At 35.2% G+C, this 72089-nt stretch overlaps 1 protein-coding gene and 1 long non-coding RNA gene across 2 annotated transcripts; both read left to right on the forward strand.

Annotated features, from left to right (window-relative positions):
- Window positions 1–16874: 16874 nt before the first annotated feature.
- On the forward strand, window positions 16875–19236 carry LOC115450256. Its single transcript, XR_003939268.2, has 2 exons — window positions 16875–16920; window positions 18782–19236. It is a non-coding gene; the product is annotated as an uncharacterized LOC115450256 (long non-coding RNA).
- Window positions 19237–37958: 18722 nt separating this feature from the next.
- On the forward strand, window positions 37959–48155 carry LOC115450253 (repetitive proline-rich cell wall protein). Its single transcript, XM_030178254.1, has 2 exons — window positions 37959–38054; window positions 46689–48155. Exons 1-2 carry the CDS (start codon window positions 38043–38045, stop codon window positions 47862–47864), a joined length of 1188 nt encoding a protein of 395 aa, XP_030034114.1. The 5' UTR covers window positions 37959–38042; the 3' UTR covers window positions 47865–48155.
- Window positions 48156–72089: the final 23934 nt, after the last annotated feature.

Consider the following 72089-nt stretch of genomic DNA (forward strand, 5'->3'; position numbering starts at 1 on the left):
TTTCAAACAAGCATTTACCGAAATGCCTCTAAAACAGGCATTTCTAATCAACTTTAGAAAGGAAGATTCCGTTTTGGACTGCTAATCATGAATATCTGTCATTGAAGTAATTTACATACTTAGACAATAGGTACACCTTTTCTAGATAATGCATTTTTTTTATCATATACATTTCACATGAAAACTGTTAGTAATTATCACAATAGTAATATTATATGTTACTATTGTGATAAAAACTATTAATAATATATCTCACACGCATTTGTCTTAGATCATGTAAGAAGAATCTAAGAAGTAGATAGGTACATATTATACAAAGCGATTCGTCGCGTCGGTAAAGGTGTTACCGACATAATTAAAATAAATTATAATTTACGTACGTTTAAAACAATAAAGCGAATTATCGATGTGTGAAACGAATACGCTGAATAATATCCGAATGAATGGAGGCTGTCACAATGGAGGCCACAATCCAGGCCGCCCGTTAATTGAACTTGCGGGGCCAATATCGGTCGCTTTTCATTTTTTTTACTTTTCCACTGAACCGCTGCGCTTTGTGCCGGCTTTAGGGCTGTCTCGTGTTATTTTTTTTGTATTGGAGTTTAGTTTTGAGGATTTAGGATTTGGTATTATATTTATTTGGATTAAAACATTGAAGTGTTTTAATTTGGGTCATATACACTAACGCCCGTATTCATAAACGTTATCTATCTAGGGTCGGAGCATTGCTGTGATAACAAGTCTGTTTCTAAGTGCTGATGGCATGGCAGCCTTCGCAGTGCGTAGACATAAGGCCGTTGTGATTGGCTATTATTGATATACAACTTTAATTTAGTTGGCTGTTAGATAAACAAAAGTGAACACATAGCAATCTGTCAGTTAAATAAAGCTGAGAAACAGACTTGTTATCACAGCAATGCTCTGTACTTAAATACATTATGAATACGGGCATAAATGTATACTACTGTAATGCACCGGAAAATTAAGTGTTAATGGAATACGGATTGTATTTTTGTATCAGTGATAAATTGCGCCGACGTAAAAAAAATTACCGTAAATTCTAAATATCAATCAATATTAAAGTCAGCAATGGTTGGAATCGGGTCGATTCAGAACTAACTTATACGTAAAGAATGACAGTTTTATTACATGGTTTAATTTTAGGTATTGTTAGGAGAGAAATATTTTTGTGAGGGTATTTGTGATACCTTTTGCTATAAAAACACAGAGCGTTTGACAGCCCGAGGCAGTCGTCAGTTAGCAGCGAGAAGTTGCTGATTACCAGTCGCACCGGTCGTTTGGTTTGTGTAATACTTATTTGTAAAAGTGTGTCTGTACTCAGTGTTATTTCTTTTTATTTTAATAAAAATCGTTTCAGTTCCTATATTTTATTTCACAAACACAAACTTTACAACAAATACAAATGGAAAGATGCACAGTCATATGATTTTGTGTTCAGCCAATGCAGCTCTCCACACGTACACAAACATTAGGGAGAAATATCTGACTAAGTCAAGTGTACTTAATTATGACTTAAAAATTACTCACAAGGCCGAATATTTCATAACATTTTTGTTACCAAAGTGCACAAACAATAAAAGTAAAATAAAGTTCTGCAGGCGGCAGCCCTATCGGACACCCACCACGCTCTCATCGCTATCACGGCTCTCAGCCCTGTCACCGTTTTCCCATTTTTCCCTCACACCCCTATTTTAATCCCTTACAATCATCTCCACGGAAAAATGGACCTTACCTTGCTCAGCCTGTAATGAATAAAACAAAAATTCCAATAACACCACACATTCACTTACAACATTTAGATACGCATGCGGCTTAGCGATGCGGTTTTTCAAATGAAATTCCCTTTTGTGGAAATTGACACGTGAATTTAATATCGGTTTTATTTAATATTATATTGTCGTTGACGTTCGTGTGGTTTGTGTGTTAATGTGATAATTTTAGATAGCGGTGCGTGATCACGATTGCTTTTATGGACATATATTTATTTAATGGCATAGATGTAACGTCATTTGTGCATTTCAAATATAATATAAGCAACAAAAAAAGCGGCGATAGCTTAGTTGGTCGTGGAACGGACTGCCGAGACGAAGGTCCGCAGGTTCAAATCCTAAAAGGCAGACACCTTTGCCTTATCTAAAAAAAAGTTATGTGTGTATTCTTTGTGAATTATCGTTTGCTTTAACGGTGAAGGAAAACATCGTGAGGAAACCTATATACCTTATAAGTTCTCTATAGGAATTTCGAGGGTGTGTGAAGTCTACCAATCCGCACTAGGCCAGCGTGGTGGACTAAGGCCTAATCCCTCTCAGTAGTAGAGGAGGCCCGTGCCCAACAGGGGGACAGTATATTATAATACAGGGCTGATATTATTATTATATAAGTAGGCAAAGTGTACATAGCTACAATCGTTGCCAGTCGCACCCGAACTCAGCTGCGCTAGTATGTTGGTCTGCTACGATACAGATTATTTAATAATGAGTCGTATTATCTGTAATTTTTCTTAGATTAGCACTAATTGACGTCACTAGGGTCCCGCCGATAATTGTCTGACGAGAGGCGTTTAACCCTTGCCGGTTGACATAATTAGGTATTTATTATCTTTTTTAATTATTATATCCTTACATCTTATGTTTCAGGTTCTGACGTTTAAGGCATGTTTCAGAATGACAAGCGCATTGTAGTATAATACCAAATTGGTTATTTCGAAGTTATGAATACTTAGTTCCTTTATTGATTTAGGCAGGCATTTGTATATCTTGCTGTCAAGCGAGCGACATATTCGTATAGAAATTCAGTTAAAAGAATTAATAAGTCTTAGCATACTTGAAAATATTGATTTTAATATACATTTGTGCACAACTAAACATAACCTGACAAATTACTGTTCCAATAACTAATCTTCAAAACTCAAACACGGAACAAGTTTAATACTTTCGTAGAGGCAAGCTATGAAATCCCTAGGGAGAGCGGCGTGGACTCCCCGATCCAGTGACGTAGTTATCTCCGGGTCGCACTCCCGCCTTAGTGCAGACAACCGAGCACTGGGTGAAATGACTATAACACCCGTTAATCGTTAACATTACTAATGTATATGTTGAAAGTTTGTGAAGACGTTTGTCAAATCAAAGAAAACGCTCAATGGAATATTAATGATTGTAACCGTTCACATATTGATTTCCGCGCACATAGTGTAAGATTTCGTGCATTCTCCTGTTTAACAACAGAAATAGACAACACATTGGTTCTTTATTCGACTGATTGTAGCTCACAAGTGATCAGAACAGGTAAACAATACATTGACACAGTATAAATAAATAAAAATAATAACACTCTACAATTTGTAGTTTTGCGGCTTTGCTATTTTTGATGGAAAGGCGCTAAAGTCAGTAATAGCAATGTGTACTCGTAACTCGTAAGTACAATAATTTTTCAGTATTTACAAAACAATGACAGAAGTTAAAAACTGTAATTGTTTTTCGCCAGATTATTATCATATTTACAAAAAATAATAATAAAAGGAACTCTATACTCGAAGATAACAATGCATTATACTCGAATGATTCTGTTTAAATTATGGTTACCACCGCGATCACCCCATCTCATTTGTTTGTTCGAAATTGTATGATAACATTTTTATTGAGTCTTCTCTACCTACATACCTATATAATTAGAAATACCTTCAAACTCAATAGGTAGGGCAACCTTAAGTGAGAGATAACGTCAGGGGCGCTTAGCGGTCACGAGAGAAGTCTCGCTTGACGCTCCGCTTTCGGGGGGATGGGGATTTGGATGATATTGGCTTAAGAATTAGGGTTGGCACGACGTGATAATATTTTGAGAAATCTTTATTAATTTATGAGTTGAAACTTGGAAGGTGTAGTTTAAGAAATTAGAAATCATAGAATATTTATAGCTATAGTTATCATATTTTGAAGAATAAGATCTCAGATATATATGAGATATATCTGGATCTGGAGAATAGTTAATTTGAAAGAAAGAAATAAGAAAAAAACATTCGTGCTACAACTACAACAACTAATCTGACATTTTATTTTTGGTTTCTACAAAGCGAGCGGTCGACGCTACGCTAGAAAATTAAACCTAACGAATCTAATTGTTTTTAGTTTAAGAAGCCGTTAGCGTTTTTAAGGTATCCCTTGTAGATAGTTTTGATATGATTTCGTACAATGGAATTGTCAGCGGAGCCGACGCCCAACAATCATCTCTGATCGGATGCGTTAGATAAGTTTTGCCCTGGAAAAACTCAGGAGTCAAATAAAGCGTCAAGGTTATCTATCCAACAGTTATTAATAAGCGGCATCCCTTTTTTGCTATTTTCTTATCGTTTACACCACTGGGCGGTGGAGGGAATATTTCTGTTGGTTTCACCGGTCTTACCCAATGTCGTCACTCCGGAAAATACCATCATCCGAACAAGCATCGGACCGAGTTTCTAACACTATTTACCCTGCACCGGCATACCAACAAACACCCGCGGTGGCCTCCTTCGGCGCAAATGAGATGGCTCTGGGAATAAGTTACAACCCTATTGCATCTCGTTACGTAGCATCCCACGGAGTCATCAGATAAGGGCGGGCGCGCTCAAGTTTAATTGAATTCCCGCGCAAAGTTTCCGCAACACCCCGGCGTCACGTGATTGGCTGCGCTCGCCCAAAGACATTGTTCCCTCCGCCTGCTCTATGTATTTCGGGATCAATTGTTGGACGTACATGAATGGGTTTATGTAGTTAGTTTGGCGTGTATTTTGTAGTGAAGATGCTCGGAGTATATTTAATAATTTGATCTGAAAATTTAGGAGGTATTTCTACTTTCTATTTATAAAATTGTGAAGTTTAAGTTGGTCCGATATACGCAGTAGGTAAACAGAGAAATCTTTGAGATGATTTGGATGAAATTTTGCTCTAAAATAGACTAACTCGGGATTAATATGTAAGTGGTTTTTTATTATAAATAAAGCTTTAAGGCGCTATATATAGTTGTTACTGTAAAAAGTGGTTCTCTATTTTGACTACGTTTTAATTAACGAAGTTCGCACAGTTAAGGATCTACGGATAATATTCCTCATACATTTTTACTTAGAAAAAGACAGAGAATAATTTCCATTCTTGAATATTTGCAAAATGCCTATAAGAAATTAACATAAATATGTCGTAAAATATTGAAACTAAATGAACACGATTGCGACCCGCACAAACAAACTAAAACTATGCCAAGGAGGCGAAACAATTTTATTAATTAACTTTTTATTTTTATACTACGCATTGTAACTATCGTGTGTGACGATGGGTCTCTTTCGCAAAAAACTTCTTTTGAACATGCTATGTGATTTTGCACTTTATTCGCACTTATTTAAGTTTATTATCGTGTTTTGTTATTTGTTAATGCAATGGTATCTCAAATTAGTTCCACTTTTGTTGAAAACTGGTCCGGAAGTTGGTTTTGCACGTAGAATGTAGACAAAAGAACATTTTGTAATGCGTGCTCAAGGTATTTTCGTGGAGTTTTACGACTTTATTTTATGTAATTTACGTTCTTGTCTATGTAAAATGGTTGCCAGTTACACCATAAAAAGTAGAGTCGAAGACTACGTTTCTTTTTGAGTAATATATTTTATTAAAGTGTTGCATTTATTTAACATTTTCTTTAATAATTATGTTTTTATGTGGTAAGGATGAAATTCCTTGTAACATTATTAAAAACAAAAAGATTCTAATAATGTGTCGATATTTGTTAGCGAGACATGAGACGCGTATATATTCCATGAAAGAAATTATTTGGAATTCTTTATCTGTCACATACTTTGTAGATTTCCATAAAAATGAAATCAGTGAATTAGATTAACGCATTCCTAATAATTCCTTTTGTATGACTATCATTCCAGATTGTGTTCCTGATTATTTTTCAGCATACTTTTACAACAGGTTACGTACAACGCCTTCACTGGAGCATTCTGAACGCAGCCAACCATGCCCGCCGATGCATCCGCTGGTTCTTTCCAATTAAATTGTGAATCAAAGCGAACATCAGTTAATGGGTGCTTGTAATTAGATAACAAATTACGACACGCCGTTCTTGTAATCTTCGCGGCATTAGTTGCGAGGTGCGATCAAAATGCGCGTTAAATGTTTAGCGAAACTTATGTATGTAGAGTAGATGGAATATTTTGAACATATGAATTGGTTAACTGTTTTAATTACTCAGTACGCATTAAATATGAAATTTTATATATTTAGATATTAAGTTCTGCTGTTGGTAGGATGTATTTTATATCCGCCTGGATAGCGACAAGGTGTTAAAACCCGCCATAGTGGCCTATGTAAGTGTGTCGCGTTCCAGGATCAGCCTGTGTGGCTCCAAAAGGCCGGCATAATTGACTTGACTGTCGAGGGGTAATCATCTATCATTCGTTGACATTCTTTTGGACACCACTCTGCTTATCATCGTGTGGGTTTCTTATCGTGCCAGTATAAAAAATAAAAACCAAAGGACTTTTCTTATTTAAAGTTCGGTCATAATATCGATTTTTCTGTAAGAACACGAAGTGGTACTGACTTATCTTAGCCAGTCTTTTCTATAGTATTAGAGATGAATCTCGACAATTGAATGTTTCGTCAGGTGACCTAGCTGATTGTAATCAAATTATACTTTTATACCTTTTACTGGTGGTAGGTCTTTCATAACTGAGAGGCCGTCTGGCTACGTACCACCGCAATGTCTATATCTGCCGGCAAGCAGCAGTGTGTAGTCACTGTAATTCCGATTTGGATGATACTGTAGGCAGTGTAACTACTGCACATAATATTATGACATCTCATGTCTCAGGATGGCGTGCGCAGTGGAAAACTAAACAATACTTTGTAAATCAAGGTGTTGGATGGTATTTCTATTGTTTATGGGCGGTCGTATCGCTTACCATCTGGCGAACGGCAAGCTTGTCACGTCATTCAAAGCATTAAAAAATACCTACAAGTTTCATTGAACACTATAATCGATTTAATAGCTCCATTAAAACACCATAAAGCTGTAATACCGTTCCTTACGAAATTATTGCGTCAGTAATTGTTTTATGCATAGGCGTAAAATCAGACGAGTGAAAGTTGGTTTAACCGTCACGCATATACGGCTGTTTGATTTGGGTTTTCGAGATAACAATCATATGGTATAAATAGACTAAGGGCCGTATAATTACCATATCGTAATGGGTAAAACGTGTGGAGGATGCGAAAACAGTTTCTTTATTCATAAAAGTTTTTGGAATTAAATAATATTAAGTGCAGGATATTTTATTTTTTTATGGGTGTAATTAAACACTACCGCTCTACATAAACTATGTTAAGACTTGTTCTTTTTTTAAATCTTTTTATACGTTGAACGAGGTCAAAGAAAAATACGGCTAACGCAAAAAAGGTTGTATAACACGATGATATTGTCCATCAATAGCTAAGACAAAGACATGAAAGAGTATAGTTAGCTACAGACCGAACATCAGGACTAAATTTGTGCTCCAAATTTTATTACAAATTGGTAATAAGTCGTTGTTTTATTTGAAACTAGTTGACCCGACAGACGTTGTCCCGTCTTAACTATGAACTTGCAGCGCGCATTCTGTCAATCGCTGACAGTTATTTCAAACCATTGACAGTTATATAAAATTAATATTTTCGTTAAGTTTTCTTAAATTTTCTAATTTTCCGCGCAATTTTTTGAATTTTTTCTTTCATAAGAACCTTCTCCTGACAATAACAAACACAACAACAAAAAAATATTTGTGAAATCGGTCCAGCCGTTCACGCATGATGGCTTGACCAAGGGAAATAGGGATTCATTTTTATATAATACTAGCCTTTGCCCGCGGCTCCGCCTGCATTGTATAGTTTTTCGGGCTAAAGTTTTCCGTTATAAAAGTCACGCTATATATTTTTCCGGGAGCCTATGTCCTTCCCAGGGTCTCAAACTGGCTCCATACCAAATTTCATCTTAATACGTTGGGTAGTTTTTGAGTTTAACCCGTTCAGGCAGACAGATGCAGCGGGGGACTTTGTTTTATAATATATTTTTGTAGGACTTTTTAAGAGGAACGATTCCGTCATACGTCATTGTCGTATAACTTTAACCGTTTACGCAGCGCACGCAACGGAAGCTCTCAAAACTAATAAATTGTCCCCGTTTTTGCAACATGTTTCATTACTGCTCCGCTCCTATTGGTCATAGCGTGATGATATATAGCCTATAGCACTCCACGAACACAAGGCTATCCAACTCAAAAAGATTTTTTTAGTTTGGACTGGTAGTTCCTGAGATTAGCGCGTTCAAACAAACAAATAAACAAACTTTTCAGCTTTATATAATAGTATATATAGATATATAGATGTACGTTTGACAAGATTTCACAGCTTACTAAGATGCTAATACAAAAATAACATGTTTACAGGAAATTTACTAATATGTGCATAAAAAACGTGTAAATCACGATGTAGAAAAAATATTAAGGTTTTACGTTAGTGTTTTGCTATTTAAAGGTAGATTGAGTAACCATCACATAAGCGCAAAATTTTATATAACAATATTCCCAATGTCCACTCTGTACAACAGTGGCGGAGGGTCCATATAACTCGATTTCTTCTGGCTTTCCTGTCCTAATTATGTTAAATCGAATTATCATTAGAACGATTTGTAGACCGCATTCATTCATATTGGTATTTATGTATATTATGTTGTGTCGGGATTCCTCTCAGAAGAGTTCACCCCTCGCCCTTGCTATGCAACTTAGAACTCTATTCTCTAAAATTAGTTTCACAGGTCTACATCCCGCGAAATCTATATATATATATATATATATAAAAGAAAGTTGTGTTAGTTACACTAATTATAACTCAAGAACGGCTGAATCAATTTGGCTGAAAATTGGTAGGGAGGAAGCTTAGAACCAGGAGACGGACATAGGATACTTTTATCCTGTTTCCACGGGAACGGGAAGTAACATAGAATGTGGTATAACAAAACGAAGTTTGGTATGGAGATTGTTTAAGACCCTGGAAAGGTTATAGACTACTATCCCGGAAAAATATATAGCGGGACTTTTATCCCGGAAAACTCCTTCACGCGGGCGAAACAGCGAGCAAAAGCTAGTATGTTATAAAAAATATTGTAAAACTACACTCATAAAATATGTTACGATTAAGAATGACTAATAGAAGTTAGGTAAGTGTGATATGCAAAAAGTTGTAAATTGTCAGTGTTGTAAAAACGGCGGCGATTACCAATTACGCGAACGTAACGTTATTAAGGAAAACAATTGAGAGCTGTACGCAATGGTTGTTAAATATGTTTACATTATGAATATCGATATATATTAAAAGTATGTAAGTAACCGTAAGTAGAATATTAAAAGTACTGTTAACTAGCAAGTTACTTAAGCTGAAAGAGTCCAAATAGAGTATCGATTAAGTAGAGATGATATTTACTCCATCGCCAGTCGATATTATGGCAAGAGTCCAGATAGAGTATCGATTTAATTGATCCCGTTTAATCTTGTTGATGATTGTTAATTCTATCACCAGTCGACACAATTAAATTAGAAGTTCGAAAGTAATTTATCTATACTACTGGATTAATATGATTAGAGTGCTCGGTCTTTCACATTTTTTATTGTGTAAAAACAGTCATCTATACTTATAATAAAATTGTAACAAGCCGATGATAGATGTACATTATAGATATTGAAGGGAAACTATATTATGGTTTTTATTAGACCAACAGAAGCCAAAACAACAGTTTTTCAAATATTGTGTCTTTATGTTTGTACTTATATCACTCATTAATTACCGCATGGAATTGGATGATTTTTTTATCGGTGTATAGTTAATGATTTAAGTAAAATACATGCCCCATTGTTTCCTGGAAAAATAAAGAAGGACTTTATTTCGGATTTTTTTCACGTGGGTGGACCTGCGAACTAAAGTTAGTAATACATAAGTTTTTAAACACATCAGGTTCATATAGATTAGTGCCTATTTCATAGACCCAGGTTGTAGGCAAATTTCGTTTATGGTACAGAAAAAAACCGACCATTAGGTAATCAACGTTTTCTTGTTTATATTTGTGAGATTGCTAGATAAGTCTTTTCTAAATACCATTTGCCTAAATTAGTGCATTTGTGGCACCTCTGTCTATTTTGTTTTTAATATTGTATATTGTGTTTTTCAGTAAGAATGTTAATTACGTCCTATTTCAAACAAACCTCCTTTTCCTGTATTACTCTAATGAGTTGGTAAAGAGGATTTCGTAGGTATGCTTTATTTAAAATATTGTTGCAAGTTGGGAAGTTCGAAGCAAAAAATATAATGTACTTTGCATAGATTACAATAAAAAATGTAGTCAATATTTAATACTTCTTCGAATTTTATGATGTATAACTGTGTTTTTATATACATAATTTATAGGTGATATAACATGATATAACAGGATACAGTATAGATAGAAACATAGACAAAATCTTGTTTATATCAACAATTACAATAATAATAATTGAGATAGAAAACGAGAGTATCCATTTACTCGAGTTAACTGAACCAAACGTATCGCCTTCGTATTTTTCTGTGAAGTAGCCGCAATACCTTAGTCGAGAATTGATCATACATACATACATACATAACATCACGCATTTATCCCCGAAGGGGTATGCAGAGGCGCAACTAGGGCACCCACTTTTCGCCAAGTATGTTCCGTCCCATGATGTGATAGGGGGCGAGCCTATCGCCATATCGGGCACAAATTCCAGACTCCGGGCTGATACTGAGCAGAAAAACCCAAATATCACTTTGCCCGACCCGGGATTCGAACCCAGGACCTCAGAGCGCTATTATACCGGACATGCAATACTACTACGCCACCGAGGCAGAATTGATCATGTCCTAGATAAAACATACAGCACACCTCTAGAAATAAATAACTAATTAGAAATTAAAAAACAATATTTTGCGTATATGAACAACACTATACCTACTATGAAACTGAAAGTTACTACACCAATTTTAACAATAGTTTCATAGTAGTATAGTGGTTTTCGGAAAAAATTTACAACGTTTGCGTGACGCCTTCACATCTTACTTTTCCCATGTTATTTAATGGCTTCTCACTAAGTTATATAAGATATTCATTACTCTTAATCTCACCTCCATGTGGCATCAGGTCAAGGTGTTTCCTACTAGCAACACGTGTGAATACACATGTGAATTTTGTACCATTTCGCAATAAGCAATGAGAAATCAATCATTTTTACAAACACTTCCAATTATAGTTTCGTAAATAAATAGCCGTTGCTGCGGTTTCGATCGTATAAATTTTTATTTATTGTTTCCAATGTTCAAAATAATGTTGTAAGGTATTGATAAAAAGAAATCAACTTTCACGACTGAATGAAAGACATGAATATTGCTATGGTATGGAGATAGTTTCAGACCCTAGGAAGGATATTAGTTACTTTTGTCCCAGGAAAATATGGAGCGGGAATTTTATCCCGAGAAAAACTGCTTCACGGTGGAAAAGCCGCAAGCAGAAGTAGTATATAGGGTCATTTTGACAATGCGTTACTAAATGAAACTACAATATGGAACTCATATCTTAGATATAATATAAAAACGTCTAAGTTTTGAACAAAATGAATATCAATAAAATAATTTTAATTTCACACGTCCTAATGCCACTACTACTACTATAAGAGAATTTATCGCAGTAGTAACATCACACTTTCAGTCAGAAATTCACTCACGGACACGCCATATTCGCACTAAATTACAAAATTGTTAATAAATCGGACAACTAAAATCTGGATTTTTTGGGGAAAATATTCGTTTTTCATGTATAATTTTTGTCACAATGTTAACAGAGTAAAAGATTAGTATATTGTTTCATTTATTAACGCAATGTCAAACGATTCTGTATAAATAATATGTTATAGTTTGTTATATACGGTAAGTTTATAAATGTTTATGGAGACCTATAATAAAGTAATTTCCAGGAAAGTCTATCCCGATTTTAGCACATGTTTACTAAAAGTCATTTAATATTGGATATATTCTACAATAATCATAACGCTACAATTACCCTTTGCCTACAAAAAAAATATCAAACGAACACTTTAATCGATTTTAAATATAGATATAATCGATTGTGTAAAGGTTATGCCTGTAGTTAGTTTATAGACGAATTAGTTATATAACTAGTGGAGATATGTTAAACGGTTTGTTGTGATATATAAATAATAATTTAATTCTTATACTTATGTATAATGTTTTATACTCCGCTCCGTCTTCATGAAACGTTTTCTGAAATTAAAGTCATACGGAGTGTTTTTGCGGAATAAAAAAATTACAAACAAACGAATATACATCACGCCTTTATCCCGGGAGGGGTAGGCAGAGGTGCAACCAGTGCACACAGTTTTCGCCATGAGTGTTCCATCGATCGTTATCGATCTGGGATTAGAATTTGGGACTTCAGAGCGTCGTAATACAACTACACTGATTGTTGAAACTCAACTATATAATCTAGGACATATTTCGTCTACATGTCAAATTTCATTCAATCCGCTCAGATCTTCACAATGTTTTCTTAAATGGATGACAGCATAATACAATAAATAATACATTTCATAACAATAGACAACTAAATAGCTTTAACATAATAGATATAATTAATAGAATCTCTGTACAAATTGCGTATCATAAACAAATCGTGACGAGCGCGTGCTATCGTTACGTATAAATTAATTGACGCTTCGTAAACTTGCGTAATTGTTGAGACGGAATTTGTGCCGAAATTATGTTTTATCGTCTGTTTTTATTTCTACTTCTTCAGCCTATATATTTACCCAATGCTGAGTGTAAGCCTCTTGCAATGCAGGCTAGGTTATTCTGTCCAGGGCAGCCCTCATTCAACTTTGTGTTTTCACGATGTACAATAAAGTGTAAAAAAAAGCTTGTATGATATTCCCTTTCTGCTAAATGTATGAGAGTAAAACTTAACTAACGTTATATGAAAGTGTCATTTTTTTTATAAATACATACATATTATTAATACGTCAATGGCGCGTCCTTTCTAAACATGGCATGATAATTCTCAGTCAACAAAATGCATTAATTAAAATAAAGGACAGGATATGTATTTGTATGTCAATTTTTAGTTCAATCCGAGGGACTTGGCGTTTCCTATGTTACTGCTACCATGAAAACACATTAATACTCCATATTTTTAATATTAGTCAGATTCTAATTTTATACGACACAGAATAAAATAAAATATACTTCCAAATTCAAAAATATGCATGGGTGAGCAGGAAGGTAAGTTGCACCACACCTATCTATAAAGTTAATATTAAACGGAATATTTAATGAACATCCAAATACCAAGGTTAAAGGACTACACTTAATTGAAATATGTTGAAATAATTAAATGCCATCATTTTTTAAAAATAAAAATGCGACGAACAAATCACACGCCTGAGGGCAAATGTGGGAAGGTAAGTAAGTCTATACTTAGGATTACCATCCAAGAGTTTGCTCTTTGTGTCTGAATTGAACATATTATTTCCTATTAAAAGATCATTTAGGTAATATGTAAATAAAATTACCTATAATATCATATTTGTTAGGAATGGGATATGTAGCAGAGGAAATACTATTAGCAGAGTTTACGCTACATCGTATGTATAACACTAACACCATTTTTCTTGTTTTTGTTATTTTCCATTGTTATAGATATCACAATGACAAATACAAATAGCCAGCTAAATTGATATCATATAAAACTATCAACAATATTCAAGGAAGAAGATTATGCTAAAAAAATACGTGTCAATATCGTAATTAGGGTAGTGTACCTCAAAAGGAACCCTTATAGGATAACATTGTTGTCCGTCTGTCTGATACGACTATTTTTCTCAGGAACGCGTAGACGTACTAAGCAAAAATTACACTCAGTGCATACCCCGCGTGACTATATTTAAATAAGGGTGTCCCTAAATACCATAATAAGGAACACAAGTATTCACACATATTCTCTTGGTATTTACACTGAGTGTACGGTGTAGTGTCGTAGTCTAAATTAGGCTTTATTCAAAATAGTGAAAAGTGCGTATTCTATGCGGTAATTTATTCGCAATCACGACAAAGAGAGCAGAACATTAAATCTAACTCGAGAATGCCGATATAATTTCATATACATAAGATGTTATATAATGTGTTGTAATTAGCTTGTGTCGCACTAGGGCGGCACGAGGCGTTGCGATGGCGCGGAGAGTTTCACGATGTTTTTATTTTTAGAACCTTAAATTAGTAAAAAGATATTTTTGTTGGATTAGCATGCTGAGGTGGCAGTAGGCAGGGCACATAGCTCGCAAAAATGAAGGCTGATGGGGCAAGAAGTTTATGGAATGGAGGCCACGAACTGGCAAGCGCAGCGTCGGACGTCCACCCACGAGGTGGACAGATGAACTCATAAAAGTCGTAGAAGGTCGTTGGATGCGGACCGCTTACAATAGGTCGATCTGGAAATCTTTGGGGGAGGCCCATGTTCAGCATTGGACATCCTGCGGCTGATGATGATGATGATGATCAGCAGACATTTACCACTAGGTGTTGCTCGCGGCTTTCGCGCAAAAAGGCTTTATGGCTGTAATAGTCCTTAAAAACATTGTAGCGATCTATAGCGTCACGTAAGACACTAGCGCCATCAATCTATTTCTCTATATGTATAAAAAATATTTAATATGTTTTTACTGTTTAATAGTTATAACTTTATAAAACTATCGCTTTGACTTGTGAGACATGAAATGATATCAAGCGTAATTAGGTTGGTGATAGGCGGCCGACGCACAACAAAATAAAACAATGATAACCGACTTACGTAAAAACGATTGCAATTAAAAAGAAGCCCAACTTCAATGCAGAGGTTTGTAATCGTTGCTGTCTATTTATCGATATTTTAGCCTAATTAGTAAATCGATATATATTATCATCGATATTATAATGCCATATTATTGGGTTCTTTAACCATGCTTTCTATAAGAGAAGCTCATTGATCCATTCAATGATATAAATCGGACTGAAATGAAAATTTAGTATCAGTTCACACAACTTCCAATACCAAATTTCAATTGAACCTGTGAAAGTAGGAAAAAGCTGATGATCTTCAAACTTCTGAATAAGGTTAAGAAATATCACCATTATATCAGTATTTTAAACATTAAAATTGGTCTAATTGCTTGGGAGCTACTGCTTGGTATTGTTCTGAGGGAACTACGATACCATAGAGACACTCAGGGTTAAAAAAGCTAAAGAAATAAAGTACTTTATTAATTTATGTGGACTATATTTGGTTCTTCATTTACATCCAATAATTCAGTATGATTAGAATTTAAACAACCAATTCAAATTGAACAATTGGATTTAAGCCGATATTAAGTACCGCGATATATTTAGTTGTGATATAATATAAAATTTAACCAATCTCTTTTTAAATAATATGAATTAATCCTATTCCAATGTGAGATGGCCAAAATTAGCAGGTCAATTAATTAGGTTTCCTGAAGCCAATCTGCTATTCTGATATATCCTTGCAAATGTTTTATACTTACCTGACCTAGAATACGACATAGGACCACCTAACATATACGTTCCTAGACCAAGGAGGTTGCATATTAATAAATAATAATAACATCAGCCCTGTACTTATATACTGTCCCATTGTTGGGCACGGGCCTCCTCTACTACTGAGAAGGATCAGACCTTAGTCCACCACGCTGGCTTTATGCGGGTTGGTAGACTTCACACAACCTCAAAATTCCTATAGAGAACTTCTAAGGTATGCAGGTCTCCTCACTATGTTTTCCTTTACCGAGAGCGATAATTCACAAAGAATTCACACATAATTTTAGAAAAGTTAGAGGTGTGTGTGCATAAATACTAATTAATCAAATTTTCTCTTGTTTAGTTCCGCTTCGACATGCCTCGCAATTATAAGCAGCGTAATGTAAACACTTCGTTATTATAATATAGTATGAAATTTACTTTCTCCGTGGTAAGTAATACTATTGTTTAAATTATTATATAATACAGAATGTTATGTCTAAATTGGATAGTGGCTTTCATTGTTAGTACTTAAAAATATTTATTTATAATCAAAAAAAATGTCCTGAGTAAAATTGTAATATTTACCTACCTTACTGAAATATAAAAATAAAGGTTCCACTGAGAAATAGTACTTTTTACATTGAGCAGTAAAAGTAGGTAGTGTGTAACCAATAATTATAAATAAAATTTACATTTATATTATTAAATAATTGAGTTTCGATAGCATTTATCCGCGTGAAAGGATATTGCGGAATAAAATGTCTACTGTTTACTTTGTTAAGTTTAAAAGTAGACTATATCCAAGACATGGTCTATCTGTGTCATCATCACCATCAGCCTATATCTTTGTCCACTGCTGGACATAGGCCTCCTCCAATATTCGCCAGTTTACCCTGTCTTCGGCCTGTCGCATCCAGTTCTTACCAGCGACCTTTCGCAGATCGTCACTCCACCTAGCTGGAGGGCGTCCTACACTACGTTTGGCCTAGCTGTGGTCTACACTCAAGAACTCGTTTACCCCATCCGTTATCGGTTCTTCGACAGATATGCCCTGCCCACTGCCACTTCAGTTTGCTAATCCTGTGTACTGTGTCGGTGACATTGATTCTCTGAGGAATGACCTCGTTACGAAGTTTATCCTTCAGAGGAACTCCGAGCATAGCACGTTCCATAGCTCGCTGAGCGACTTTGAGCTGGTGGACCAGCCGAACTGTGAGCGTCCACGTCTCCGCACCGTAGGTCATGACAGGTAGGACGCACTGGTTGAAAACCTTCGTTTTCAGACATTGTGGTAGAAGTGACGAGAAAAGCCGACGCAGTTTACCAAATGCGGCCCAGCCCAGCTGTATTGTCTTTTTAACCTCCCTCTCAAAGCTGTCTATCTGTGTGTTCAATTTTATCAAAATTCATTCAGCGACTATCGTGCATACTTTGAACAAATAATCGTATATTAGCAATAAATAAGTAAGATCATATTAATAGACAATAACTCAATTAACTCCGTGAATTAGGTTTGTAATACATGCCAGCATAATAAGTGCGATTTAACAATGCCGTCAGAAATCGTGGCATAACTGCTGCATAAATTAGCGATGTTTAAAAGTTGTTTTGAAGTACGGATCATTTTATGATTGAGACCACTTACACAGAGCCGTATTTAGAAACAAAAATGTAGGCTAAAAGTTGTAGAATTTTTAACAGTACTACAGATATTTTAAAGGATTAAGTGTTAAAACATGATTATTTTTACGGTTTTTTCCGAGTGGCAGTAAGAGGAGAATATGATTGAGAGTTGAGACAATGTATCGTTAATTGCCCTTCACTCGGGATTATCACATTACAAGGATGAACTTAACAAACCAATACTAATATTATAAATGCGCAAGTTTATGAGGATGGATGTATGTATATTGTATCTATGTATGTATTTTTGTTCCTCTTTAACGAAAAAACTACAGCAATACATATCAGTCAGAACTATAACGATACATATCAGTCAAAAAACAAATATCCCGAAAAACTCCTGCACGCGGGCGAAGCTGCGAGCAAAAGCTAGTAATATATATTTTTTCATTTTGCTTAATATATAACTTTATCCTATTCCTTGTATCAACGTGACATTTCTTAGTATAACCCAAAGGAGTTGCAGCATATTACAGTCATGTCTATATACTAGGGGGGTCACACCCCTCTCAAACACTCCGAGTTCGCTAATAGTCAACAAATCAGGTAGTTGGAAAGTGTACACAATCAGTAAAGTACTATAATAACCCACACGGGAAACTTGTTATATCACGCAATGCAGAAGATTATTTTTGTATAGTGTCCGATGAGATTTCTTATTGGCATCATATCATACAAATTATTTTATAAATATTGTCTGAATTTAACTTTGTTTTGAAATATGTGGCTATATTATAGACACGTTATAGATAATATATATGTCATTCCTTTTATATATAACTAGCTTTTGCTCGAGCCTTGCTCCCGTGTGTGTTTTTCCGGGATAAAAGTCCTGCTTTATATTTTTCCGGGATAACATGTAGCTTATAGCACTCACGAGAAATTTAGCTTCCTATTATTGAAAAAAAATTATTTAGTTCAAGACATTAGCGTGTTCAAACATACAAAACAACTATTTGCTTTATTTATTATCTATATAGATATTAAAATGCCAGCCCTGTTTTGTATACTATCCCACTCCTGGGCACGGGCCTACTCTAAGTGAGATGGATTAGGCCTTTGTTCGCTACGCTAGTTTAGTGCGGATTGGTACACTTAACATACCCTCAAAGTTCTCACAGAGAACTTATCAGTTATGCAGACTTCCTCAATATCTTTTTCTTCACCGTAAAAGCAAATAATTCACAAAGAAACACACATAACTTTAGAAAAGTCAGTTGGACGTGTTTCTTTAATGTGCTAATACTATTCCAGAATCCAGAAATCTTCCCCCAAGCAATTGCTTCCTAAATTATTAACTTAAAAAGAAATTGAAAGTACATTTGTTCCCATTATAATTTATTTATTTGCGAGTAACCTAAGACTCAAAATTGTTATTAGGTACACAAGAAAACTAAAACTATATTAGTAATAATTATTAATTACAGCTTTAAAAACGAGGAACGACACTCCTACCCATGAGAGGTAGAGCAACAGTGATTAATATACATACAGTCAAATCTGCGCGCTAACATGTTGGAATGCTGTTGGAGCTTGCTGATTCTGCGCGCTAGAGATGCACAGCGCTTGCGCATAGAAGCAAAGAAGCAGTCCACTCATAATCATCTGATAAAATACATTATATGCCCAATTTACATAACCATAAGCATTACATTCAAATATTTCTGGACATCGATACTCATTACATCATGTGCATTATGAGATTACAGTGAGAGTGTTTTTGGTTTCATTGCGTAACTGTAACAAGTTATTGGCCCAGATTATAGTGTAACTTGATAAATAAGGAGCCGTAACAGTGACGAATAGACGCCAAGGACATTGCAGCCCCTTATGTAGGACGATTACGTTATGAGTAAAAGGCAATAAAATTTTAGAGGTACCATTGTAAGCGTTTATTAATTATGTTCGTTATGAGGTTTTTAAGGGTGTTGAAGTAATATTTTGCATAATGATTTCTTATGGTTATGCAAATGTTAGACATTAAAATTAATATATATTTCGGATTTTATCCCGGTTTTTATATTTTAATTTTCTTCCGACGTTTCGAAGACTTTGCAGCCTTCGTGGTCACAGGGGGCACTCATATTTATATTTTGTATATGTAATATTTTGGTTTGGTTAAGGATTATATTGTATACATCGCGTTTTTATAACCGTTTCTTATATTGTATTGTGTTCTTGTCATTATGTTGGTTGGTAAGGGTGTTGAAGTAATATTTTCGTTTTAGTTAAAGAAGGAGAAGTACATACTAACGTTTTTGTCGCCGAAGGGGTAGGCAGGGGTGCAACCAGAGAACTCACCCGCCAAGTGAGTTCTATCCCATAATGTAGTGAAGGCAAGCCTATTTCCGTATCGGGCACAAATTCCAAACACCGGATACTAAGCAGAAATACTCAATACCACTTTATCCGATCCGGTATTTTAACCCAGGATCTCAGACTTGTGTCGGATAGTTTGATACCCTGGAAAGTACATACGCTACTTTTGTCCCAGGATAATATAGCGGGACTTTTATGGCAAATGCTTTCACAAGTATTAAGGCGAGAGTGAATTCGAGCAAGATATTATGAATATCATATTGAATGCGTGACTACGCCTTATGCATACATACTTATAGAATAGCAGACTAAAATAAGTTAAAATAAGTATTCATATTTGCAGCTATTCCCTTAGAAAGTCTGGAATATAATAAAATTACAACTACAAAAAAGAAAGAAACCAGATTTTCAAAAGTAACACAGAAAAGTGAATTCCGACAGTAAAAACATAAAACCCTATATTTGCGTAATGAACGCAATTAAAGTAATACAAAAATAAACGCCTACGTGCATAAATGAAAGTATAAATAAAACAAATGAACGGTGAAGGAAGTGTGAACATGTTTGAGTAATCCAGTACATAATCGAGATTTTGCAATATTGTTACTAAGGAGAGTAATTAGTTGACTTAAAAAACAAAAGAAATTTTTGACGTTTGGGAATTCGGCTACGAAGATAAAAAGTAATCCAGTATTTTACAGACTATTGTAGAGATTACTTATAATCTAGTTTAGTCATTAACTATCGATTTTAAATTGTGATGTATTTAAACTGAATTTATATCTGTGATCTGCAATTTTAAGAATACTGTACCTACTTTATCCTGCCTGTAACATTTACTTGAAAAAAGAAATCCAGTGGTCAATTTATGTAGGTTTAATTAAAATCTATTTATTTTACAAACATGCAAATATCTTCATGGTTCTGACTTAAAGTGGGCCATATAACTATTGCGTTCAGTGACAACCTGTTTATAGGTTACAAAAAATCCGGCATAATTGTGTCGACTGGCAAGCGGTAATCATCTCTCGTCAGTCGACACAATATCTGGGAAGTCAGTCTCCACACCGCTTATAATTGGATGCAGTATGGTCACTTTATCGTAAATGTAAATAAATATATTAATCAAATAAGATCATTATATTTTAAAGACATACATACATACATACATAACATCACGCATTTATCCCCGAAGGGGTATGCAGAGGCGCAACTAGGGCAACCCACTTTTCGTCAAGTATGTTCCGTCCCATGATGTGATAGGGGGCGAGCCTATCGCCATATCGGGCACTAATTCCAGACTCCGGGCTGATACTGAGCAGAAAAACCCAAATATCACTTTGCCCGACCCGGGATTCGAACCCAGGACCTCAGAGCGCTATTGTACCGGACATGCAATACAACTACGCCACCGAGGCAGTCATTTTAAAGACGTATGTACAAATACGCTCTATTCGAAGCAGCGTAAAATCTATCGTAGGAATTATTCTCTTTTATTATTAATATTGTAAACGCAAAAGTTTGGTTCACATGAATGATGGTTAGTAATAAATGATGATGTCTTCCTAGCCGATTGTGGCCACGGCGACTGTACAAACTGGACAGGTATATTTAACTTGAGCTAAGAATGGGTATCCTCTAGTCATGCTTCTGCCCTTTGATGGGCTCTTATGTGCCTTAAATTAATATACAAAGAATACGCTGTACGGATTTTGATGAAATTTGATAAACAGTTAAACTACGTCCTGGATTAACATAGGCTACGTATTATGCTGAAAATTAAGTACGCGATAATTAATGTGGACGTATGTAACGACACATTCGTGTAGGACACAATTGCTTAAATAAACATTGGAAAAAAATCTTCGGGGATGTGGTTGTATTGCGTGTGCGATGCGACCATTCCTCTGAGGTCCCAGGTTTGAATCCCAGGGCGGGTAAAGTGATGTCAGGTTAAGCTACGATATGGCGATAAGCTCCTCCTTATGGCATGGGGCGGAAGACACATGTCGACAAGTGGGTGCTCTAGTTGCACATCTGCCTGCCTTTTAGAAGATACTTGCGTAATATGTGATTTTGAGTTTTTGAAAGAAAATATTGAGTGTCTTTTTTTTTTCATTTAATTTACATGTGAAGTCGCGAGCAAAACCTAGTAACATAAATGAAGGTGGGGGAGATTGATAGATTGTATGTTTTGGCGCAAGCCGCCCAACCTGTTCGTAACAAATATTTATGTAATAGAAGCCCTCGGCTTTGTGAAATATAAGATTCTGTTGAGCGATTGGAGTTCATAGAGACTGGTATCAGATTACGTTTATAAAATTTATTTAAATTATATATTTAGGTCCCTAAGGTTTTATACGCGAGTGAACAATCAAACAACACGTAGCAGTTAAAAATTCTGTTCGCATTATTTTTAAAAGCCGATGTTAATAAACGACCCCAAGCCCTAACGGATCTTAAATTATATATTTAGTTTTACAAGCGGGTGGACCTGCAAACAACACCTAAAGGCTTTTAAAATTCTGTTCGCATTATTTTTAAAAGCCGATATTAATATACGACCCCAAACCTTAATGGATCAATGTCAAGAATAAACGAATGCAATACGTCATCTGTAATCATTTCTTTTCTGATTGGTCTATTCTCACTGTAGATTCAGGGTAGTTGGGGTAGCGGTGATTGTTCATTAAAATAAGCCGTTAATCACACAACATAGTTACGTAAAGCCGGCAATAATAAAGTATTGCATCGGCTATATTCATCAATACATTAGAGGTGGTTAAGGATGCAATACATTATTACGATATAATGTTAACATCCCGGTACTACAACTTATAATATTGACAACATAATGTTTCGCGGCAGAAATAGACAACGCGGTAATACCTACCCAACAGTGGTGTAGAATGAAATCTTCTCTAAGGGAAATCGAAACAACATATAAGTACTAATATATGCATAAATGCGGTTGAAAATCGTTCTAATCGTTAAAATCGTTCTAATCGTTATAATTAGGTTTTATGAAAGGGAAGCCGATAAGAATAAGGTTATATACCATTCACCTCTGCTAATAGGGTTATTTAGACCCATCGCCACTGCTACCCAAACGGACATTCATGACTAGAAAGCCCGGAACATAATCTCACCCCTTTAAATATCTATTTATTTAAAAACCAATTGACTTAAAACGTGTTTTGATGTTCTTCGCATAATATTCGCAATTATTACGTTACCACAATTATGAATAGAGTGGGTTTTATATAGACATCGCTGTTGCGAAATAACCGGTTAAATGGGTGAGGTTTCCTTATGATGCGCAGTCTGATGATCACTAGATAAATGCTTTGCTATAGAAGTAGGAGAAAATATATTTGTAAATGGCGGCAGGACCAATCGAATTAATATATGTGCTAAGATAAATAATTATGATGTCGCAGTTGTCTAATAGCCGGCGCTATTGGGAAAGGCTCTTTAAGCGTGTGAAGCCGCGAATAATACCTAGTTAAAGTAATAAATAAATAAATAAAAAAAGGGTAAGGCAAAGAGGTCCAAGACCTATGTCTAATTCTCGTACATAATTCGCCAAGTGCATTCCGCCCTATGATGTGAAATGGGGCGAGACTAACGCTATTTTGGGCACAGGTTCCTGACTCCGGCCTAACATTAAAAAGAAAAACCCAATATCACTACCTGACTGAACCTGCGACCTCAGTATACCTTAGCGTATTGTACGCATTACAACTACGTCAACGAGGCAGTATGTGAGGACTATGTAGGGGTTTGTCTTCGGGGCACAAACTCCCGGATGATATTTACAAAAACACACATCACGCATTTACCCCTCAAGGGGTATGCAGAGGCGCAATTAAGGCGCCCACTTTTCGTTAAAAGTGTTGCGTCCCATGATGTGATAGCGGGCGAGCCTGTCGCCATATCGTGCACAAATTCCAGATTCGCGACTGACACAGCAGAAAAACACCAAATATCACTTTGCCCGGGATTCGAACCCAGGACCTCAGTGCGCTGCCGTACTGCCCAAGGAGTACAACGACGCCACCGAGGCAGTATACATATACAACCAGTGTATAACATTAGTATCTATACTAGTTGCTTACTAATCCCTGAAATGTCAAGATGCGCTGTTCGAGGACATTGAAAGTGGTTCCAAGTGGACGAACCGGTATCGGCGCATACAAATATCATAACTGGATGTCGTGTTGCGGAAAGGAACTAATCAATATAATAGAAGATTTTACTTTCGTTGCTCGCGGCTTCACCTGCATGAATCTTACAGTTTAGTGTATTAGCAAGAAAGCTTGCTCAAGTCGTATTCCGCAAGTGATTTTTACTGCGTAAACAGTTATCCAAACTGGCACAAATTTTTGAAGTTGCAGGACTTGCATGGAAAAAATTATTGAAAAAATTGTCGCCATTAAGCGCATGAAGTTCGTACGTATTATATTGCGGCAAGAACTTGCTGTCTAAATTTTGCCTTTTACGGAATTAATATTTACGTTAATGTATGTTATTATGTTCTATCTGCGTGCTGAATATCATCATATTACGTTAGGTTTTGTCTTTTGTTCTGAAACTGAAATATTTTCACAAACCTTTGCATACATTCGTAAGATTAATTTGGCGTTTTTTTAAATGTAGTGTCTTGGACAGTCATATTTTCTATCATTAATAGTAATTATATGAATTTTGATGTATATGATTTGGATCCTTTCTGCACAACTACGCCCATCTAGAAATAGCCTGCATTAACAAGGTCTTTGTAAATTTTGAATTGCATTCTTTTAGTATCGTTATCTTTTGAGATTTGTAATTTAAAAATAAAATCGTAATTATGTGGGTTACTATAACTCCGCAATAATTACTATACTGATAAAGGTACCAGGAAGTCAATGGATACAAACGTCTTCTTTTTAATTCTAATATAGCTTCACTGCACCTGATGATAAGAAAAGTGAAGCCAAAGGAAAAGGAAATGAACTATCGACACAACTATGCCGGCCTGCCTAATTGCTTCTTCACGCTCTGCTTCGAGGACCCAAAGTTATAGAAAAGAGGGAATGAAGCGTATGCTAGGAAACTATGCGACACTTTATGATGGATAAAAGGGATCACGAAGCTGTGGTTCTGAAAGCCAGTACGTGTTGTATTGTTAAAGAAACTTGCTTTGAACAGTTCGCAAGCAAACCTAGCAAGTAGCGGCCATTGTGTATTTTAAAACAGTGGCTGGTACGTAATTCACGTTCCAGGATCAGCCTATACATATTCGGTTTTAAAGCCGGTATATTTGCGTCAACTGGCGAAGGATAGTCATCTCTCGTCAGTCCATACTCCATTTGAACACCGCTCCACTTACCAGGTGTAGTGCAGTCACTTAGTCGTACAAGAATAAAAAACTTTGTATTATATAAATACTAGGTATTGCTTGCGGCTTAACCCGCGTCAAAAGCAGAAGAATCAAATGCCTACTTGAAGAGCACAGAATTTAGCTAATGTTGTATGTGTATTTTTTTGTTTTTTTTTTGCTTGTATTGTTACTGTGCATCTTCTACTGGTAATCCGAAACAATAAATAAATAAAAGCCTTTCCCGTTACAAGTCACTAAAACAACGTACGATACCAACGCCATATATTTTAAAAATGCGTTAAGATAATCATTCATTTCCCATGGGAGCAAATAACTGAGGTAGACAGTAGCCAGTGCGTTAATCTAAGTCGTGGTCTACCCGTGTGTTAAATTTCACCCAAACATTCAAACATTTTCACAAAATTTCACATCTCTAAATATTGTAAAACAAAGTCCCCTTTTCCGTCTGTCTGTATGTTATTTTTCCAAACTCTTCTCAACGTATTTTTATGGCCTTTTGTATGAAGATAATTAAAGACCCTGGGAAGGTTTATATGCTATTTTCTATCCTGGAAAACTCATTCGCGCGGGCCACGCCGCGTGCAAAATCCAGTTTATAGTAGTATTAAGTAAGATAAAATCAAACGTCTTTTATTCTTGATATATAGTCATTACATTCATAGGTCACAATAACACGTTACTAGTAATTTATTTGATGTACAAATGTTGATGCATTTGTATTTATAGCGGATCCGCCCAAAATATTTTAAAAGTTCACGGACTCGCATCAAAGAAGTTAAAATATTATTTACTGATTGTAATTTTACGTGCAGAGATTATAATCATCCCCGGACGGTCGGCATAGTTATGCTGGCCTGGTTACTTGCTTCTTCACGCTCCGCTTGAAGGACCCTCAGTTTTAGGAAGGAGAGAACATATTTGCACAAATCTGGAATCTGTACTCGATATAAATAAAGTACATGGTCGCTTTTCTGAATTAATTAGGGAACGTGGGCGTTCGCAAAAACGATCTATTCAGATAATCGAATTGTATATTTTCATGCATTTACCAATATACTAATTAAATATATATTTATAATATGAATATAATTTAACAGCGTGGTGAGTAGAAAACGAAGAGCCGTTAAGGAACAAAACATATGTGATCAGTATTTTACACACAGTATAGGCTAAAATTAAGGTTTAACGAAGTCCTTAATTGGTTCATCGAAGCGATCTTACCCTCTTACGTGAGGCTAAGTTACACACTTTTTAGGACAGGTACCTGACACTGGCCGCTTGCATTTTGACCATGCCACCGCTGCATCTTCTGTACGGTGGTCGCAATCCAGGCATCTGACCACAGCGCTGATCTGACCGCTGCACCCACATATCAGCGATAGATGATATGTGGGTGCAGCGGTTGCGTCTCTGCTTACCCCGTCTGGGATGAAAGGCGTGTGTGTCTAGCAATAAGGTGGTTACACCAATGTATTACTTATTTGAAATATCAGTACATGTGGTTACGTTATTCTTATGAGGAAATTGTCGCGCGGAATTAAAAGTAGGCTAAGCTCACTGTAACAGTGAGATCTAGATGCCATTCTAGTGGTACATTGTGTAGTTAAGAAAGTACCGAGTTCGATTCCTACATATTGCTTGAATTGTGTACAGTAATATTTTTATAAGTTTGAGTGTTTCGGTGAGAGTACGATTACTGCGTTGAGGTCCTGGGTTTGACTCCCAGGTCGGGCCAAAAATATTGGAACTGAGTCTTCCCTTTTAAAATTACCTAGTCGCAGTTTGCAGTTATAAAATTGTCGGTGTGTTGCCCCCGTGCCTCGGAAAGCACGTAAAGCCGTTGGTCCTACGCCTTATTTCTCCGGTCATGTCGGATTGCCGTCTCAGCGGACTATGTGATTGAAGGAACAGAAAATGCACGTGTGTATTGGGCACACACTTATGCCCTATAATGTATTTTGCGTATATACGTTCCGTAAATTTGGCTAGGAGGAGATTTATTTATTTATATTTTTTCAATATTTGAGTATGAGCTTTCGTAGCAAGTCAATAATGATGTTTATTTACCTAGATTTTTCATTAAAGTGCATGCTTATTTTTTTTTTAATTTACAAATAAAGTTACAGGTATATTATAATCCAAAAATAACTCTATTTCAACAGGTACTTTTGCTGGCTTGCTGGCTGCTATTAATGGTGTATGCAGAATTAACTATTATATAAGAATTACCAAGTTAAAATTGCAGTTGGAAAGTGTAAGTTTGAGAACCTAAATTTAGAGGTGCAACGGAATTCACCAGATACCACTGTCCAATGATCATTCATTTGTTTTTGTTATAATCATATTCACATTTACGAAATATCAAAAACAAATTTAGATATTTTGAATTTTAATTTTCTGTGTATCTAATAACAAAGGTCAATTTATTTTAGAACTTAAAATAGTTTTGCAGATATAAACACGTTGCATTTTGGAAGTCTTACTGAGCTAAGTAAGAAACAGGAAAAACATTTAATTCTATATTTACTGTTCAAATGCATATATTTTGTAATAAGTATTCATATATAATCTTTAATGATGACATCATACACGTAATAAACTATGGTAACTACTTTCAAATACAAAAAGACCGGTTAAAATCAAAATTGAAAGTAACTTGAAGCCATCTTGCCCCCTATACATTGAAGGTTTTGTGTGAAGCAATTCTAAATCTTAATTTGTGATAATAAAGATGAGACGTCTCTAAGAGCTTGGGATTTGAAAAATATGGCATTTTTCCATTCTATCTATACATATTATTTTTATAAAACAAAGTCTCCTTGTCTGTATGTCTGTATGTTATCGATTTTTTCAAAATCCATTTAAAGGATTTTTATAAAGTTTAGTACGGAGATAGTTTAAGACCCTGGAAAGGTTATAGGCTATTTTCTATCCCGCGAAAATATATAGCGGGACTTTTATCCCGGAAAGCCCCTTCACGCGGGCAAAGCCGCGAGCAAAAGCTAGTATAGTATATGCGATAATTCTTTGCTGGAACTAAGATACGCTGTCAATAAATTTTATTAAAACAACTGTCAACTAATCAACTCTTAATTAGAAATTCAAAGCAACCATTAATTTCGCAATTTTGTAAAATGAAATATTGACAGCTCATTGCCGTAATTTTCGTTCAACAACCTGCGTCTACGCATCGCCTTTTTCTAAGTAAAATCGATATATCAGTGAAGACGATATACGCATCTAAAGCGGGTTAGTTTAGTCGTTGCCGGAATAATGATATTATTGCCTAACTACGTTACACAAACAATATATAGCGCAGAGATTTTGAACTCTAATGTATCGGAAGTACTCGAGACTTGATCTACAAACTAAACATTTAGTTTTGTAGGACGCAATGTTGGGAATTAATGTTATTATTTTGTAGCACAAGAAAGCTACTGCCTTGATGGCGTAGTTGTTTTCGGTCTGTAGTGCTGAGGTCTCGGGTTCGATCTCCAGTTAGAGCATAGTGATATATTATAGTAGTATGTGCCCGAAATTTGGAGTTTATGCCATGCGATAGGCTTCCTACTTATCATATCATGGGACGAAATACACACGGTGGGAAGTGGGTACACCAGGGATAAAGGCATGAGTGTGTGTGTACAATTAAGTCACTTCGCTGCATTTGATAGTGAGTGGAGTGGCGTCTACATAAAGCATTGACTGACGAGAGACGATTACCTCTCGCTAGTCGACATAATTATGCCGGCCTGTTAAAACATGATATACAAATACGAATTCGTTACACTTATGTGCCCACTATGGTGGGATTTACTCTTTGTGTGTGAAAGGTCTCTGGGCAAAAATCTTAGCACCAGCTAAATATTCCTTTAATTTTAATTCAACAGAATTTGTTAATGTAAACAAGCTTATTTATATTTTAACTTATTTGGCTAAATTTTAAAATAGCTTTGCAAAATACTTACATTAATTCAAACGTGGACGAAATAAAACAGATTTTGATGTAACAATAAACTTATTGTGAAACTTCGAGTAAGAAAATCTATAAAATATACATGAGCGGTTTTGAAAATTCGTCGACTGACTTTGCCGTTGTCTTGGCTTTAGTAGGTCAGAGAAGTGCAAATATTTCGTCCGTATTTCGGCGAAATTGTTTCATCCATTAATGTTACGGAAGCATCCATATCAAACACAAATTTCTACGAAATATATACGAATATTCTTCTTGACTACGAGACTATCTCGCCCCCACCATTACAACACCAGTAAGTAAGGATCGACAGCTGAAGCTCGGCGAGTCTTTGGGTGCAATCATTAGTTTTAACTCGCAACGATGATCAAATAGGATAGGGAGGAGTTCAAAATATATTATGTTGTGGTTTAAAGCCTAAGTAAACTCCTGTTTTAGCTAAACTAACCTAACTCAGGGATTTTTTCCCGTGGGGTAAAAACGCGTCCTTATCACCACACGGCGGGTGAGTGGAATGGTTATGTTAGTTTCACCGGTCTTACGGCCCAAAGTCGACACTCGGGAGTATAGCATCTGAGCGAGCATTGGACCGAGTCCCTAACCCCTGTATATCCCACACCGGCATACCAACCAAAATCCGCGGTGGCCTTCTTCGGCGCATACAGGACGGCCCCGGGGTATCTTGTTGCACTAAGATAGCTACGCGGAACCGTTCCTGAACCGAACTCAGGGCTGTATTAATAGACGCAACACTGTTCCGTTTTGAGGCACTACATCAGTAGAGATGCTGACAAATGAAGGTCACCATAATCGCTAGGGCAGCATCTTAAGATAGTCACGCATAATAAACCTATATAAATACCAGCTTTAATGATATCTTAAGTCACAATATGTGACTGATTTTGATAACCTAGTTATGTGTATGTAATAGCGCCGACTTAGATGAGAACAAGCTCTTAATTGACAGCGTAAGCTTGAATTATTAAATAATTCAATGCATGAAATGTCTACTTGAGATTTTACTCAAAGTTGAGATTGATTTATTAATACGACTTGAAGACTTCACGGCTTAAAGACTCAAACACACACACACACACATCACGCACATATCCCTGAAGGTTTATGCAGAGGCGCAACCAGGGCACCTATTTTTGCCAAGTGTGGTCCGCCCCATGATGTGATAGGTGGCGAGACTATCGACATATCGGGAACAAATTTCAAACGCCAGACTGATACTGAGCAGAGACACCCAAATATCACATTGCCCGACCCAGGATTCGAACCCAGAACCTCAGAGCGCTGTCGTACCACGAATGCAGTACAACTACGCCACCGAGGTAGTTAAAGACTAAATCACTGCGATTAATGACGATAAAACATTTATTTTAGAACTCCTTAACCAACACACCCACTATTATTATTATTCCGATCAAATGCGGAACAGAAGATGTTCTAATCACATTAGCAATGCACATACCCAAATAGACAACATAATATGTATCCCGCACTTGTGTGGAATGTAAAGCGGGTCCAACCGAAAGCGCACATAAAAAACGTATGTGAAGGAAAAATGTTAGAAACTGGGGCTTTTCACTTGTGAGAATATTGTAAATTCTACGCTTGGTCGGATCTCTGCTTGCCCTGGCGATGATTTAAGTATGACTTTAACCGTCATTTTCAATTAATAGCTTTTTCTATCGATCTATCTCAAAAATTTACCAATCAGGACAAAGATATATTTGACATGCTTACAAATATTATTGTAATAAATTCTCGAAATTGGATTTAAGATTGAGATGAGATTTATTGAAAACGGCTGTGAGTAATGAAAATAATGTGAATGCTTCAAATTGTATTTTTAAGACGTTTACCACACAGGTTGATGCCTTGATAACAGTCCATTATAAACACTAGCAGTAGCACTATGAATTGTGAATTATAAAGCACTGCCTGACATTGACTGTAATAGTTAACCTGGGATATATTTTTTGGTAGCCGTTCTTGTATTCAATACGAGAGGAAGCCAGCTAAAGGGATACTGCAATCACCCGGCTTAACGACAGACCGATGGAGAGCAGGGAAGGATGGGAACTTCCTAGGATGGCAGAAGGTAAGGGAGGGGAATGTTCGTGGGCCCTTTTATTCCTCAATCATATATCAGGTAATAATCAGGAGGTATGCGTACTGTATTGTGTGCCTTGGTCCGCGATAAATGTCCCCCCATACGTGGGCGTGCTTTCGGTATGAAGACCGTATAAGAATTGTTTCTTTTGGGTTTCTGAAACATTAGATGATATGACTCATAATGCCAGTAATCAATGTAGCTACGTCTATAGAATCTATGTTTTTCAACCTTTTCGCAGGTAATGCTACGCGACGAAATTTGAATTTGAATTTAGAAGAATTTAAATTTCGAATCAAGCATTCGAAATTAATTTTCACCCTTCCCGCCACACTAACTATTCCTAATGGGAATGAAGTTATAGGGTAAGCGGTATTAAAAAAACACATATCAAAATACTAAAGAATTTCCACGCAAAATATTGCAAAGAGGCGCGGCAAATCTTTTACAAATGCTCACGAAAGGGTAATATGTTAATGGCCTTGTATATCGGCCGCCATGTAAATCGATGCAACTAAGCATTATTAATCAGCGACAGTTATAAAACTAGAAAAATTAAATAGAATAATTTTATTTCTCAATATATAACAATAATACTGTAAGTATATACGTGTTCCGGGTCTTACGTCCATTATAATCACTGCAATGTTATCTCATAATCGCTTTAGTAATTTCTATTATAGTGATTCATTAATACGCATGATATTAAAATTAAAAGAATTAATTTGCATTGATAATCATTATTGTAATGTGGGTTAATGATCTTGCATCTGAAGATTGATTTAATAAATGATTAATTGAGTGCACGAAATTATTTTGATGCGTCAATTCGTACTCTAAGTTACTTTCAAACCAAAATGAGTGTGAATGAATGGTTCCCTCCTAGCTGAATTAAGGCCACGGAGGCCAATCTCAACGGATATCAGCCAGGTACGCAGGTGATATACAATACATAGGTGCACTCTCAGTCCGGTGAGACGACGATCCGACATGACCGGAGAGAGATCAGGCGCAGGACCAACGGCTCTACGTGCTTTCTGGGGCACTGGGGTATCATATCACCAAATTCCTAACTCTAAGTTGCGAATGAGATTTTTTTAAGACGGATAAACCCAGTAAATAATATTTTGGGCTCGACTTCGCTTTTATCACATCATGGGACGTAAAGTTATCGAAATGTGCCCGTGCATTACTTACTCTGCTTGCGCCTGTGGGGATAAAAGGCATGAATGTCACGTTTAACAACACACTTATACTCAAATCTATACTTATAATAAATCTGTAGAGAGGTCAATTCTGTACATGAAATATATATCCAAAATAACTATCAGGGGGTGATTAGGGATCGATACTGATGCCAAAAATGCAATTAGTAAAATTTTTGTCTGTCTGTCTGGCTCTCTGTCTGTCTGTCTGTATAACCGTTATAGAAACAAAAACTACTCGAAGGATTTTAACGAAACTTGGTACAATTATTTGTCATACTCCTGTGCTGGTTATAGTATAATTTTCATCACGCTACAATTAATAGGAGCAGAGCAGTGAAGGGAAATGTTGGGAAAACGGGAGAAGTGACTCCATTTTTTAAGCTTCCGTCGCGTGTGCAACTTTAATGGTTAAAGCTACACAAAAATCATGTATGACGGAAATGTTCTCCTTAAAATTATGTAAAAAATATCCCACGACAGCATATGTCTATCTTTTATGGTTGACTCACAATAACACGTGTAACTCCCGATAGCTTAGCAGTTCGAAGCTTTCTCATTATATTGTCTACTCTTACGTTTATAACACTCTCAGTCATCCCTAATAAAAAAAGTTAACATTATTAAATATTCAATAAAAAAGAATCATAGAAATCGGTATAGAAACACCAAAGTTATACATGAAATACGCTAATAATAAGCCATCACGCGTGAATACTGAATCATGCTATAAGCTTCCTTCGATTTCACCAGGATCCCATCATCAGACCCTGACCGGACAATCGGACCACCTGCATACCACCATACATTAAAAAAACATCCCGACAAATTGAGCACCTCCTCCATTTTTGAAGTCCGAAATCCACGCGGGCGAAGCTGCGAGCGGAAGCTAGTATTAAAATATAATTCATAAGATATAATACAATAAATTTAATTTGAAGCAAATTTAAAATATGATAAGTAGATAACCTTTAAAAAGATTAGAAAATTTTGAAACGTGTCTTCCTACTAATAAACTAAATATAAATGTAAATGTTTCTAAGGATGTTGGGATGTTTGTCAAAAGTGAACTTAGAAACTGTTAAACCGATTTGGAAGAAATTTAGCACATTGATAGTCGATATCCCGAATTAATACTACTTTAATGCAGGGAAACAACACAGTGGAAGTTATTGTGGTGGTGGTAGGATATATTTTATATCCGCCCGGATAGCGACCACCGTACACAAGGTGTTAAAACTCACCATAGTGGCACACGTGTGTCGCGTTCTGGAATCAGCTGGTTCCAATAGGCCAGCTTAATTTATTTCAAAACTACCGAGAGGTAATCATCTCTCGTCAGTCAACATTTAATTATCAACCATCGTCAGGAAACCTGGTTATGTACCTCAGAAGATCTCTTTAGGATTTTTGAGGGTGTATGAAGTATACCAATCCGCACTAGGCCAGCGTGATGGACTAAGGCATAATCCCTCTCAGCAGTAAAGGAGGCCCGTGCCCAGCAGTGGAATATATATGTAGGGGCTCGGCAATAATAAAAACTTCTTGGGTAATAATTTCTTCTTTTATTTCTCCATCAAGCGCACACCACCGCTGCGTCGTCGTTGTTTTTTTCGAACCAGAGAGAATGAATGAGTTTAGGGCTATTGCGTTCAGAAATGCTATCTTTTTATTTATTTATTATTTTTTTTTGTTTTTTTTTTTTTTTTATTTATTCCTACATATAGATACACAGATTTTCTTGGTTAGTTTATTGCGGCAACTTCACGCGGAAGAAGAAGCAGGGTCCACCCTATCCATTTACCATCAGGCACAGTGGAGTCACTTTATAGTGCTTGTATAAAAAAATATATAAAGATTTTACACGGGCAGCGTCGCATGCAACACTTAGTATCACATAAATTATTATGCAGATAAAATAATATCTGTGTCCGCAATGATTATTTTTATATAATAATATAACAATAGTAACAGGATTTTCCAAATTTATCTATTTTATTCGTTCTGTGAGTTGACGTAAATCGGTGGCCATCTTTATTATGTTTTATACGTTCTTTATTGTAAAAAGATGCAATAAATGTATGGTTTAAAAAGCGTTTCTTGACTACTGTGACACATAGGGATCATGTGCAATAGAAAATATGCTAGAGCTATATAGTTGTTAAGTGACAAAGCTTTTAAATAAATAAAAATAATATAATTATCACGAACCGGAAGCCATAGCGTAGGCAGGCCCCCCACGAGATGGACTGACGACCTGGTGAGGGTCACCGGAGTCCGATGGATGAGGGCGGCCCAGAACCGGTCCCTGTGGCGCTCTATGAAGTAGGCCTATGTCCAGCAGTGGACAAATCCCGGCTAAATGATGAATTATCACTTATCTTTTAGGTATAGGACGAATATGAATATTATATATATTTAATGAATTTACGGAAAATATGTTAAAATTGTAAAGTTACTCGCTCTTGTCAAAGGAAATCAACCCCAAAAATCTTTAGGAACATAATCAACAAACATATTTAATGAGTAATTAAGTTATTTACTCTTTTATTTAACACTCAGGTTATGTTTTACTGGTGGTAAGTCTCTCATATGTGAGACTCCGCCTGGGTAGGTACCACCGCAATGTCTATTTCGGCCGCCAGCAGAGTGTAGTCAGGGTTTTATTCCGGTTTGAAGGACGTTGTAGCCAGTGTAACTACTGGGCATAATAAGATTTAACATCACATGTCTCAGGATGGCGAACGCAGTGTAGAAGTTATATCAATCAGTTGAATGTATTAAATTAGACATATTAATTGTATTGTCAAATTTATTAACATATGGATACGTAATCTAATATTTATTATTTTCCATATAATGGGTTTATAACTGAATTTCAGTGATATGTAGAGCTTGTTGTTGTTTCGGCTAATCTCAGAATCAACTGGACCCATTTTGATAGACTTTTGCTGACTAATAGCTAAGTTGTAAGAATAATTTAGCATTTTTTTTACTCCAAAGGTATAAAGAGTACCCCTAAAAGTATCGTAATGAACGAATTAAAATTTTTATATGACTTTTTATGCTATAATTGAGATGGAGTCACTTTTATACCGAAATAAAAGTATTCTAGGAATTGCGAGAAAAGAGTTCAACGCGAGCGAATCAAGTTTATATTTTTTTCCATAAACCTATCAGAGATCTTCTTCTACTGAAACTTATAGATATTGATTAAAAACAAGGTTTAATGCAATTTCTTGTTTCATGTGGTATTCGTACATAACAGTACTCTTGTTTATCCATATATGCTTATTTTACTTTACTTTAAACAACGTAAATTTCTTACAAAAAGTGTTTCTTTTATTAAAGACAGCAAAGGAGTAAAGTTTGTAAAATACAACAATCGCGTATTTATTACAAGACTCATTAGTAACACTTGTTAATACGAGAAAGCGTTTTAAAATAAACTCGAGCATTTTTTCACGCTGTGATTAGAATTAAACGATGCTTCCTTTCTTTGTAGTCAGTTAATCTTGCAAATCTTACTAATATTGTATATACTCTTAAATGGGAAAGTTTATGTAGATGCTTTGGATAGTAAAAACATAAAAAATAGCTGAACCATTTTGGATGAAATTTGGCAATCATTTAAATCATGTTATCTATTAAGATATAGCCTAACAGTGGCAAAGAGTCTATATAACTCGATTCCTACAGGCTTCCCTTAATGCAAAATTTATACATACATACATAACATCACGCATTTATCCCCGAAGGGGTATGCAGAGGCGCAACTAGGGCACCCACTTTTCGCCAAATATGTTCCGTCCCATGATGTGATAGGGGGCGAGCCTATCGCCATATCGGGCACAAATTCCAGACTCCGGGCTGATACTGAGCAGAAAAACCCAAATATCACTTTGCCCGACCCGGGATTCGAACCCAGGACCTCAGAGCGCTATTGTACCGGACATGCAATACAACTACGCCACCGAGGCAGTCAAAAAAATGGCAAAATTTATGTAGAATCTAATTATCATTAGAACGATTTGCAGACTGTATATTAGTACCTATATATCGAGTCCGGTTCCCCTTCGGAAATTGTACCTTTCGCCACTGTAGCCTAATGTTTATACCAAAAAGGTATAAAATGTAGAGTGGTTCTAGGGAATTTGTCAGTCATTGGCATTTGTTTGAGTTTTTCTAAGACGATTTTCCAGAGGCTAGTATTTGTAGCTGGGGTTCTCGTGAGGCAATATTTAGAATAAGGCCAAATTGTTTGTGCAATATATTTTAAAAGTATTTTGCCCTAACTTCATGTTAAAGTAGGTTAGGGCTAAATGTAAAACAGAAACAGATAATAATAACGTGTCTTTAGACACTTTTAATAAAATAAAGTCGTATCTTGTATAAAGACACTTTTTTTCCCGCAAGAAATCCATGTTACGGATACCATTCTTGAACCTGGCGAGCAGAAGAAAGGTTATGTTGAACTCACCGGCCTTCCGTCTTAGATGTCACCTAAATGATCATCGGGTCCCTACTAAATTTTATGCGCGAAATAACGAATATAACCTGTGGTAGCCTGCTTCTGCGCGCGTGAGACGGTTCCAGAGGGTCGCGAATGCTTCCAAAATTCGCCGGACCTGTGTCCGCACAACGGTGCTTCGCGACTCACGAGTTTGAGGCTCAGAGGTCCCTTTCCTTAATGGCAGCAGCAATGGTTGTGATATATTTAGGGTGATATGACGAGTAATTAGAAATTAAATTAAACTATTTTTCGAATTAATTTTAAACATCATTGAGTAATTAAAGGCTCTATTATGTTGATGTTTTTGGTTAAACAGACAGTTAAATTTCATTCGAAGTTGTGTTGCGTGCGCGGTACGATATCGCTTTGAGGCCCTGGGTTTCAATCCCAGGTCGTGCAAACTAGTATTGGGTTTTTTGCGTAATATCAGCCCTGAGTATACAGTTTGTGCCAGATATGGCAAGATGTGAAAGAATACACATATCAAAAAGTCGGTTCCCTGGTTGCGCTTCCGTCTACCCCTTTGGGGTAAATGCGTGATGTTTGTTTGTTTTTGTCTGAAAAGGTAGCTCACTGTGACCAATTTATCGATACAGATGACAGTCCCAGTCACAGCCTATCACAAAACACTGCGCGTATCGTAATTTTCCAATCGTGTACATTAGCCATCTTTTGATGATCAGATTATGATGAATGTTTTGATGAATACGAATTGATGAATTGATGAATTTGTGATACTATGCACAATTTTTATATTTACTGATTTCATGTAATTTATCTGCTTCTAAATAACGATTATCATCAGCCATAGGATTTCCACTGCTGAACATGGCCCTCCCAAAAGATTTCCAATCGACCTTTTAGAAGGATAAAGTCTATTATTTATCCGCACAGAGAAAGCAAAGAAACAAACAAAACTACGCTCTCATCACAGCTGTCTCTATCGCTTATTAAATTTAAACTATCTCGAAAAAAAACCGTTACGCATTGTTCCAATTTTGAACAAATGAGTGCAAGGTACGTATTAAACACATGTCATTATCCGGCGACTATACACCCTTCTTGTATGTGTATTGCGGTAACCGTCTAGTGGGAGGGACAGTATATAACGTGTCGGCACCTACGTTGACCATACAACCAGTCTTCGGCAACGGACGAAGACGTACAACAATGAAGTTCACGGTGAGTGGAGTGTATTCGTGTTGTGATGAAGTGATTTTTTTTCGAGTGATTATAATCGATTAATTAACGCGTCATAATCGATTGTGTCTAATTCGGTCATCGAGGCGCCAGTAATGAACAGTTCCATTTTTGAATTAGGTTGTCGATGTTTAAAAACATTATAATTTTTGGCGCCTTTTTAAATATAGGTTTTATTAGAACTTTTAATTTTGAATTGCGTTCTTCATATTTAAAAATAAAACATAATACATAATCAATATTTAATAATGTAAGTTTTTTATTATTCGTCAACAAATTGCATTCATTACTAGAACTAATTTGTTGGCAACCGCATACTGAGATTTAATTTGCATACATTTCTTATAAAATATTTATATTACTACATCAATCATTTGAATAGCCAATAAATAACGATTTTATATACAACATTATTTATTTTTAAAAATCTAAAACGTATTTGAGTTGTCAGTTACACTTGTAATTAAAAATCTTACATAAAAAGATAAACTTAACGTGTAGGAAACTAAAGTAAAATTGCCGGTAATTTCGAAACAATTACTTGTTACAATGAATTTATATAATTTTTGTTACATCAGTTTTAAAAGCTTAAGCCTATTAAAAGCAAAGATATGTAGTTCTCACACTCAAACATTAAATTCGGTCACGTCGTTAACTAATGAATTTAAGATTACATAAGTCGGTAAAGATTTTGTCTTTGTTTTTTTTTTATATTCCTCGCTATAATTATTCATTCTACAAATAAAAACAAACTATTAATTATTAGCTATTGTTTGCAGTTTCTTTCGCGTGAAAATTTGTCCTTTGGATTGTTTTATGAGTCTTGTAACCGTTTAATAAATTTATTTATGAGTAAAATATTTTCCTGAATGGAGTAAATAATTCTGGAAATTACTACCTACATAGTTTGTATGTAAAAACTCTATATTTTTAAGTAGTATTGATAAATAAAGCTGCCTAAAAGATTCCAAAAGAGCTGCTCCAAGTCTGGACCTATTCAACTAAAAATAACTTACGATAGAGCAGTTGAAAGGGATTAAAAGAAATTGATTGATGACATCCTAGTTTAACGTTTCTTTAGCTTTTTACGCTATATTATTAGTCTCCATATAGTTTTATTACTTTCTTTTTTTTGCAACTTTTTTGTACACAAGCAAAACACTTTATACGTTTTGCAATCATTCTTAAGTCGGAAATTTGCAACAAATTTAAATGAAACGAATAATTGTAGCAGAAATATTTGGAAACACGTATGAAATCATTGCACGGTTATTAACAGAAAGTTATTGGCGCTTTGTTTTCACTCTCGTTAACAATCGTGGGAACAACAAATAGTTGTACAGCAAACGGAAGAGGCTCGATTGTAGACAGTTAGCTTAATGTTACTTGGACATTTGAGACGCTCTTGAGATTGTTTTAATAGATGCAACGCAATTTCGCTCTTAGGTGCGACATCAACTAAGACGCTGTCAAATTAGTCAGTATATTCGTCGCTATTTAATAAACCGATAACATCTCAAACGGTAATTTAAGTTTCGCTCTCAAGTGCGACATCGGCTAAGACGCTGTCAAGTTTAAGTTAGCATTTTAAGATCGTCGCTAATTAATAAACCGATAACATTTCAAATGGTAAATCAAGTTTCGCTCCCAAGTGCGACATCGACGAAAATGTTGTCAAGTTTAAGTCAGCATCTTAAGATCGTCGCTAATTTATAAACTGATAACAAGAAAGAACATTATTTATTAGAAATATAAATAAAACCTCCGCGGTTTAAATGAAAAAAAAAATATTCTGCTAAACACCAAGTGCTTTAATGCTAATGCAAGTTGTATTAGTTTACGCAATTAATTGCTAATAAGTGCAGAATAGCGGTAAATTTAAATGATTTTCTTCCTCGAACGAGTTTGTGCGCTTTTCACTTTCCACGTGTTATGGAGAAAATGTAGGAAACGGGTGATTTGGTTCCGCACGTTATGAGATTTATATTAGTTTAATGCAAGTGCGGTAGTTTTATTGTGAAATGATTTAATGTAAGGTAACGGAACCTCTGATCGTACACCTAATTTTAAAATTCATTAAATCGTTTTCTGAAAAATTACAAAGAAAAACACTTGATTGCAATATATCAACATATTATATAATATTAGAATAAGAGAACAAAAATATGTTTTTGCATTACAATATAAAAATTATATAGGTGGACCATGTTAGGAACCGGGTTATATTTGGTCACATTACCTTACTCGGGTGCTGTAAATAATATGCTTACGTTGTATATGTACGAATTTACAAAAATCATTCCTTAGTACTCAGTTATTAATATGAAAATCGTGTGTAGAATTTCAAGCTTCAATCGGCATTGTCTGACGGTATTAAAACTTTATTTAAGTTATTGGTGTTTGATTAACATGATGTAGGCAAGAGTGTAGATAATAATTTTGATTTTAATACTACGAATTGGCGCGTTTATGCCCGTCTCTAGATGATGTCATACAGCTTATTGGGTATAAATTTAGGAATCGTAGCAAAGATGCCCATTTTACAATCGTTAATACTAACATTATGTATGAGATATAGATATGAGATACATACGCTATCGATAGGTTATGTCATTACTATACATTTTTTGTTTTTTATTAGCGTTAGTGATTATAGAAAGTTTTCTTCGCTATGGCCTCTGATCTGGTAACTGTTGTTTATTGTAAATGAAAAAGTTTATAGAATATTCTTGAACTAACTAAGTATAAACAAAAGACTTTCTAACAAGCTTTTGGAATCGGGCTTTAAGTCTTCTCAGAAGTTAAAAATTAACAGCAATATTCCTTGATTAAAAAATAAATATTATTCTTTGGTCAATAAAATATACGTCAATCCGATGCTGCTTGAAAGAAGAATTATTTATGTAAACATTGACAATCGAACGAATCGAATCGATTATACACTTTTAATCGATTAAAACATCGATAAGTGAAATGAATGGTGAGTGAACGAGATAATGACAGCGAATTCTTGAATTCGTGTTACGTTCTGATTACACATCTAAGTTATGCGAATGCTTTTTGTACTGTTATTATATGTTGGGTCATTCGTAATACTTATTATGAGGTTGTAAATTATGACATACGTTATTTTTTTCGCTACAGAACTTTTTATTGTAGGCAAATTAAACTGGCTTAGTATGAGTTCAAATGAGCTTGGTTTTTTTTCCTTTTTTTATAGTATACCAGCAACTTACACATTAAATAAACATGAAATGGGAGATAATAATACAATAGTACAAACATGTAAGCCAATTATAGGTATAAACAGCATTAGAAACATAAAGATACTGTAAAATACTTTGAACATATTTTGTTATTTTTTTTTTTAGTAAATATTTAATGATTAAGCCATGTGTTAACTATGAATATACATTATGAATGACGTTTATAAAATTCAAAATAACGTAACACGTAACAAATATGAAGTCTATGCGAATTGCTTATTTACCGACTTTCGAAAGATAATATCAGATATTTTGAAACATAAGCAGCCGGAAAGAAAGTCCGTTTCGGTCCACACTCGGTCTTTGGCTTACGATTGATTTTGCTTTTGTGGTTGCGTAGTGGATTCTACCAGCTTGTTTACTATATTTTTATTTATTTCATAGCATTATTGTACATCATTATCAATATGCTTAATATTAAAGCAATAAAGGCTGTCTTACAATTGGCGGGTTTATCGCTCGAGGCAACCTCTTACAGACAACCATTAGGTGGAATAAGAGAGAGATGAAAAGTGTATTCTAGGGCATACGTATTAGCTAATACTACAAATATATAGAACGAATATAGCACAATAATATTGACAGATCATACATTTACAACAGTATAGTTTATTACATATATATTTCAATCTATATATGTACATTCATACACAAATATTTATTATTTAATATATTCCGGGATTCCCGGGGTATCTTCGGGATGAAACGTAGTATGTGTTTAATTTAATCCAGATCTGTTCACTTGTTTCTGGTTTCAAACAAACATTCAGATATCTTATACTTTTTAAATATTACTAAGAATAGTTCAGATAAAATGAGCAGAAATACCCCATTAATATAAATTACATCATTTTAAATTACTCTCTATGATTGAGTTTTAACAACCTATTGTTTGAAAGTTTTGTAGTAAAATAATAGCCAATATAAACAGAACCGTAAATGTATAATGTTTCGAATTATTGCGGGGTCAGACTAAATTGGTCATCCTGATTTCTCTAATACTTTGTATGGACGATGCGTATTATTTAGGAAGTATTTTTATAAATTGAATTCTAAGCACGAGCCGTTAGCTCAGAGGAATGACTTCACAAAATACGATCGCGATTAGCACCAACTATTGAAACTCGTCTGAACGTCACTTGTCATTAGATGACTCAAAATAATCCGTTAAAACTACTTAATAAGAAAAGGACGCCTCATTGCGTTTGTTAATTTTAAAACAGATTTGTTAAAAAACAAGTTATGAAACTTAAAAGCATAAAAGGCAGATTTATATAGAACCATATGATTAAAATTAATGTCTTTCCTGTAAATCCAAATCCTTTAAATTATAAAATAAATGTTAACTCTTTCCGATTTTACCTTATTTCAACTGTCATTTTTGTTATAGCAGGACCACTTTAATTCCGATGTCGTTAACATTATAGAAGCATTCTAAATTCAGTAAACGGAACGCTGTTTAATACGACTACCGCGCCAATACCATAGATTTACAATGTATTCTACGTCTATGGGAAAACTTGAATAGATCTAAATTTAAAATAAGAACTTGCAGGATGCATTAATATTTAGAAACAATTTGACTTGATGTAAATAGAATTGTTTCCGTTAGAACCTAAATTTACAATAGGATCAAATATAATATATCTGACTGAAAAAGAAGGAAAATTGTATGGATAATACTATATCTAAACGTAGAAAAAACACGTATGCATAATAATAAATGACCGAGTTCCGACGTAACAAATATAAAAAAATCGAATTGAGTACCTTTTTTTTTGAAATCGATTAAAAATAGAATGCCTTAGGATATTCTTAGAAAAACTCGAAGTGTTCGTAGTAGGGGCACCGTTTCCGTGATCTATGGCTAATCTCGAAACGACTTTCACTGACGTGTGTTAACTGTATGGAGCGATGAACATTGAGAACACTATTTACTTTGACGACGGTTTAATTAGACTAGCGAAGTCAGTAAAACCATGACGTTTTGGTAATGTTTATATTTATGATTGAAAGACTGATTGTTTTAAGCAACATTTTTTTTTCGAATAATTTTGCCTATTTTAAAAAACATAGAAAAAACTGCTGATTTTGCCCGAAATGGCGATAGGCTCGCCCCCTATGACATAAAGAGAATACGCACGACAAGAAGTGATTACATCTGTTGCGCCTCTGCCTACCCTTTAAGTGATAAAAGGCGTGAGTGTGTGCGTTTAAATTATTATGTTATAAAAAACTAATAATAAAAAAAAATAAGTTTGTATGAAAAGAAGTGCCATTACCACTTCTAAATGCTAAAGGCTTCTTATCCCGAATATTAATGCAAGTGAAGTCGCGTACTATATTTATATGACAATTTTTTTTTGTATAAGCAGCAAATAGTTTTGTTACTTGGAAAATCTGAGCTACTATATACCTAGAAATCGTTGCAATGATAAGAATACATTCCTTTACACAAATCAGAAATTCGTGAAAAGTTGTAGATAAAATCGCTTTTGTATTCCTAGTACCTACATTAAAATGTTATACAAGTTTTTTTTAATTCACTATTGTTATTAGTTATGCATGCGAAAATTGGTACTTTTAGGTAATTTTTATTCTTGTTAAAATTACGAGAGTGCAACCTTGACATAAGTTACAGACCATTCAAATTTAATTAACATAAACATGAAATAAAATGCATTTTTATTTAGGTTTCTACATTTTAATATCTGAGTGAGGTTTTGAATGTAGAGTTGGGTTGGGGTCATCAATGCAAGCTAAGTTAATAGTAGTAATAATAACATTGTACGTAGGTAAAGATTTAGGAGCCAAGTATGATAATTTCTTAGTTGTAAGGGAGAAAACATTTTGACGGTAATATATGTATGTACCTTTGCCTTTGTTTCTTCATTTATAAAAAAAATACCTCGTTTGTCGTTTTTCGTTTGAAGTTCTAAATAGCCTAGGTATGCATTCAAAGTAATAAAGCTTTGGGTGTTATGACCAATTAGTAAAGCATAAAATTGCATATTAAATTAATTTAAAATGCGTCTCAATGAAATATCATTTCATAAATTTACAAATGAATATAAATTTCACAATTTAAACGCAGTCGTGCACATGTGAGTTAAAATGCATAACGTTTCGCAATATTGCAAAATTTAAATCGGCTTTAGAATTTTTGCTAGTTGCAATAAGTTGATTTCATTGGGACTAACATTACATGAACTAATCCAGTTGCAAGAAAATAATTCGATCAGTTGCACAAATTGATCAATGGCACGAACGTGATAAGTGGATATTTATATGTCGACTGTCGACCTTAATGACTGTTTTCAATTTTGTATCTGGAGATGCTAGTGCTATATTAAACACTACTATTTATTAAAACTCCTTTTCCATTGGAGGATTCTAATGCCTACTAGATAATACAGAAACTTGGTACTTAATTTCAATGGTTAATAATCTTTACGTATTATAAAAATGGAAGAAACCGATGCCTGTACATTTTAGATATTGTTTAAAAACTAATATAGAGTATTTATTAGAGTAATAGGATCCGAAATAATAGTTTTTATTATTTTAGCCTGTCTGTATGTTTGTACACACATCACGAAAAAAATACTGCGTGGCAATTAATGCCGTTTTCATCAACGTATTGCTAGAGGTCTAACTTAAAACATACGAGTTATGACATATGCTCATATCATCAAATCCGTGACCAAAACCTAATAAATAATAATAATAGTTCTGCATTATATACCATCAGTTGTTGGACACGGTTCGCCTCTGCTTGGAATTGATACTCTTTTATGAATGCATACCATTAGTCTATTGAAAACGAATATAAAAATTAATTCATAGACTATTAACATAAACAAACATTAAGTAATGATTCATTATAAATTCCGTGTGAGAATATAATGAATAATAAATTAAGTGTTAAAGAAATACAAATGATTTAAAAGTAAGCTCATTAATAAAAAATCCACCTTTTTACTTAAAAAATAAACTCATGCCGATAATACAAAAAAACACAAATGAGTAGAAAATTTATCTATTTTAGTTGTGTTTTTCATTATTTTGTACTAGGTGAACTTATGTTTCCTTTTCTAAAAAAAACATTTTAAATTATAACGTAAAAAAATAATTGTTATATATTTTTCCACATTATATTTGTGGTAAAAACAAAAGCCAAAGATCACGTTTCTCTTCTAAAACAATTTGTTCCATATAAATACTACATCCATCATACGTCAATGACTACACCACTGAGAAATTGACAGACAATTTGTTTTGAATTGATTGAAAGTAGCTTCAGTAACATCAACAACTAATAGTTTGATTTGTTTCGTAACTTCTGAGTAAATTTTACTTGTCACATAAATACATAAGCCGACCGAATACAAAAGTCATGCTCTAACCTATGCTTTCAAATAAGTGATAATAAAATGGGTACTATCTACATTAGCTGTTTAATGCAATAATTGTCAAATAAAGTAAACTTGAAACTTATGAAATAGGTTCTCATAGTAGTATAGTATTTTCAAGTAACAATATAACAGCATCTGCGCCTAGCCTTACTTTAACATTCCGTTTATCATTCCAAACATGAAAGATCAAAATAGAAAGTCAATTAATTGCGTACATTATATAAGTTTTATTGTAACGCGAAATTCCAATGGTACATTTTGCAAATGCAAAATATTACAAAGAATATTTTAAAGTTTGAGGCTTTATATTATGAAGAGTAATCTCATAAATGAATACACAATTTTAGGAACTATTGTATTGATAATAAGTGACGCTATCCTTGCATAAAAGAGTCTATATTTTGTTTTCGAATTATCGTATTCAAACTTTGAAGAAGATAGACCCGTGGGCAAAAGAAAGCAATATAGGAAGTCTTCCATTAAGACAATGGAGGGCTTCTTGCCGGCGGTTAGAAAGTGCTTTAGTATTCTACAATGCTCAATAGATAAACTAGATTAACTTTTACTTACACTTGCGTATTCCGCGAACGTTGCAGTCGTATGTTTAGTTTCGTCATCTCGCGGTAATACTGACAACGAATTTGGTGAATTGAATACTTCGTTTACATCATTTATATTCAATGCGGTTTTGGTTATGTTAATTAAATAAAATACACCAAAAGGCATATACCTGACTCGTGGGTTTTGTGTTTACAATTATCTAAATTGTTGAGCCATCAAAAATGATCATGTTACCAGTCAAACACATGACTTCTTGATGGTTGATTAATATCACCAAGAAATACGATAATTATTAGAACATTTAAACCAAGACATGATTATTTAAGATACACACTACTGTCTTCAACAATAACGTTCTTTTTTCCTTGTTATAGGTTGTTTTAGTGGCATCCTTGGCGGTGGTCGCCTTTGCCAAGGAGGAGGCACCGAAGGCTGTCGAAGAGAAGAAACAAGAGAAGAGAGGTATCCACGACTTCGGCTCTTACGGAGGTCACGGAGGGTTCGGCGGCGGAGATGAGGGACATAGTTTTGGCGGACATGAAGGTATAAGCCTTGGAGGACATGAAGGAGGTCACGGCTTCGGAGGCGAAGGTTTCAGCTTCGGTGGACACGGAGGCGGTGACTTGGGAGGCTACGGCGGTGGTGGTGGCGACTGGAAGCCCATTGCCAGCGAAGACCATGGCCATCATCACCATCACCACGAGCACGTCAAGACTATTGAAGTTGTAAAGAAGGTCCCAGTGCCGTATACCGTAGAGAAACATGTACCTTACACCGTTGAGAAGAAAGTGCCTTATGAAGTGAAAGTGCCGTACCCGCAGCCCTACACCGTCGAAAAGAAAGTCCCCGTGACAGTGAAGGAGTACATCAAGTACCCTGTCTACGTTCCTGAGCCTTACACAGTTGAGAAGAAGGTGCCTTATGAAGTCAAAATCCCCGTTGATAAGCCATACGAAGTCAAGGTAAAAGTACCTACTCCTTACACGGTAGAGAAGAAAGTGCCTTATGAAGTCAAAGTGCCAGTTCCCCAGCCCTACACTGTTGAGAAGAAGGTCCCAGTTCCAGTCAAATACGAAGTTAAGGTGCCCCAACCCTACGAAGTTGTTAAGAAGGTGCCTTATGAAGTCAAAGTGCCGGTCGACAAACCCTACAACGTATACGTGCCTAAACCTTACCCAGTCACCGTCGAGAAACCTTACCCAGTAACCGTTCACAAACCCGTTCCTTATGAAGTCAAGGTCCCAGTCGACAAGCCCTACAAGGTTGAGGTTGAGAAACCTTACCCAGTTCCAGTTAAGGTCCCCGTTCCCAAGCCTTACGAGGTCATCAGGAAGGTACCTTACACCGTTGAAAAGAAAGTACCTTATGAAGTCAAAGTACCTATTGACAAGCCTTACCCCGTGTACAAAGAAGTCCAGGTACCTCTTGTGAAGGAGGTCCCTTACCCTGTCAAGGTCCACGTCCCATACTACATTAAGAAAGAGGAAGAACATCACCATGAGCACTATGACCATGGCCACCATGAAGACCACCACCACGGTTGGCATTGAATCCAATCGAAAGCAAAACACGTCCGTACCTTATAGGCTTAGTTCAAAAATGTGATCATTTAGTATTTTAGTGTATTTGGTAAAATTTTCGTTCGGTAGATTGTTTGTAAGGTTGTGATCATGTTTCGCTGTTAGCATACCGTTGGGAAGTGTGTTCGCTGGGTTGCCAGCAAGTCCTTATGTATTAGATGTTACCTGTTAATACTTGTTAGCTTTTACCTGCTTTGTTATTGTGTGTTTATCGGGGTTCACTCCGTGTTGAGGCTGATGTAATAAATTGTGTGAAATGTTTGGTTTTGTTTTATTTTGGGTCAGGAATTGCTGTTGCTTCAACAACTGTCAGTTTAAAAGTATTTCTCGAGACAGTCTGGGCGATATTTTCGCCTACTATTTTGTGTTCAATTTAAGTACTGTGAATAGGTATATTAAAATCAAACAAAACCAATTAGTCAAATCTATTTATAAGATGACTTTACCATTGGATACAACACCTTATATTTTTAAAGCGCAATCAAATTTGTTGCAAAATTTTGAGATATTATCATTAATTAATTAGATAGAATGCATCAAATCAAATTATATTCATATTCAAAACAAATTTTACATTGAAACATTTCAAAGTTTAAAGTAATGAGCGTTCAACGCTTATTACTGATGTAACTTATTCATAGTTTAAATTCTATTTACTATATTCTAGAAACGATCGGTTTCACAACACTAAGCCGTTCGCCTTGCATTTCTAAACAGATTCTAGATGAGGCTATACAATGTAAATTGGGAAGAGAAAGGCGTTTATATTAGTCAAAATTTTGGAATTGCATTTTGATATTTGATTCGTGTTGATGTTATCACCGTATCCGAGAAACACTACATTACTATGAAACTGTATTACCTATAACTTGAATAAAGACATTGATATTAATAAAATCAGATAATGATTTTGCTCAATCAATTATACTACTATGAGCTTAACTTCGAATTATTTGAACATGATTGTAGGTATTTGAAAGACACTAGGTAAAATTTGTAATTAATGCTATACTATTGAAGTATTAGTATAAGATTCGGAGGTATTTGAAAGCTACTAGGAATTGGGTAAAGAGGTAACGTCTATATTTGATGATATACTATTGAGTAGTTTGGAAATTCGTTGTAAATTAAAGACATAAACCCGTTTTATCAGTACAGGTTTAGGGAAGCCCTAATTGTTTTGATTTAAATGTACCCATAAATGCTAGGTGGAAAATTTCAATTAATCTATTGATTACACGAAAGTACGGTAATAACTTCAATGTCGAACAGTAATATACCATATCCATTTACAGAGGTAAATTCGTGTTGTGTTATAAAAATGAGTATAGTTGTGCAATGTGTCGCAACTGAGATTGCATTTTCCACAGCGACCTACGAGCTTTGCTGATTGAATTATACTTTACAATTTTATGGTACCATAGAGCTGCCAACGAAACTTGGGAATAAATTCGTGCAATCTAGAATTATCGATAAAGAATTCAAACAATATTTTATATTCAGAATAACGTATTGTTTCGAATTTGGAATTCGATTTTGCGGATAGAAATATTTACTAACAAAGTTTTATCTAATTGTAAAGATATTTTGATTCTTAAAGGGTATTTTGATGGTTAATTTATGTTGGTTTCTTTAATAAATAAAGATAATAAAATAGTGTTGATGCATGGAATCCATGCGATGAACTGTGACTCTAGCTTGGCCGATTATTTATTGTATTAACGTTTATACAACCATATGAGTATAAGATTTTTATGGTCTCAAATCTCAGGGCCCACGCGCAATACAATTTCTTGTTGTACAATACTGTAATTTGTCAAAATAAAAATAGCAAGCAACCTGGTTGTCACACATGATGGTGAGCATAGAAACCTCATATTACTACCTGGCCCGGGATCCGAACCCGTTACCTCAAAGTAGTAGTGGCCGTTCCGCGCACGCAATACAACTGCGCCATCGAGACAGTCAACCTGGATGTCTCGTGATTCAATCTTCTTTCGTTATCCCACTTAGATATAGAACCAACGTTGTGATATTGTAAACTACTCCTTATTCTAACAATTGTCATATATGTAATAAGGCTTAACAAGTTTGCCAATATGAGAAGGACACTCACCGAATAATGGCTACTGATGACCGTTCAACTTATGTCTGTCTTAAATTAATTTATAATAAATAAATAATTACGAAGCCCATCGGTGTTTTAGCACAGATGTAACACGATTTTAAAGTATTCCAGAACAGATTTGGCTCAGATTTTATGACCGGCCGCTACCTCTACATTCCCTGTAAGAGTATAACATACTTAAAGATCCTTCCTTCTACACATTTGTATGCTTTATTTTCCTGGTTCTTAAAGGAAGGAAATAACGAAACAATGATTCGTGAAAGGAGGTAATTTCGTAAATATCTAGTTAAAATGTCATTTCCATCAAACTACAAATAAATAATTACATTGGTGCGACGCCATCTTGGCGTGAACTTTAAGCGATATGACAAGTCATGTTTTAAGTAATATAGAGTTGCTCAACTATGTTCTTAGATGGCTTTCGAGTTAGAATATACATCGTCATTATATTTCGTTTCTAGAAAGATCTAAATTGGTGGGGTGTTGTCTTTATATAACATAATCACGCTTTCTATCACTGAAAGGGTAAGCAGACGCGTAACTGGTACAGGTCTATACATTTTCGACTTTTTTTGCATATGATTATGTCAAATTGATTACTGTTAATGGTAAATGGAGAGTGTTTAGAGTGTCGATGGACCAGATTTGCTTATCGCTCGCCAGTTGCCAAATTAATCCGGCCTCTGTTCATATTTTTCATATGACCAAGTCAAAGTGACTACTGCATTTCATGGTAAATGGCGTATGTTTAGAGTGTCGATTGCTGAAAGATGTTTATCGCTCGCCAGTTGACCCAATTATGTCGGCCTCTTATATACGCTCCTGTGTTCCATCCACAGCTTTGGACGTATACATACTTGAAAAAAAAAAATATGAAAAAACCTTTATTTAAAAATAAGAAAAGTACAAAATAAATTACCAGAGGTTCTCAAATTAGGCTGAGCCTGTGTCTTGAGAAACCAATTAATTAAATTGCATTAATTTGTTAAGCGCGAGTTAGAGAGCGTCATATTGTGAGTGTGTGTGTGTTTGTGTGCGTGCGCGTGCGTGCGTGCGTGCGTATGTGTGTGTGTGTGTGTGTGTGTGTGTGTGTGTGTGTGTGTGTGTGTGTGTGTGTGTGTGTGTGTGTGTGTGTGTGTGTGTGTGTGCGTGTGTGTGTGTGTGTGTGTGAGTGTGTGCGTGTGTGTGTGTGTGTGTGTGTGTGTGTGTAAAAGTGTAGGGAGAAGAAGATAATTTGAGTGTATGTCATGAGGTAATAGGGTTAATATACCTAAATATAGAGTTGTCTAATTCTGGATTTCGCAGTGTAGAAGATATTTTACAGTGTTCCAGTGTGAGCTAAAATATTTTCAGTCTCCTCGTAATTGAGGTTCAGGAGTACATTCCTGATTTTAGTTTTTGTTTCTTTAAGCGTACACTCCTTAATATCACATATTTTAGCTATAGAATTATATGTTGTGTAGTGACTAATCCAGGGAAATCTATCGGCAAATTTTGTTCTAGTGGTAGGAATAGGGAGCCGGAAAACACGCTTAACCCGTAATTCAGAGAGAGTCAGAATTTAGAATGTTTTTATGTACTTCTAAAGATGCGGATAAAATGTAGAGCTGGCGAACGCGTAATACATTAACTTCTTTATATAACATGTCTTTAGGGAATCTGAAGGGTTTCTTAAGCATCCTCTTCAAAAAAGCGCGTTGAGCTCTTTCTAGATTCAGAAAAATGGTTTTATTCGCGCTTCCCCAAACGTTAACGCAGTATGTTAAGATCGACTGACAGATGGCAAAATATACTTGTAATAAAGTATTTGTAATAAAAATATTGTATTTAATTGTAATTTTTAATAAAAATATTGTAATCATGACCATTCTGTGGTAGTTAAAAATGCATATGCAATACTTAAGCAAGCGGTAATCCATTAAATTAACTGCCGCGTAAACTGTAATTAGTAACAGTAATTTAATTAAACTATGTATTGCTAAACGTACTTGAAATCTGCAGACCGTGTAGTGTAAAATACCTTTTTAAAGTTTCGCCAAACAGCAGACAGGACGGGACGGCGACGTGACGCTGGCGCCACGAAAACCGTTTGTAATTTGCTGGTGGTAGGCTATATTTTTTATCCGCCTGGATAGCGACCACCGTACACAAGGTGTTAAAACCATAGTGGCCCACGCAATGTCACGTTTCGGGATCAGCCTGTGTATATCCGGTTCCAACAGGCCGGCATAATTTTGCCGACTATCAAGGGGTAATCATCTCATCAGTCGACATACTATTAAATTCCATTTAGCATCAGGTGCGGTGAGGCCACTTTTCCGTTCACATATAAATATAATAATAATATTTTAGTTAATATAAACCATTCATTCAAAAGAGTCCAAAGTGGTCCAGGTAGGGGTCCACGGGACACTCGACCGGGTCCATGTTGGCGTGACCAAAACATTAGGGTTCAAAATTCGTAAGCGGGGTTTGATTGTAAAGTACTAAAATGTTGGCTTGTCCTATCAATGTAGGTAGATAATATTGATAGGGGTCGTAAGAGGTACAGTGACTCCAAACCCTCCGCGATGGCTGGGCGGTACTTATAATGAACTTACTTTGTAAAACCTTAAAGAAGAGAGTCTATGAAAAAAAAAGTTTGGGAACCTCTACTATAGACTATCCCCTTATTTGCCTTTGTGATTGGCTAATATAGAGATACAACAATATTAGCCAATCACAACGGCCCTATGTCTACGCACTGCGAAGGCTGCCATGCCGTTAGTACTGAGAAACAGACTTGTTATCACAGCTTTACTTCGTTCTTAGATAAGAAACGTCTATGAATAAGGGGGTATTTGTATTCTTTATTAAATAGTATATTACAAATGTCCACCGTCATTTTACCGTCCCGCTTCGTCCGCTCTTTGTTGAAAACATATATGTTTATTTATTTATTTAAATGAAAGCTTACAGCACTAGGTCATAATACTTACAATGCTTATGCTTGCTTTTTGATTTGCGCCGCTTTGCATAATAACCGTGTCGGGCGCTCAGTGGCGTAGTTGTGTTGTGTTAACGATACGACTACTGCTCTGAGGTCCCGGATTCGAATCCCGGACCAAAGTAGATATTTTTTTTTTTTATACTGCGTCTCAGCCTGAAAACTGTGCCCGGTATGACGATAGGCTCGCACCCTACCGTATCATGGGACATACTAGGCGAAATGAGGGTTCACTGGTTGCACGTTTGTCTACACCCTCGCGGATAAGGTGATGTATGTTTTGACTAATGATTAATGGCTATTAAGTGAATGGCTCTTATTACGGATCATCATCATTGGCCTGCTACATTTATTAGGATGTTTTAAACAGCGTCTACTATTGGAAGTTGTTTTGAGACTTTTTCTTTGATAGCTGTAAAGACGGATCAGTGGTAAAATAAACGAATCAAAATAATGAATGTGTTTAGTATGTCAAATAAACTATTGATTTGTCTGTTTTCCCTGTCGTTCTGTAATGATTAGAAATCTGTATTAGGCGCAACGCAGACGTTTAAGTAACTTCTTCAAGAGATACTTTAATTATAGATGAGTATTTAATGACAATAACTTAACAGCGTCAGCGAAAACGGTGGTAGTTAAAGGACCTACTCTTGTTCAGTTATTAAAATTTTATTACCAGAATTAAACCTTATTTTATACTCATTAAAGTCGCTTTTAAAGGGCTGCAGTAGCTTGTCACTTGACAGTGCAATATGAAGGGTTAATACTTAATATGTACGACTTATTTACGCCACTAATAAAAGAAAGCAAATAATAAATATTTTTTAATATTATTCAATTTGATACCATACATTTTTGAATAAAGGCCAGGGAAATCAACGATCTCTGCCTTGAATTAAGATACGATAAAACGAAAATTGGTTTTATATTGATTTCGTCATCAACTTCGTAATCTAAACAATTATGTACATTGAATAATTTACGATACTGTCCTGGATACTTAGTTTAATAATAGGAAGTATGCAAATGACGCGGCCGCGGCAATGAGTGATCGTTAATCTGAGACTTGCTACTCCTTGTGCGACTAAATGTAGTATAAAATAGAAATGAAATAAAAAAAGTTTCGTTAAAAAGTATAGATTACATATATTTACACCACCAACAGTATAAAGTCCCCTTTTAAGCAAAATACTATTATATTAGTTTTTATAATGTTTAATTTTTGAGTTAAAGATTTGATGGTTTTATAGTATAATTAAAATGGGGTCAAATGTAAGTCACATAGTTCTTTCGCACAGGTTGTCACTATTACAATTAAATATAAGTGCTAAAGAAATAATTGTGGTATATATATGTATACATAGGGGATGTGATTTATAAAAGTCTTCTATATCTGAATCAAATCAAGGTGCTGGCGACCACTAGGTTCTAATACTCCACAAAGTCCATCAGAAAGCGTATACGATCCAAATTGCTATAATTATGAAAAACTAAGTAACATATTTTTGTCCAACAGTAGGATATTTAAAAACGAATGTTAGATATTATACATTCATAGAATAGATTCTTTGAATATAAACAAAGGAAAACCATTGGCAGCATAGATGGCTGCTTGTCATTGAAATACAATATTCATACATTGGTAAAATATTCCTTGAGTATGTGCAAAAAAAAAATACTAATGGCACTACACATACCACGGCTCCCTGTCTTTTATGTACATTAATTAAGTCATAAACTGCACTACTATGATGAGCGTTTTTGTTGCGACAAAAAATCGTTGTTCGTCGCAACTTTACTAGCGCGCCCTATCCACATCAACAACGCTTGTAAAGAGCGAACACTTCCACGTGTTACGCGATCATTGTGCAACGGTCTGCTTCCACGATGCGTACGCAAACTAGTTGGCAGTTATGTGCAAATATTTGTAATGACATGTGTTTTATTTATGCAAATATTTGTAATATATTTTGAGTTTGTTTGCGAGTAATTAAGTCATTCTTAAATTTATCCAATACACTAAGTTATGCCGTTCCTTCTTAATTATGTCAGAAAGTCCAAATACACTATTTTTCGCGGTGACTTTCTTTTGCGCATACGAGACGGCCCCAGGGTATCTTGTTGTACTGAGATGGCTGCGCAAAACTGTCTCATAAGCCGAAATACCTTCCTTCCTTCCTTCTTGCCTATCCTTCCTTAATTTTCGCTTCTCTTTAAACTCGGCTCTGCATCCATGTCTTCTGAAAATCTAAATGAGGCTTTCTGTTTTTGAAACATTATAAAGCTTGTCTTATTCCTTCAAACCAAGTTTATTCTTAAATAAAACTCAAATGAATATCTTCCTTTCTTATCCAATTGGTACAAATTATATCCGGCAACATCACAAAAGAAATAATTGTCTCATATCTAATCCAAATACTCGAATATATTAATCATTTAAACACATCCTCACAGGTGTATGGCTAACTAACCTTAAAATATTAGCCGCAATAAAATAAAAAGCCGAAGCATCCCCTTTGAGTTTCCGCCCCTAATGGTTCACTAGGACCCCTAATCTGTCCGATAAATTCGTCCGATAAGGGTTGACCACAGGTTAAAAACGTTTTACTGTTGTCGATTTATTAATAGATAAACATAACGATGTTGTACAATCGAATGAATTTATCGATATGATAATTAAAACATGTATATTTGCTCTCTATTGATAATTTGGGTTTTTGAAAAATTGTTTCTATTTGTATTGTGATAGCTAAATTTATTCATTGATTAACTAAATGTATCTAATCGATGAGTTTGCTCTATAAATAGTAAATAATTTTATTAATTTCCTAAATATAATTGTGTGATGTCCATACATCATTTTGCTTATAGTATGATTAGACCAGCTCAACAAATTGTCTAATTCGTTTACTGTTGAAGGTTAAATAATTATTGTTGGAAATGTCTGAGTCTTAAGACAAATTTCCATCTGCTTTAAAGGTGGACCGAGTTTCTACATCATTGCCAGGCAAAATAGTCACTTCATCTTTTGATAAACTTGCTTGACTGTATAAAAAATAATAAAGGTAAAGTAGAGTAAACATATTTCTAGCGACTGTTAAGATAAGTATTAAGCAATGTCTTTCTGATCGATGATAAGTGTCATATTTTGACCACACTAGGTTAGTTAATTCGCTAACTAAACTATCCTTCAATTAGCATATAATAATGTTTGCACAATGTTGCTTGGTGGCAGAAATAGACGCCTATAAGCGACCATCCACTAACTTTTGCTGGTAGGATATATTTTAAATCCGCCCGGATAGCGACCACCGTACACAAGTTGTTAAACCCGTCATAGTGGGCCACGTAAGTGTGTCGTGTTCCGAGATCAGCCTGTGTATATCCGGTTCCAACAGGCCGGCATAATTGTGTCGACTGCCAAGGGGTAATCATCCCTTATAAGTCGACATTCTATTGGAACTTACTCCACTTACCATCAAGTGCATTGGGATCGCTTTGCCATGCACGGTTTAAAAAATACTAGAAATAAATTCACTCCACAGAACCGTGAGTAACGGGTATGTTTTGTAAAATTAGATGACATAAGTGGTCTGCAATACGACGTGAGTGGCCAAACAATGCTTCTAGACCATATTTACATTTAGAAATCAGTATGATACGTAAAAACAATAATAATGATAGCAATAATGCGGTCTCTTATCCCCTAGTAATTGTAATTGCAGGTAAAAGTGTTGCACCCACGATTACAACCCTTAAACCAAGAGAACGAATCATGCAAAATTAATTGAACTTAAACATAAGAATATGCCAAATGCTTAATTCATAGCTTTCTTGCAGTCATTTTTGGTTAGTTAATAAACTAATTAATCCTAGGAATGATAAGACGTCACAAAAAATAATTGTAATCTCATGGCAAATTTTAATAATTTTCCACCTTGCTGACTTTTAAGGCTTATTTTAGCCAAAGTAGTCCCCATGAAGGACTATATTTATTTAATGAATATGTAAGTTGAGAGTATGGAGAAGTTTTCGACCTACCTTAGAACCACGAAGTCACCTGTTTAGTTTTTTAATTTAAAGTAGAAAATGTAATTAAACTAATTTTCGGATTCTATCGCGATATCTATTCTATCCGAAAATTAGTTTAATTTCAATGTCTAACATTCGCGTAAACATAAGAAATCATTATAGAAAATGTAAGTCATAATTCATAGAACATAAGTTTTTTACTTTACACCAACATATTTATAGCTTTCATTAAAGTTACGAAGCTGATTGCTTTAAGATAAAAAGTACAAGTAATGAAAATTTTGTTGAAACAAACAAAACCAAGACGAAGTCTTCTACTTTTTTAAAAAAATAAACATTTAATTGTTCAAATCGAAAATTCTTAAAAATTCAGAAAAATATTCATAACTCGAAAACTATGAAAATTCGCGGAACATACCCATAACCACAAGGTGCTCTATTTCCGGACCTCCACTTGATACTAGTGTTTGGGACACCATGTATATCAGTTTACAACAAAATTACCACTAATGATAACTTTTAATTATTGAAGTGCATTTAAAAAAATACATCGAAATATTCAATATTTATCGCACATATAAAAATGCTTTTAAAAACTAATTAGGTATACAAACTATATGTCAGTTTAGTTGTCATTTTAGGCGTGTGTTAGTAATAGTTACTAGTTAATAGATGTCATAAACGTACACAATAAGTTAATACTCGAGTGAGGTATGTTGATTCTTTGATAAAGTAACACCTGTATGTTCACAATGTAGACCAGCGCATATGCAGAAGGGGCATTAAATTATATTAAAATTATAACCTATAGATGTTCGATAATATGTCAGTTGTGGCACATTTGATTCTATTAACCTGTAACACAGGTTCTCCTAGCATAGGTATCAGCAGATCATTTTCTTATTGTGACAAATGTAATGCAATTAACAACTCTGTAACATTTGTACACCAATTGAATTTAGTAACATTTGTCTGTTTTTAATACAAATAAATTTATTATTTATTTATTATTATTATTTCATAGTGATTTTTCTATTGAAGATTCCCACAACATGCATTGGAAGGTAATAGTATTTAATTGCCGTTTCTAAAACCGCCTAACTTTACAAAACCCATCAAGAACGTTTGAAATGAGAACATTTCTAACGAAATACAATTGTTACGATAGTCATCTCGCGTCATTTCTGTTTTGTTGTCCTTATTTATTGCTTATAAAGTAATTACGTTGTAAATCATACATAAACGACCATTTAGGGATTGTAAAATAGAATAGTTTTGGATTATTGTTTGTAAATTGGCTATTCATGCCTGTTTGTTTTTTTATAGCAATAAATCGTTTGGTAATTTGCTATGTTAGTATTTTAAGGCGTATTGTAAGCTATTATGAGTTTGTTATTAATCCTTTAAAATTAGTATGAATTTGTAACGTAATTTAGAACATATAATATGTCCGTTCTAGTTGTATATATGTATATCTATAGATACCTATAAGGCAGGGTCAGCTGGACGACTCTTGTTTCGAAGTCCAAGACCCACTATGAGTCGCTGAGCGAGCGAAGTTAGTTATTATCCCTTCCTTTGACTTTTTTACGCTATTTTGACATCGATGAAACAACCAGATAAAAATAACCCTTGCCGGGAATTTCTCGCTTCCTTGATTTTGATTTGTCAAATTGGTTATACGTTTTATTGTGATTTGATATTCGGAATGTTAACTAGAAGCAAACATGTCGCCCTAACTGATCATTTGTATGCTTCAGTTCATTTTTAATGTGAATATAAGTTTTTTGTCATGAGAATTAAAGGGAATTTATACTAATGTATACAGAAGAGTTTGTTTGAACTCACAAATTTCAGGAAGAACTAAACTGATTTTAAAATTCTATTCACAGACGACAGCTTAAGCTTGGTTTATGAAATTGTCAATACATAAACAGCCTTACTTATAAATTGTTTTACCATTAAGAGGTGGTTAATAATTGCTTAAATAGCTGCTAAAAACATCACCGGTTCCTAGTTTAAACCTTATTAGGAGGCAAGATGGCGGGTTTGACTTACAGCTGATCGAGTAAATTTGAGTTTTAACTAAGCATAGCTTTGCGAAATTTTTATAAGTAAGACTGTAAATATCTACTTGAAATTACCCAAAATGAGTTTCATTTATTAATTGGGCCCTAGAACTGTCTATAAAAATAGATAGAAGATATTTACAACCACGTTTTCACATTCAATACAATTCTACCTCTATATTGAAGACCTCATTATCAAACAAAATGTTATCTAAACGCATATAATATAGATTTTCAAAGTTAAATGGTTTGTAAAAATTGAACGGTTATTTAATTGGACGTTTATTAGAGCGGTTGATTTAATGCACTGATTGATAGATAAGATTTGGCGACATTGGATCCGAAGACGATACGGTGACGTACCTGCGTTCTGGGTTCGAATTCCGTGACAGAAAAAAGGTTTTTATGATTTTTAAAACGTTGAGTAAATTAGCCCTATTGTCTTTGTTCAAATGGTATGAAATGCGTTTTTTTTTAATTCACCTAAGTTGCTCTGTCCTTTGGGACATTTTGCTAACGTCAAGTAAAGCGGATATACTATAAATTTCTTGGTATACATATATAGAAAAATAAAGGTTGAAAGAATTCAGATGACGACAATGTAGAAACAGAACTGTGACATATTTTATTCATTCGTATTTGCTTTATAATCCACTGTTCTAGGGGTGCTACTGATAGAGAAATGGTGATTTATTTTATTTTATTTTATTTTATTACACACAAAACAGGTTATAATCGGGTACGCATTGTATACAAAATAGCTTAAAGTTTTTAACATAATTATAACCCAAAACTTGTGTTCCGGAATGAATATTAAGTATTAACGAGATAACAAAGGTGAGATTATCTGATTATCTAATGATGTTAAGTATGTTTGGTTTTATAATCCACTGTTCTAAAATTGTTCTTGATATTAAAATTATGAATGATAGTTAAGTATGTTTGTATTTTGTGTTATAACATCACAATTAAAATTAAATGTAATTTTGGATTGTAGAAATATCATACATATAAAAGTCCCTAACCGCGTCTGTCTGAACGCGGTCAACCCAACTACGGATTTCGATGAAATTTTCTGTGGAGAGTTTGAGACCCTGTGAAGGATATAGGCTACATTAATTTTTGCCGGGAAAATATATAGCGGGATTTTTATCATAGAATAACTTTTTCTCGCGGATGAACCCGTAAGCAAAGCTAGAAATAAACAAAAGTAAAAATAGTGTCCAAGCGGCGATAGCCTAGTTGGGTGTGGAACGGACTGCCAAGACGAATGTCCGCAGGTTCAAATCACAAGGGCACACACCTCTGACTTTTCTAAAATCATGTGTGTATTCTTCGTGAATTTATCATTCGCTTTAACGGTGAAGGAAAACATCGTGAGGAAACCTGCACATCTGAGAAGTTCTGTATAGGAATTTCGAAAGTGTGTGAAGTCTACCAATCCGCACTAGGAAAGCGTGGTGGACTAAGGCCTAATCCCTCTCAGTAGTAGAGGAGGCCCCTTGCCCAGCAGTGGGCAAGTATGTAATACAGGGCTGATATTATTATTATTATTAAAAATAGTGCTATATTATTTTTCATTATTTTGATAATAGTTTAAAGCCAATGTCTGCATGTGCTTTTGCTAATGGTCATCACTTAGGCGTAGACAATGTGCGACAAGTAGTGTTGCTATGCTTGGAGTCTATTGGTAACAATTTTTTATTTGATTAGATGTAGTATTTCGAATTTATTTTCGCTTCAACTGTTTTACTAACATTTATATTTCTAAAAGTATTCTTTCAAATAAAAAAACATGTCTATCAAATAATCTAAATAAAATCGATTTGTAAGAAATACATTGTTTAATTCTTCCAATTTCTTATTTATATGGTTAGTATAACATAATTATGACGTTGACAACGAATGAAATAATCACTTGAAAATCACCGCCAAATCACCCATCAACCAATAAATATCCGTAACAGACCCGAAAATCATTTTAACACAAATGTAAACATTTTTTTCCAGCAAATAACGTCGTCAGTCGATGACAGCGCGCTGCGAGCGGTCGCGCCCCGCTGCGAGCGACCTTCTGCACCCTGACAGTTGCTGGTTGCTCGTTGCTACTGGGGGGCGCGGCAAAAAACATTCGCTATTTTATGACCTTGTAGATAAGACAATTTATGCGAGATCTAATGAGGATATTTAAGAATTCTTCGTCGAGATGTTTTTGTTAATGAGTTTTGTTGCGGCAGAATTGATGTAAGATGGTATGCCTAGTTGAGGAATGCGAATTATAAGCTATATTTTATACAATGTATTTCATTTCATGACACTGTTACAAAATATCATTCCTTCTTAATCAAATTTCGGCTACAGCGGACAATTATGATGGAAATCAGCCAAGTACGCGAACGTATTTTAGTGCAAAAGTATGTGCGCAATACACAGGTGTAGTTCGGTTCCATAACTTTCATAGTCCGGTGAGACGGCATTAAAGTAAAGACAAAATATACGCAGTAAGGATAACGGAAAGGGGCGGTGTGTTGGTTTCAAACAACGTAACTTACCATAAGAAAGTGTAATAATGATGGTATTCTATGAGGCCTTGGTATTCATGTCGTGCCGGCCCATTTATATTACGTCTTAATAATGTTACTACCTCCGGTGGCTTTGACCTAATGGTAGAGGTAGTCCGCTACATCCTCATATAATAGCGTCAGCGTATATTTTTTTAATAGAGCAATTCTACTTGAATGAATTTAAACTTCTCATATGTAGATGTTGTCACCTGTCCAGTTGATGGTGAAGCGACTCCAACAATAAACGTTAGCGTAAATATTTAGGCGGCCGTGTTTTGTATTTTTTTTTGTTGCTTTGAATGACGAGATGATCTTGTCCTTCGCCTGATGGTAAAGTATAGGACCGCCCATAAACAGAAGAATCACCATTGAAAATCTTGAATCACAAAATATTGTTTGGTTTTCCACTGCGCTCGCCATTCTGAGACATGAGATGTTGGCGGCAGAAATAGATATTGCGGTGGTACCTACCCAGGCGGACTGTCATCACATATGAGGGATGTATCAATAGTTTTGTGTTTTAAAGATAATATCGCGGTTGTTACAAAGTTAATATTGTGAAATATAAGATGGTGTGTTTATTATGCAGGTTAAATATGGCCATTCCCCGAACAAACGGCCTTGATCATTCATTCCACAAATATACAGGAATATGCAAAGACTTAGGAGTAATTGATTTAGAAAAGCAATTTTAGGTGTGTATCAAAAATTGTAACTACTGAAAAGTTTCTTATTAAATTATTTATCTAATTATATTGGTTGTAAATGAACTTAATGTGTATTTGAATAGGAGGGCGCGGAATCAAAACCTTTTGTGAAATTTTTATCATTAAATTATAGAAACGATGTCCACATTATAAAAGCAGTGTAACAATGGAAGTAAAGATTTTATATTGCAGAAATATGATGTTAAATAATTTTACATCTATATAATAATAATAATAATAACTTGGCTTAGGCCCGTGCTAACCGTACCTCCGGATAGGAGAGATTTAAAAAATAAAAATAAATAAATAATAATAATATCAGCCCTGTATTATATACTTGCCCACTGCTGAACACGGGCCTCCTCTACTACTGAGAGGGATAAGTCTTAGTCCACCACGCTGGCCTAGTGCGGATTGGTAGACTTCACACACCTTCGAAATTCCTATAGAGAACTTCCCAGATGTGCAGGTTTCCTCACGATGTTTTCCTTTACCGTTAAAGCGAACGATAAATTCACAAAGAATACACACATGATTCTTTATAAAGTCAGAGTAGTGTGCCCTTGGGATTTGAACCTGCGGACATTCGTCTGGGCAGTCCGTTCCACAACCAACTAGGCTATCGCCGCTTTTACATCTATACTAATATATAAAGCTGAAGAGTTTGTTTGAACGCGCTAATCTCAGGAACTACTGGTTTGAACTGAAAAATTATTTTAGTGGTGGCAAACCTTTTGTTCGTGGAAGGCTATAGGCTACATATCATCACGCTGTCAGCAATAAGAGCGGAGCCGCAAAAGTTAGTGTATTATAAATTTCGAATTAATAACTTCTACAAATACGGTTAAGGCGCCGCTTTGCTTGGGGCATCGCCTTAATGTATGGTTCTCTTACTTAGTTAACAAATGATTTAGTTTTTGATAATGTTGATCGTTGAAAATAATATGTTATAACTAGTAATTGCTTGCAGTTCCGCCTGTGTGAAAACGTTTGTCTAGAATAAAAGACTAGCAATATATAGGTTAAAACTGTATTCAATTCCATGCAGTAGTTTTTGCGTGATGCTTGTACAAACATATAGACAGGCGAAAATTATAAAAACTTGTATAGGCTTCTGTTGCTCTCATAAAGACAGAGGTTTCTTTTTTATATTAAATCCAATCCAATTTATTTGGTTTGGCTTTTCTATATCTCATTTATAAAAAATCTGCGAAATGCTGTGCATATGTGTTCTATTTTTAAATAGTGAACTGTCAAATATTAAGGCGTGTACCTACACATCGCCCTTACAAATGATTTGAATCGTAAAATGCGATTCACATGAGCGGTCACACTAGCGATAAAGGCGCGTGCACATGCGCAGCGATGCGGCAAATCCCTCGATTTTCACACGTCGTGTCTGTCTGTCTGTCACGCGATAGGCGGGGCTTATTGTATTATGGGATGTGGTGGTCTAGTCTAGTGCGCTTGTGATTTGCATTGTGTTTATTATATTTAATCGTAAAACGGTTTAGTAATGACAAAAAACAATTAAGATTCATTTTCTCATTGGCTGATTTAAAATTCAAATAAATAAAAAAAAATATAAAATTAAAATAAATTTTTTTATTGCAGTTATTATTTAAATAAAATTTGTCCAGATTTGGCCTTGTCGGGTTGTTTAAAAGACTGCACACCCAAAGGCTCTGAGTTCAAATCCCAGCTCAGGAAATCACTTTATGTGCTTATCTAATACGATTTGCCACAATTTGATCTCAAAGGATTAGGGAAGAGGTTTTAAAAACTAAGTCAAATTAATTCCTTTTGCAACATGCTATATAAACTCCATTTCACCAAACTCACATTGGAATGAGATACAGGCAGGTGGAAGAAGTTTTTTTTTATTAAAAAAAATATGTTACACGATCGATATTTAAATAGCACTAAAATAACGTAATACCACGACGCAGTAAGTATATGATTTGCAAATGAACGTACACTGCAGTCTAATCAAAACCGGTTGTGTTATTTTGGGCATGTTTATGAAAGTAACATAAAGGCCGCTACAGACAATATTTTTTATGTAATTGAACTATAAGACTGACTGTTTATATTTACTATCCATAATGGCAATATCACCCTTAATTCTATTTACCAATCTTTGTATGGAACCGATTGCGTTCGGCGTCCCAAGGCATTAAATGTTATGGTTTGTAAAGACAAATGGATTTGTGATAAAATATTGTTATTACGCTGCAGATTGACGCCAATAATACGCGCTTAAGAAAAAACACTACCTTATACGATATTTAAAATCTAGCAGAAGAACGCATTTGTTGTTTGTATGTGACGTAGCACACGTGACACTGGATTTAAATTTAGAATTCGTTTTTTAAACTTCGATACCAAGTGACACATTAATCTGTTTTATTTTTAATTGCAATTCTAAATTCAAATATTCTCAAACATCTGTCTTCACCTTTACTTCTACCGTATCAATATTAAGTTTGTATCGGGACCCCCGAAGGCTTCCTAAATTACGTAAAAAACAGAAATGCAAAACAAAATCGATCATGCGTCGTGCCTTCATTATAAGCAAGAAAATTCACTCACCCACGTATTATATTTGTTTTACTTCTTAATTTGAATACGTAATGTTATTATGCGATCAAATTCGGGCGATTGCTCGAGACATTTTAACTGGGTATCAATTTCTTTATTGCGCAACAAATTTCAACAGATTTGAGACATTTTATTAAAACCGTTATGATAAAGACCGAAAGTGCTTTACCTTTCTTTGAAAAAAGGGTTTGAATTTGGATACAACTTATTTAAAATATTTATTGTTTTTGAATTTGTAGACTCAGAGAATTTTGTCTTTGGAAAACTACTGACTATCACAAAACAAAAGAAATGTGTAATATAATTTATTCACTTCTAACACTTTTTTATTCCCTAATTCACTCTTAACCCAATTATTCAATTATTCATTTTTAGAAGAAGGATGGCCAGTGCCAAATTTCTACGTATCAGTTGTTTGTGGTTTACTCCTGGTTGAACAAAAAAACCTAATCGGAATCCAGTAACTGGCCAGTGTGCAGCCACGCGCCACGAAAAAGAATCATTTACATTCTAAAGAAGCGATTAAAGACCCAATAGCCGTCTGCTGTTGGCCACCCTGTATGATTAGTTGATATTGGCATGTTGGCAGCACTTTGCGCCTGCGGCGGGGTGCGCACGCGACTGGTCAATTACAAGCATGCGATTGGAGGGTTCACGGTGGTCAGAAGTCGCAAGTCGCAACTGTCCCGCGGAGTTGATGAAATTTTGTTGGCTTCGATCAAAAATATTTTTCTAATTCTAATTTTGTAGTTCTAATATTTGGATAGTTGGGTTAAAAATAATAATTTTAAACTAATGTAGATGTATATTAGGCTTCTAAATTTGAAAATTGTATTTGAGTTAATTGAAATATTTTTATTATTATAGCTTTCGAAAATCATATCTGAATTGGGCTTCCATAACGAATAGGTATATTGGTAAAAAATATATATTAATCAACAAATTTTATCACTTCTCTACCATATTTTTATAAAGAATTATCGTAACGAATATCGATTTAAATCGATAAAAATGTATAATTGGGTTAACGTCTTGAAAATAAAGACAGTTGAGATTGGCTTAGCGTGATATAGTTTCGGATTCACACTTTATTTCGAATAGTTTTGCCCCCAAGCTATAATTTAGAAAGGCGAACAGAGATTAATCAATTTACGATGGACAATTAAATTAATTTAAAAAATACTGTAAATGTTATTGACGGTTCCTCGATTTGCGTCACGAATATGGTCATTACATAAGTATAGTTACATTAATATCTTTTTAGCTTGCACTCTCAATTCTGATGCCCAATCATGAAACTTTTCTAATCATCATCATCTTCAGCCTTTGGAAGTCCACTCCTGAATAGTGCTTATAGGGCTCCCTTAAAGATTTCCAGATGAAAGTGTTAGCTGCGGCCTGTATCTAATATTATGTAGCAATTTAAGATATAATAAGGGAAGCGGCGATATAGTAGTTGGGAGTGGAACGAGCTGCCGAGACGAATGTCGGCAGGTTAATAACCCAAACGCACGTCTGATTTAAGAAAACTTAACGAAAATATTAATTTTACGTAACTGTCAATTGTTTTGAAATAACTGTCAGCGATTGACAGAATGCGCGCTGCAAATTCATAGTTAAGACGGGACAACGTCTGTCGGATCAGCTAGTAATATAGAGATAAAGATTTACTGAGATATTACTTATACATCTGCCAACCTGATTTTAATTCGGTACTACAAAAACTAAATTATGAGTTTTAATAATATTTTTTTCAAAACGAAAAGGACATTACCAAAGATCATTGAACTGAGAATATTTCATAATTAAGGTTCCAGAAATCGTTCAGGTTGAGGAGACGCGTGACGGAACGAAATTTGCTCTAATTTCTTTGCGGTCGGCGCACGCGCCGCTTTGCCGCGAAGATTCACCGGAATTACCTAATGTTGCGGTGACAAGACGTTTATAAAACATTTACGTGTTCTTTGATAAAAATAATGCATTAAGGAGATACATTAAACCTTAAAACCTTCATTAATTAAAAATCCAAAGTGTGGGAAATCTATGTCTTTGTGATTAAGTTTAAAAAATAAGTTAGTATTCTGAAAGACATCGGATGCAAGACACAAAGTCCATATCCTGGGTCAACATATAGGCCACTAATTAAAGCCAGAAATAACAAATTTTAAAGTAATTGGCTAGAAGACATTCATTACCCACGACATTGTATTTTGGTATGATTTAACCATAATACAAAATCATATATTTGTTTATCCCGTCGTGAATAATAAAGTTCCCAAGGGATATATTGTGTTTATGGTCACCCCATATCGTTAAAAAAGGTAAACAAGGAGACCATAGTGAGAGCATGTGTGAAAACAAATGGTATAGGGTCACGCGACGAACTGTTTGATTTGATTTTAAAGGTGTTCACTCGAAGAAGAGTGAGTATGCTAAGGTAGGTCGAGAGGTAGGTAGGTTGAGAGATAGGCAGGTTGAGAGGTAGGTAGGTTGAGAGATAGGCAGGTTGAGAGGTAGGTAGGTTGAGAGATAGGCAGGTTGAGAAGTAGGTAGGTTGAGAGATAGGCAGGTTGAGAGGTAGGTAGGTTGAGAGATAGGCAGGTTGAGAGGTAGGTAGGTTGAGAGATAGGCAGGTTGAGAGGTAGGTAGGTTGAGAGATAGGCAGATTGAGAGGTAGGTAGGTTGAGAGATAGGCAGATTGAGAGGTAGGTAGGTTGAGAAAGGTATGTTAAGGTGGTTTGGGCATTTGGAGAGGATGGATGATAGGAGACTGACAAAGAGGGTTTATAAGGCGAATGTGGATGGAAGAGCCGGTAGGGGACCTTCGAATGTCAGATATATCTGACATTCTCAGTAAAGGCCAGGTCATATCCGGAGAATGCATGCAAAGATTGAATTGATTAAAGGTGAAGGAACCGCGAGAAGTATTCCAGAATCGTGCAAAGTGGCAATCCATAGTCTCTGCCTACTCCTATGGGATAGAGGTGTGATACTATGTATGTACTCGAAGGATTGGTTTAGTTGAGGTATTTTGGGCTGTAAATCAAGAGCTTTACTGGTGGTAAGTCTTTCAAATGTAAGAATTAGCCTGAGTAGGTACTACCGCAGTGTCTATTTCTACCGCCAAGGAGCAGTGTGTAGATACTGTTGTGTTCCGGTTTGAAGGAGGCATTGTAGCCAGTGTAATTACTGGACATAATAAAACTTAACATCTCATGTCTCAGGATGGCGAGCGCAGTGGAATATCAAACAATACTTTGTAATTCAAGGTGTTGCATGGTGTTTCTACTGTTTGTGGGCAGTTGTATCACTTACCATAAGGCGAACGACAATCTCATCCCGTCATTTAAAGCAATAAAAAAAGCTTCTGTGTTAGATTTTTTATATTAGTTTTAGTATAAATAATTTTGATATCTTAAATATGGAAATATAATTTGCTTCGTTGTTTTTTTTTATTCAAACGTGTTGAGATTTCCAGAATTGGAATTGGTACCCATTATGGCAAAAAAAACTCATTTCACACTTATAAGTTCGGCGAATGATAATTCCAATACTGGCGACGGTACCTAAAAATTATGGAAGGATATGGGAATTATTTCCTCAGTTGTATTACTGGTAGATTTCTTTCCTTCATTAAATAACCCTAAATAAACACACACACACTCACACACACAACGACCAGCTCTAATTATGCGAACATTAACTCATTGTAGATCATTGATATACATCATCGGCTCACATTCCATTTCAGACCATTAATTATTCCATATATGGTATGTATAAATAAATTTATCGCTTATTAAAACACCTCAAATTTCACAACTAAAAATCGAGATCCTTGAGTCGCGTTTATACGACACGATTTCCTTTGTATACTCATTTCGATGACTTACCTAAAAGTCACATGTGTGGACCTATGGATATTTAAAAATAGAACGTTCCCGCGAATTCAGTTTCAAAATGGAGTTTCGAATGCAATGGGTGCGAATTGTCTTTAAAGGTGTGTAAAGAATGAAATGATATGGATGAGTAGAAATTGTCTATGGTCCATTGTTATATCACATGATGGATAATGTCAGTATTGATTTCCGTATTTAAAAATGCTCAATACATAAAGCTTTAATAAGACTGGTGAGTTTTTGAGGGAGTAACAGCATTTTTGATCCTCACGAGAAAATCGCTGGACTTATTGATGAGGACAGTGTAGTCCGAATGTAATGTCGGCCAATTCAAACATTGCATCCCTTTACATGATTCTATATACTGGCTTGCTGAATATAACCCATTGGAACTGTAGCGGAGTTTATAAGTAAGATAATTGGTTACAATTATATCCAAAGTAAAGAATAAACGAATTAATGAATTCCTCAGCGGCCATTCGCAGCGGAGATCAGTCTAGTACGTAGGAGATATTGTAGTGCACAAATGTGTACGCAATACATAATTGCACTCTGTTCCTTCACTCTCATAGTACAGTGAGACGGCAATCCGACACAATCGGAGAGAAATCAGGCGCAGGAACAACGGCTTTACGGGCTTTCCGCGACAGGAGGTATCACATCGCCAACTTCCTGACTCCAAGCTACGACTGAGTAATTTATAAGATGGAAAAACTCAGGCCACAATTATTTTGGTCGAACCCGGATTGGGACCCAGGATCTCAGCGCATTAGCTGTACTCGTACAAACTACGCATTACAACTGATCTACCGAGGCATTCATCCAAAGCAATACTGCAAACTGTTATATAAAAGCAACTCTGTACTCCAAAACACTGCCAAATTCAAAAGCCACGCACGAGCTCTAACCCTCGTTGAGATTATAGACGCTTCGACGCGTGTTGTAAAGCGCCTCATATAAATCTCCGAACCCACTTGACACCACGTTTCGTTCTCAATCGGGGAACATTCGACTTTTTGCTGTTACGCTCCACAATCGGCATTCGGTAATAGCAAAAAGTACCGAATCAAAATTCCCCGATGGCCGCATCTTTATTTATACACTCCGTTTCGGCTAACAGGCGTAATTTTTTCCGGTAAACAATCAGTTTTGCCAGAAAAATGCGAGACGAGAAGAAGACATAAAAAGGTCAGCCGTATTGGCAACGGAATTTTTTGAGTTCTTGCCGTCGCGCACTCATAAATATCGCGATATGATTGCTGTGAGTCGCGGAGGAATGACCGGTGTTCACGTATTGTGCTGGATTTAGAAAAAGTGATTTTGTTTGGAGATGGGCATCGGCGGGCGGAACGCAAGTCTGGAAAAACCTTTACCTACCACATGAGACTACGTAAATGGTATGTTTCGGAATAAACTCGAATTCTCGTTTTACAATAATCAAGCTATGTGCTATTTGGTGAGGTATTTTGGTCTCTGTCTACCCTTTTCTGTTGTAGCAAATAGCTCACCTGCACGTTATGAATAATTTGGAATAGGTAATATATTTCACACTCGGGTTTTGATCTGGAGTAATAAGTTGAGTGCCAACACTGGGACGTGTATAGTTCAAAAACAGTAAATCGATCATTCTAAATGATTCTATACAGTACTTTATTATAGAAGTATTTCTTAACGTCATCAATACTGCATAGTACAAATCTTAGCATTATTTTTGTGAAGAATTCTCTTAAGTATCGAAAGGGAATTATTTGATTATAACGCATCAACCTAAATTACAAGTTTTTGGTAAAAATCCATATATTCCATCTTCTCCATAGCTATGTCAAACATCTCTGTGAAAATATCACGCTTGTATCTCCAAGGGCTCAGACAGAAGCGCACTAATGCAAAGATCCTATCCCAAACTAATATTGTACGCTGTTAGGCATATGCTGATCTGAGTCCTATTAGCAGTGATGGTGGAACATAAACCATTCACACTGAATGAGTATGTGAGAACTTATGTTTCTAGGTACATCCCTAATTAATTGTATTTTCTTTTCTTTTCCCTTAACTTATAAGAAGTTAAATTTGTTGTAAATTATATTGATCACCGAACCTGTAGCCAATAAATGTTTTATTTCTTCCTTTCTATATTGGTCCCATATATATTGGAGTCGAATCCGCATCCAGTTATGTCTAAAATCTATCTCTAAATAAAAATCGATATTAAACCACATTAACTAATTCCTACATCGATATAAAACTCAACAATAAATCTTTTTAGATGAGTAATCTTTAGAGTCTATCCACTAGTCCCATGAATAAAAGTCTAGCACTAAAACTATATAAAGTCATAATAAAATACCTGAGCGCTCATCAAAACACCAATCAAAATATCACATTGCAATGTTCACGGCGTATTACGGGTGAAAAATTATAATACCGGTCGACAGTATAAGAAACACCGTGGAATATTGCCGTACTCGCTAATGATGCGTTTCTGCGGTTTAATTGCGATCAAACAGACAAACAAACATACATTTACAATCAATAACACCATACGCTAATGCTGTAGGAAGTAAATTGGCGTAAACCAACAGTAAATTAAAGTTTGTGCGTCGAGTTTTGTCGCATGAAAAATGTATGAAGAATGGCTCATCTTGAAACTCGATAAAAAGCGGACAGCGTCCGAGACGATTTTGATCTGTGTTGGTTGTGAAAGGGTATCATATCAAAATAGATGGGCGTATTTATTATCGGCACGCTAAAATATTTTTGAATATGCCGTGTCTTAACTTGATTTTTAAATGATTAAGTGGAAATAAAACTTTGTATCTAGGTAGATAGTTAAGTAAGTAGGTACTTACAAGTGTGGGTGTTTCATTGCATAAAGGGGGCATCCATATTCATTATTACAGTGTAGTTATTCCTAGTACATGCATTTTAGCATATCGCATTTTCTTAGAGTGGAAGAGTTTTGTAGACTTACGTTCACAGACAAATAAGTGGTTCATTCAGTGTCTTCTACCATTCATAACCACTTAAAATATTAGAAAAATTATGGATCGGCTATTTTTTTATGCCCGCGAGCAAACTAGCTAACCACCTGATGGTTAGTGGTCACCGTCACCCAAAGCGATGATTGAGAGGAAAGGAATAGTCTTTGTTTGACTGTAGAATATTTATTTGTAAACGCCCGGATAGCGACCACCGTACACAAGGTGTTG

This window comes from Manduca sexta, chromosome 5, assembly GCF_014839805.1.
Source record: "Manduca sexta isolate Smith_Timp_Sample1 chromosome 5, JHU_Msex_v1.0, whole genome shotgun sequence".
Classification (NCBI taxonomy): domain Eukaryota; kingdom Metazoa; phylum Arthropoda; class Insecta; order Lepidoptera; family Sphingidae; genus Manduca; species Manduca sexta.